Source organism: Cynocephalus volans, chromosome 2 (genome assembly GCF_027409185.1).
Source record: "Cynocephalus volans isolate mCynVol1 chromosome 2, mCynVol1.pri, whole genome shotgun sequence".
NCBI lineage: Eukaryota > Metazoa > Chordata > Mammalia > Dermoptera > Cynocephalidae > Cynocephalus > Cynocephalus volans.
The window spans coordinates 73,702,929-73,775,017 of record NC_084461.1 but is presented as its reverse complement, the minus strand read 5'-3'; positions in this window follow the sequence as shown (position 1 = coordinate 73,775,017).

Below are 72,089 nucleotides of genomic sequence, written 5' to 3'. Positions count from 1 at the left end.
GCCGGCTCCCACCGCTGATGTTGTTAAGGAAATACCGACCATGACTGGGAGGAAGGCGGCCCTTTTTTGTCTTGAGGGTGGGTGAAGAAGATAGAACAGTTCTGAATTGGAGTACAGAGTGAGTTGAGGGACAATGGTGACAAGAAGGCATGGGACAGTAAGATTAGGCAGGATGGAGGTAGAGAGGGTTCCATTGCACCAGAAGAAAGTGGGGCGTAGGTGTGGTTATGAATGGTTGTGTTCAGATCTTCTGCAGTTTGTTACTGTAGTTCTCGGTGGCTGATGGTGGATCCTGAGTGTAAGGCTTCAGCCTAGAAATATGAATCCATGGAGTAACATGATTACCTGGCAGGGCAAGTTTAGCAGCGGTCGGAGTGCAAAGGATGAGAGGACATGGGCCTTCCCACTTAGGGGTTAGGGGGGTTTTGGGTTCCAGGGAAGTTTAGAATACTAATTGGCCTGGGCTGAGTGAAAGGTTATTTTTGGAAAGTGATGGATCTGGAAGTAGCCAGTCCTGGTGCTTCCATAATTCGGTGTGAAGGCGGGAGAGCAAAGGTAAAGCCATGGTGGGTGGTATGGGTCCTTCAGTTGCTGTGATCCCCGGGGGTAGGAGGGGCCTACATGACTTCAAAAGGGGAAAGATTGGAGGGCCTCTTTGGGAGAGCTCTGGCCTTGAGTAGAGCGAGAGGTAGAAGACGGACCCAATCAAGGTGTAATTCCAGAGATAATTTAGTTAGTATGTCTTTTAAGGTTTTGTTGGTTCTTTCTACCTTTCCAGATGCCTGAGGTTGGTAAGGGCAATGTAGGTGCCAGGGGAGAGAGAGTGACTGGGAGAGTTTTTGTACTATCTGGGCGGTAAATTCAGGTCCATTGTCAGATTGAATGGAAGTAGGCATCCCAAATCGTGGGATGATTTGGGAAAGGAGAGTCTGGGCTACGGTGGAGGCCTTTTTATTGGATGTTGGGAATGCCTCCACCCATCCTGAAAAGGTATCAACAAACACCAAGAGGTATTTGAGGCGCTGGATAGAAGGCATGTGTGTAAAATCGACTTGCTAGTCGGCTGCGGGTGTGAGACCTCTGGCCTGGTGGGAGGGGTATGGCCCAGGTTTGAGAGGGGTGTTAGGATTGGTACGCTGGCAGATTGTGCATGAGGAGGAGATTTTTTGTAAGAGGGCTTTGTCAGATGGAGTGATTGAGAAGAAGGCCTGTAAAAACTGGGATAAAGCTTGGGGGCTAGAGTGAAACAGGTCATGGAGCAAGCGAAAGAGAGAGGACTTATCATCATTAGGCGGTTGGGGCTGAGAGGGTGTCTGTGAACCCTGGGGGCCGTAAGGAAGAATGGGAAGTTGGTTTTGTGTCTGTGGGTGCCATGCCGCAGTGCGTGCGGCGAGGTCAGCCTTACAATTCCCGCGAGTGATTGGGGAATCGTCCCTCTGGTGGGATCTGCAATGAATGACTCCTAATTTACAAGGTAAATGGGGTGCCTCAATTAATGTGGAGATTAAAGCTGAGTTGGTGATTGTGTTACCCTTGGTGTTAAGCAGACCGCGTTCTTTCCATATGGCAGCATGAGAGAGAAGTATATGAAAGACATATTTGGAGTCCGTGTATAAGTTAAGAGTTTTTCCTTCAGCTAGAACACAGGCTCGCGTGGCAGCGATAAGTTAAGCCTCCTGGTTGGTAGTACCCCTGGGTAAAGCTTGGGCTTCTATAACCGAATCAAGGGAGACTATGGCATAACCTGCATAATGAGTGTTTCCTTCCTTGAATGAGGATCCATCTGTGAACTATGCGAGATCAGCGTGAGACAGGGGCCCCTCAGTGATGGAAGAGCGGTAAGGTATGAAATTCTGAAGGCTTTCTACGCAGCTGTGCAAAGGCGTGTTGGGGGAATCTGGTATAGGCAGTAGGGTAGCCGGGTTTAGGGGTGGGCAGGTAGTGAAGGATAGGGTGCAGGATTTTCCAGAAACGAGGATAGGAGGGTTAGGATTCTGGAAGGTGGGAGGGATTGGAGAGCCTTATAGGTAAGGAGGTCTTTAAGGTGATGTGGTGAGAGAATGGTGAGAGGTGCCCCAAATGTTAATTTGGATGCCTCCTTATGCAGTAACTGCCCCGCTGCCAGGGCTCTTAAACAGGGTGCCCAGCCTTGTACAGTGGGGTCCAATTGTTTTGATAGGTATGCTATGGGGGCAAAGGAGGGGCCATAATTCTGTCCTAGGACGCCCAGAGCTTGTCCCGTATTTTCATGAACATAGAGGAAAAAGGGTTTAGTTAGATCAGGGAGATGAAGTGCAGGGGCTGTTAGAAGGGCCTGTAGTGACGGGAGTGGGGGTCAGTCCATGTGAAGGCAAAAATGTCTTGAGTATCGGTTTACAGCGAGTATGGGAGTATTGAAAGGGGAGCAAGTGGGACGGAGATACCCCTTTTTTTTAAATAGGTCCTGAATGATGGGGCTTAACCTGAGGAGGGCTGTTGTGGTTAATGGATACTGAGCCTGACAAATATATTTGGAGGGGTCTTTTAGTTTTATGTGTACAGGGGAATACTGGGCCAGAGCGGGGCTGGCAGTGTCCCAAACTGTGGGGTTAACAGGGTGTGTTAGGATGGGTAAGGACTTCTTTGGAGGGGTGGAATTAGTAGGATCTTGGGCTTGAACTAGTGCTAGGAGGAAGGAAACGGGGGAAGAGGAAGAGGACAGGGGCAAGGTAATGGAGACTTGAAGCCGTGATAGAATGTCCCGACCCAACAAGGGGACTGGGCTTTGTGGCATGACTAGAAAGGAATGGGAGAAAATGGATTGAGTGCCTTGAAGGCAGCAGGTTAAAAGAGGGGTTTTTTGGGGGAAAGATTTGTTTACCTCCTACCCCGACTATAGGAGAGCTGCTGGAGGTGGTGGGGCCTTTATATTCCCTTAAGACCGAAAAGGTGGCTCCAGTGTCCAGGAGGAAAGATATTGGGTGGCTGTCCACAACCATGGATACCCTGGGCTCTTGCTTTGTTATAGAGATGGTCGGGAAGGGCCCAAGGCTCCTTCAGTCCTCCTCAGTGAGGCCCACCATAGGTGGTGTCCATGGTTCGGGGGACTGTGGGGCAGTTGGTCCCTCACCCCTTTGGGCAAGGGGGCAATCAGATCCCCAATGTCCCTTCTTTTTGCATTTTGGACAAGGAGTGGTGGGTGGCCTGGGGGTGGGGCAAGCCTTGGCCCAATGCCCTTCCTTTCCACATTTAAAGCAGGCTCCAGGTGGAGGCTTAGAGGTGGAGGCTGTGGGAGGGCACCCAGGGGGTTTGATAAGCTGGGCCAACATCTGGAAGTTGGCATGGTCGGCCTTTTGTTTTCGACTTTCCTTTTCCTCATCTCGATTATGAAAGACTTTGAAGGCCACTGACAGGATTTCGGTCTGAGGGGTTGCAGGACCCTGCTCTAATTTTTTAAGTTTAGTTTTAATGTCGGGGTAGGATTGGGCCAGAAAATAAGTCATAAGGACATGCCGGCCATCTTCTGAGTTGGGGTCTAAGTTAGTGTATTGTTGAAAGGCCTGAGTTAATCTATTGAGGAACTCGGAGGGAGTTTCCTCCTTTTTTTGGACAATTTCTTGAATTTTTTGGAAATTGACGACCTTGCGAGCCGATTTTTTGAGGCCAATAATTAAGCAAGAGGCAAAACGGTCTCGAGCCTGGATTCCCTGGGCTGTGTTATAATCCCAATTAGGTTCCTGTTCTGGGACTGCTTGGGGGCCTGGAGGGTGATCTGGATTGGTACGATGGGTATCAGTGGCATGGGTTTGGGCTGTATCCCAGACCCTGCGGCGTTCCTCGGGGAGGAGAGTATTGGCTAGGAGCATGAAGATGTCATGATGTGTGAGGCTGTAGGCCTGCAGGATCCATTGAAATTCTTTAATGTAGGTGGTAGGGTTGGTAGAGAAGGAGCCTAGTCTTTTTTCTAATTCTGTAAGGTCAGCTAGGGAAAAGGGAACATGGACCCTAACTACTCCTTCAGCCCCAGCTACCTCACGTAGTGGGGCAATTGTTAAAGGGGTGGGGGGAGGTCCTCGGGAACGGGTGAAAGGGGGGCTTAGTGGGTCAGGAGTAGGTGAGGGTAAAGATGGGGGAGTGGATGGCGCTGGAGGTGCAGAAGGTGATGCGGATGACGGGGGAAGAGGAGTGGACACTGGAGGCACTTGGGGAGGAGGAGGTCGGTAGGGTGATGGTTCATCAGCAGGGTCGAAGGTACAAGGATTGAGGGGTTACTGTGAAGAGAGTTTACAGGCTAAAAGGACTTGAGAGGGAGCACAGAAGGAGCAGAGGGCAGGGTTCTGAGCCAAGAGGCAAAAAGCCTCGATGTAGGGGATCTCCTTCCATTTTTTTAGGCGCTGGCAGAGATTGGTGAGGTTTTTCAGAAGGAATTGAAGTGGAGAGTCCTCTAGGGAGGAGGAGGAAGTGCCCATTCTGGTCTCTTAATGGGAATTTTAGACAGAAATCAGACAGAGATTTAGTGATAGGACAGATCCTTCGGCGGGCTGGGAAAGGCGGGATCCTAGAGGGCGTCCCCAGTAGGTCACATCAGTCCCGGCAGGTTCAGGTACGAACCAGGAGGAGAGAAGGGAGGTGTGGGTCGTCACCCAGACCTCCACTTCTCTAGGGCAAAAGCCCGGTGCCTGAAGGAAACCTAGCGCTAGGAATTTCTGGTTGGGTCCCGGACCAGGGAAGTGGAGAGAGACAGAAATCGGACAGAGATTAGAAGAGAGTGGTGGACAAGAGGGTGAAAGAGAGAAGGAGAGAACAGAATGGGGCTTTTAACCTCCAAAAATGAAAGTAAAAGTTTACCGGGGCTTTGGAACCTGTTATAGTTTGGGAATTTATGGTGGTCGTGAAGACCGTGGTGGGGTGGGTATGGGTGTTAGGGGCTACCGGACGATCTAGACTCCCTGTGGTAGCCTGAAAAGAGCCGGTGCCCTTTAGGAAATGGGGCTTACCTAATGATGAGCCGGTGGTGAGTGGAAGAAGCCAGCGCCGAAAACAATGGACGAGGGTGGACCGTCAATGGTGAGCGGTGGAAGGGAGGCCGGTCCTGGCGGGATGGAGTTCCCGAGGGGTGACTCGGAAAGTGTTGCCGCTGCGATTTGGAAAGTGTTGCCGCTCGAGAGAAGCTCCGTCCCGGGTTTCGGCACCAAATGAAAGGATGAGCCGACACCAGTTGACAATCCACCGGAGAGAGCCCGTTTATTAGGCAGCACACACACACACATATATAGGGCTTTAAGGGGAAAGCTGATTGGCTTAAAATACAATCCCTACTTAGCATACTGCATGGGGTTTGGGGGGGAGCTGATTGGTGTGTAATTCACGCCGGTGGGAAGGAGAATACGGAAGAGAAGGGCAACCAGCGCCATGATGGGGTGTGGCCGAGAAGGGCTTATGTGATCGGGGTGTGATCCCTTAGGGCATTTGGGTCCCTACACTAGATACTTTCAAAAATGCACTTCAAGGCTTTTTGGTGCTCCTGGTGTGTTAGGAAATAAACTGGAGTAGAATTAAAGCAGCTGAGAGCACTTATCCTAGCACGATTAGTGATCTTTATATTAATGGCTGGATATCACCCATAGAGCACATTCTTGATAATTATTTCAAAATATGATCTAAAGAACATTTTTGTCAATGAGCCAAACTGAGCACAAAGGAAAATTTTATGTTAGTTTCTATATTGTTTTTAAATTACCAATTAGAAACCAATGAACAAATTAGTTAAGTAACTAATTATCATAGTCTAAGTTTTGGGGCTTTATGCTAATTTCAATCTTTTTAAAATTCACTATGGAGGAAAGAAAAAGTTTAAAGAAATCTTGCAATATTCCATTTGTAAGTAAGTTGTGGTAATTAAAGTTAGACACAATTTCTTTGTAACTCTTCCCATTGAGTGGTGGGGTCTAACATCCTTTTCCTTGACCTTAGTGACCTGCTTAACCAGTAGATTGCAACAGAGTGACACTGGGAAAATCCTGAGGATAGCTCATTGAAAGCCTGCAGCTTCCATTCAGGCAACTTGGAATGTTTTCTTGAGAGAAGCCAAATGCCATGTAAGAAGTCTAATTATCCTGAGATGTTCAGGACTAAGAGGAAGCCTAAGTTAGTCATATTGAGAAGCCACTCGATTGGTGGGGAGAGAAGAGTGGAAAGGGGAGAGGGAGAGACAAGGGAGGAGAAGAGAGGGAGAGACAAGGGAGGGGGACGTAAAAAGAAAGAGGGGGAGAGGGAGAGGACAAGCTATGCCTCACTAGCCCTCAGCTGTTCCTGCCATCCCAGCACAGGCATCAGACATATGAATAAAAAAGCTTTCAGGTGACTCTAGCCACAGTATTATTTGCCTATAACTTTATTAAGCATGTTAAACAAGAACTGCCCAGCTGAGTCCATCAGCCTCCAGAACAGTAAGAGAAAATAATAAATTGTCTTAAGCCACTGAATTTGGGGGTAGTTTGTTACATAGGAGTAGAAACCTGGAATGGGTATGGTGCACTGTTTCTCCTACAGGTAGCCTAACAATCTATATTCATGTCATAATGGCTGGCAAGAAATATAAGAATCATCCTAGAGAAATTTTAGATTCAGTATGATACTCTTTCACTATAAAGTGCATTTTAAGAAAAATGAGACATCTCACAAATTGATTGGTACAAAATAGAAAATATCTTTAGGGATATAAGTTTTACTCCAAAGTTATATTTTAAAAACAAAATTCAATTATTTTAAGTAGTGAGTAGGTTGTATATCATAGAGTGAGCAATGTACTTTCTAGACACGCATGAGTCTTTGGAGACTGAAATTACATTACCTAGAACAGTATAACCAAAAATTAAAGTACAATATTTGTCATTTTTCTCAGCAGCTACTATATTAGATTTTTTAAGAAGTAGGTTCAAGTTTATTTAAAAATAAATTGCTTAGTAAAGAAATTATATGTTTCCATCTTACATCACAAAACTCAAGTTAGCCAGTTTCTTTTGGTCTTAAATTTTTATAACTTCCTGCTACTGTAGCATTAAAATCAGGACTCAGTGTTAACGTCTATTTGAAATTTTATATTTGTAGAGGGAAATAAAAACCCTGGTTTCATGAAAAGGAGAAAATGTGATTCCACTGAGGCAATTAGGACTGAGAATTATTCTGCCTGTCTTCTGAATGATTTAGTAATGACCCAGTGGAAGAGAAAGTTCTACAAAAGATGCTCATTTAATGATCATACTATGTATTTTACTCTTCATACTGTTTCCTCTTTTTAAAATGCCTCCATTGTCTTTCTTTTTCTCCTGTTGTATTCTTCAACACTTTATACCCATGCCACTTTTTCTAAGAAGACTTCATAAAACTCTTAAAAGGAATTAATTTCTCTTTCCTTTAAGATCACCTAGAATTTAATTTATAATACTCTTATAGTATTGTAATTAGATATATATTGCCTCTATTTTCTTACTAGACCATATGCTTCTTAAGAAAAAGGATGGTGTTTTAATTGTCTTTGTATTCTATCACTTTTTAGGTCCTCAATTAATTTATGTTACAATAAATGGATAGAGAATGTGGTATTGACTACAAAATGGCCCAGTGTTTGTTCAACAAAGTGGTCCCTGGTACAAAATAGAAATTTTTACAGCAGCTCAATGTGCCCTTAATTCCATTTGCTCTCTTTAAATACATTAACAAAAGCTGACATTATCCAGTTCTTACCATAGACTTTACATATAAGATCTCATTTAATCCCAATAATAATCCTATGAAGGAGATATCACTATTATCATCCTTCTTTTATAGATGACATAGCTGAGATTCATAAGTCTAAATAACTTGCTTTGAGCCGCAATAGCTGCTAAGTAGCGGAACTGGGACTTAAATTCTGTTAAAAGCCCTTGCTCATAATCATTGCATACTATGACCTAACTGGGTTGCTTGGAAGACATGTTGCTCTTATCTTCATGGAAAGAGAGGGGAATCCAGTTTATTCATGAATCTAGTTTCTGTATGAATTCAATTGTGTGTGTGTGTGTGTGTGTGTGTGTGTGTGTGTGTGTGTGTGTGTGTGTGTGTGTTAGGCTCTTCATGACATGCAGCTCCATCTTTTGCTGCATGAGGCTGAATAGATATTTCACGTTTGCCGGTGGAGCTAGAGGTGGACTGTTTGTCAGGTCTTGGAGACAACTGCACAGTTGGGTGGTGAAAGGGCAAGCCAGACAGCTAGCTTCTGTGATCACTGATGATCACCAGGGCTATAAACTTATGGTTCTACCACATCTCCACTATCTTCTGAGAGACTTGAAGGCATTGGTTTTGTAGCCATTAAACAATCCAACTTTAGAAATGATATTTGCTCAGAGAAGTTGAATCTGCCAGGGCTTGGGACTGAGGCAGACTTCAGCGCTGGCTGCCTTGTCCTTGTCCTCATCTACTTAGCTGGCCTAGGGTCAGATCTCTTTTGCAGAAGGCTGCTAGGTTCTGTCACATTACTGGTGCCTCTCCACTGCTATGAGGGGGTGAAGAAATCCTGGATTCTCTCTTTGTTATCATTTTTATTTAAAAATATCTGAAAATAATTTTAAACTTACAAAGTCCCACAAATAAAATTAGTACAAGAAACATTGTGTACTCTTTAACCAGATTAGTACATTTGTAGCATTTTACTCCATTTTCTTTACCATTTACACGTACTGTCTCTCTCTCTTTCTCTCTCTCTCTTTCTGTTTTTTCCTGTATGGTTTAAGTGTGTTTTAGACCATTTCTGTTACTTATAACAAACTACCTGAAATTGGGTAATTTATTTAAAAAGTGAAATTTATTGCTTACAATTTTTGAGGCTGGGAATTCCAAAGTCCAGGGAACCCGTCTGGTGGTGGTGACAGTGACCCAGAGGTCTCATATGGCATTAAAAGGCGGAGTACAGAGAGAAAAACTCTTAGTGTGCTTCCCTTTTAAAGTCCCCAAACCATGCCACTGACCACCACTGTCAATCCATTCCCTGAGGCATGGTCATTCAATTTAATGACTTCTTCAAGGCCCCATCTTTCAATTGCCATAATAGGATTCCCCACCCTCAACATTTACAGTGGGATTAAGCCTCAATGAGGTTGAGTTGGCATCCAATCCACAGCAAAGCATAACTTACATCATGACCCTTGACCCCTAAGTACTTTGATCTGTATTTCCTAAGAAAAGAGATATTCTCTTATGTAACTATAGTGCAGTATCGACTTCATAAATTTATATATATATATAGTCTTCTAACTTTATATTTTTAGGAATTTATTTTTTAATTAAAACATTGTACATTTTGGGGGGATACAGAGTATATTTTAATACATGTGTGCAATGTGTAATGATCAAACCAGCATAGTTAGCAAATTTATCACCTCAAAAACTTATTATTTGTTTGCAATAAGCACATTTGAACTCCTCTCTTCTAGCCATTTGAGAACATAAACAATAAATTATTGTTAATTATAGATGCCTAGCAATGTTGTACACCACTAGAACTTATTTTTCCTAATTAGCCATAATTTTGTGTTCGTTAACTTACTATCCCCTTGCCGCTCCTGCCAGCCTCTAGTAACCACAATTCTACTTTGTACTTCTAAAAGTTCAACCTATTATTTTTCTGTCTCATTGTGGTTTTGATTTGCATTTCTCTAATGATTAGTGATGTTGAGTATTTTTGCATATACCCATTGGCCATTGTGTGTTATCTTTTGAGAAATATCTGTTCAGGTAATTTGCCCATTTTTAAATTGAATTATTTGCTTTTTTGATGTTGAGTTGTTTAAATTTCTTGTAAAATCTGGATATTAATCCCTTATTAAATGAATAGATTGCAAATATTTTCTCCCATTCTGCTAATTGCTTCTTTGCTCTGTTGATTTTGTTTATTTATTTATTCATTTATTTATTTTGCTGTGCAGAAGCGTACATGTATATAGATACAATATTTTTATCTATTTACCATGCATATTCCAAATTTGTTAGTGGATCTATTAATGTCCTTAATATCTTTTTTTTTTTTTTTTTGCTCTCCAGTCTAGAGTCAGATATTTCATTTAGTCATTATATCTCTTTATCTCTTTATGTCCTTTAAGCTGAAGCATTTTCATAGCCTCTATTATTCTTTTATGATACTAACATGTCTAAGTATTACAGTCATCTCTACTTTTTAAAGAAAAAATAAAACATTCCTCATTTTGTGTTTGTTTGTTATTCCTTATGAATAAATTGAAATTATACATTCTTGGCAAAATGCTGTATAGATAATCTCACGTCATTTTAGGGCATCACATGGGTAGGCACAGTACAGTCATCCCTCAGTACCCATGGGAAATGGTGCCAGGACCCCTGAGTATACCAAAATCTGTGGATACTCAAGTCCTGCAGTTAGTTGGCCCTCCATATATGCACATCCCCCAGATACTGTATTTTTGATCCAGTTGGTTCAAAAAAACTTGCATATAAGTGGACCCATGCAGTTCAAACCCGTGTTGTTCAAGAGTCAGTTGTATGCCCATCCATCCCTCATTGGTGATATTAATACTGATTACCAAGTCAAGGTGTTGTCTGATTTTCCCACTGTACAATTACTAATTTCTTTTCCATCACAACTAATTAGCCCTTCATGGGAAGACATGCTAGGACATACAAATATTAGATATGGCATCTGTTGATGATTCTTACCTGATCATTACCATAATGGTTGTGAAATGATGATTTTCTATTCATCACTCCCTCCATATTTACAGCTGCCATTTGACATTTGACTCTATGCAAAAGATCTTCCTACTCCCCAATTTAATTACTTATCTACTTATTATTGGTACAGACTAATGAGTTCCTATTTTTTCAATGTTCTTTTTTATTGAAGCATAATTGATTATACATTTTTACTGGGGTACAGAGTTGAATATCAATACCCATGTACAATTTGTGATGATCAAATCAGGATAATTAGCATATTCATCATTACAAAGCATAATCATTCTTTGTGTACATTAACTATTTTCTCTCTAAACACCCCTTCCCACCTCTAGTAACCACAGTTCTGATCTCTCCTCTGAAAGTTCAATGTATTATTGTGATTGATTTTTTTTCTTTCTTTCTTTCTTTCTTTCTTTCTTTCTTTCTTTCTTTCTTTCTTTCTTTCTTTCTTTCTTTCTTTCTTTCTTTCTTTCTTTCTTTCTTTCTTTCTCTCTCTCTCTCTCTCTCTCTCTCTCTCCCCCCTCCCTCCCTCCCTCCTTCTCTCTCTCTCTCTCTCACACACACACACTCTCTCTCTCTCTCCTTTTCTTATTTATTTTTTAGCTCCTACTTATGAGTGAGAACATATGGTATTTCTCTTTCTGTGTCTGGCTTACTTCACTTAACATGTTCTTCTCCAAGCTCATCCATGCTGCTGAAAATGGCAGAATTTTATTCTTTGTTATGGTTGAGTTGTATTTTCATTGTATGTATAATGCATTTTCCTTATCCAGTTATCTGTCAGTGGACAATTAGGTTGGTTCCATATATTGGCTATTTTTCAATGGCTTTTAATCTATTACTATACTTAAATATTTTAATACATTGTTCCAGATTTGGCCAATAAGCTGCTGCCTGTGTTCTTGTTATGCACCCTCATCATTTTCAATTTTTTAGTATTTTCCTATTTTAAAACAAGAAGTTCCTGGCTCATTTGTACCTACTTTGTTCCAATACCGGAAACCAGCATTTCTTTAAAGAAGGCTTGTTTCTTCTAGTGCGAAATGATAATACAGACCAAGGTCTGGGTGCTAGGTGTGCTTATTGCTGCTAGGATGCTTTGCTTCCCAGTGGATATGCATGTGCACATGTATGTGTACATAAACATGAAAATGCAATGCATATCCACATTTTAGAAATCATATCTTTCACCAGTACCTTCATTATAATTCTCTCAATCTCTATTTTACTCTACTATGTGTCTTTTACCTTGAGCCTTAAGGTATATCTCCCTAAGAAAGAATAATAAGTTCAGCTGATTGCTTCTTATGCTAGTCATACAATCCTCTGGCCATTCTATGGGTGATTTTCTTTGACTGGCTTACTCCTCCTGTATCAGTAAGTTGCAGCTAAGATGATAGAGGCAAATGGTAAAAAGTAGGGTAATTTATGAGTCAAGAGCCCACTCCTGACATTTTCTCTAGAAAGGAACAATGTAAGTAAAATGCAGTTTTAGGTTTCCTGGCCTGATCAGTATTGAGAACATCTTAAGTTTCAGGTGTCTTCTAAATGTATTATTCATCAAAAGTTAGAGATTGATATCGAGGTTCTTTCTAAATTATTCATTCAGTTTATATTGTTTGCATATAAAGCATGATAAATAATATTGAAAATGCTTGTCTTGTTCATTATGTTATTCCTGAAAGAAGTTGATTTACTGGGAAATTAAGGACATTTTAGTTTTGTGGTCCCTTATTTGCATGAGCCTGTTTCAAGGCTCTGAGAAGGTCCTGGGCAATAAGTTCACATTATCATATTTTTCTGTAAGACTTGCAAAAGTAAGATATTCTAACTGTGATGAGTTAAGACCTATGTATTTTTTTTATTGGGGCTTTTCTCCTGTCATGTTTTCCTTGGTTTAAAGGGCATTGGAGAAGCTGAGAGCATTTTCCTTAGCCAGAGTTAATAGAAGTTAACATGGAATGTTGATAACAATGCAGTTATTATTAAACTCATATCACAACAATGGGAACTTTGATGACTAACTGATTAATCAAATCATCAGTCAAAGAGTATATAAAATTAGTTATTGCACAATAAGATTTAAAATGCCTGAAATGTGATAGTTCATTTGTGAAAGAAACTTGATAGAGGTTTTCCCACATTTAAAAAAATTCAAAAAATGTACATGATATTACCAATAATTAATCATGAGGATGAAACACTTTAGATTTTCTCATAGTGCATTACTTTTCTCTCATAAAAAAATGACAAAATTATTATAATATGAAGAAATGACCAAATATTATGCAGCCAAAATCTGCAGGAAATTGTACTATAGAAATGTATCAGGCAATTAATGATTAAAATATTATTTTACATTTCTATTTTTTGTGGTATTTCTGATATTTGCTGCCTTTTTAAAATTTGTAAATTTTGTAATTTCTATAACCATCCTAAATAAATATTCACTTCTATATCTAATATTTTATTTTTAATTCTTTGTGGGTATTTTTTTTTTCCATAAATGGGCCTCTTCTTTATGATCCACCTTTGCCTGTCATCTAGCATAATTGAATAATTAATGTTTATAGAGACAGAAATTGTCAAAGCATGAAGTACCTTCAATTATAAGAATAAATTTAAAATATGTGAATATTTTTCCCAAGTAAATTTAAAATCAAATATACTGGGCTCCGAAATGACTTCTGGGTGTTTTTAAATATCTCCTCAACACCAAAAAGATTTGACAAGACTTAATATATGAGAAATGTATGAAGTGGTGAAGAATATAAGAAGTTAAAATAAGCAACAGACAAAAACTAAGGAAAAAAAAGTCATTACTTTTGAATACATTTTTTCCTTAAAAGCAATTCGTGTTTATTATTTCAACTTACTTGCCTTATCTCAAGATAGATTTAAGGATGGTTCACTTTTCTTAGATCACTTCATAATGTAATTATTTGTCATTGAGAATTGCCATTTTTCCAAGATATATTTTTACAAGGCGATACATTTTTACAAGATAAACATAGAAACTAACATTTTTCAATTTGAAAATCACTGATTGTAGCTATACTTATGTTCCATCTCCATCTCAACATAACTGGCAATGGCACATATTATTGCTTTGCTCAGATCCTTTTAAATTCGATATGGTGTCTCCTGCTTCTTTCTATAGCTGGGTACTAAATAACTTTATTTATTTTAGGGAAACAATTTAAATGAGGAAGGTGATTTCAAAAATAAATATGATGCATCATTTTAAAAAGAACGCCTTTTTCTAGAGTAGAAGCAAGAAAAACAGGAGATATCTGAGAGTAGCACTAACTTTCTTACATTCTATGTGATGAATGTAAACAATTGTACAAGTAACTATCCGGAAATCTTGATTCATAACCAGGCCCAGTATTATTGATCAATTTATATAAGTTGCTGCTATATTTCTGTCATTCATGTGCGACTGAAAGAAGCCAGTCGGAGGCACCCTGATCCTCTGGACAATGGGTTGGTAACTACATGTTTAATATACTTCATCAGAATGTGTTTCTGCTATAATAGTTTTTTGTTTGGCTTTTCAGTTTGAACTTATAATTAAGAAAAATGAGATTTACTTGACAATAACATGTGTGCCCTTTGAGTAAATTATTACTGCATTCACCAAAGAGATGTTTTAAATATGTCAACTAATTATAAAATTATTATACAGAGTGGGTTAGGTTTAATTACCAGTTCTCTTCACATCCTTCATTGATCAGCATTCTAAAACTGTATCATTGTTCCTGAATTGTGCTCAGCCATTTTCTTCTCACTTCATACTAAGGAATTTTATAAATAACAGACTTATGAAACTCATTGCTGGGTTTACTGTGAAGATTTTTTTTTTTCCCCTGAGGATGAAGTTCAATACATTTCACAGTGTCATTTTTATGAGGACCCACAGGAGAAATTTCTCTCTGGTCTTAGAACTAGAATAAACGTACTTCTCGGTAGCTGATTTGCTTTTGCCTTATGGGTACTGTTAATAACAAATTCATTGTGATTTCCTCTTTATACTGGTTCCTAGAAAGCTTAGAGCCAAATATGTGACTTGCGTCCAGTGGAGATGATGGATATATTGTGTGTACTTGACTCCTCCTTCATTTATTTTTTCTAAATTTATTTACTTTTGCTTCCCCTTCCTTCCCAATTTTAAATTTACTTTATCTTGTTATATAATATGTGTCTTTGTTCTGTACCTCAAATGTATTCTTGAACAGTATTAGCGTGTAAATAAACTAATAAATCACAAATTTTTCTCACATAAAAAATTGCTGCAGTGTTACTTTATCAATTTTTCTCTTCTTTGCTATATAGAGTCTGGGCTATGCAAGATAGTTAAAGCTGGCTAATGTAGCAAATGATCCCAAAATTTAGTGGCTTAACATAATAAAGACATATTTCTCACTCATGACACAATCAGAATCAGATATTCGAATGCAATCTTCCACATGGTAATTCAAGTGCCATCATCTTCTTGGGCCTCTTTTTAAGTCCTCCATTTAATCCTCTGGATTAACCCTGACAACATGGTAAGAAAGAAAGTAGAGGCTGACACAGCGTGTGGATCAGGGACGAGATCCATAGGTAGCATACATTACTCATGCCCATATTCCACTAGCCAAAACCTGTCATATGTTACCACCTAGATTCAGGGGGGTCTGAGGAACATGGGATTTCTGTGTGAGAAAGAGAAAATTGGAAATGGCTTAGTTAAACACATATCATCTCTTCCACAGAGACCTTCTAGTTTCTTCCCGGACTTTTATGAAGCACCTCTGCAAGAATTCAATATACAGTGGTTAAATATAATCTTGGGACTTTGCTCCAGTGGCTGCAAATCCTCATCATTCTTCTGTGGTGTTCTTGCTACTACACGTTTCCCCAGAGTTGCACATGCATGGAATCAGACTAAACTGGGTTCACATCCAAGATCTACCCTAAGTTTTTAGCTTTGGGCATGTTGCATGGCCTTTTCCTATCTTTGAAATGTGAACAATATTGTTACCTATTTTATAGGGTTGTTAGATGTGTTAATAGAAATTTTTGCTGTTTTAGAGTATCCTCTTAGGAGATGCGCCTGTGACAATCCCCTTTTGAGTTCTAACCCCACTCCACACATGCCACTTTTTAATTAACCTTCTCTCCTTGGTCAATAGATTGGCCATTGAAGTATGTAGGTCTTAAATATAAAAAAAGGCGGATCCACTACAACAATGTAAGTTCTCTGAGGGCAGAGAGTTTCTTTTTACTGATCACTTATATATCTATTCTAAGTATCCTGCACAAAGGCACTCAGTGAGTACTTGCTGAAAACAATAAATGAATAATTTGGCAGTTTGAATTTAAATAAAATGCTAAATTTAATTAATTAATTAATTAATTAATTGGTTATGCATAGTCATGGGGTAAAAAGCTAACCAACACAACTTGTGCCCAAGACGTGATGGTCAGATCAATACTATCAACTTGCCCATTACCACAAATTGTGATTATTCCCTGTGTCCCCTACACAACTAATCCTCGACCTACCTCCCTCTCTCCCCTCCCCCACCCCACTACACAACCCTAAGTATGCTGTATCTCTCTGCATGTCTGACACACCACTGTGGTCTTTCTTTCCTTCCTTCCTTCTCTCTTTACTCTCACTAATGAGTGAGGACATGCAATATTTTTCCCTCTGTGCCTGGCTTATTTCACTCAACATAATTTTCTCCAAGCTCATTCATGTTGCTGAAATGGCAGAATATCATCCTTTTTTTTACACCAGAGTAGTATTCCATGGTATATATATCCCACATTTTCCTTATCCAGTCATCTTTTGATGGACATTTAAGTTGGTTCCATATCTTGTCTATTGTACATAGAGCTGCAACAAACATGGGAGTGCAGATATCCCTTTGATGTGTGACTTCCATTTCTTTGAGTATATACCTAGAAGTGGGATTGCTGAATCATATGGATGATCATTCTGTAGTTTAAGAAATCTCCATACTGTTTTCCATAGTGGTTGTACTAAATTACAGTCCCACCAACAGTGTCAAATATTCCTTTCTCTCCACATCTGCATGAGCATTTGTTATTCTCCATCTTTTTGATTATACCCAGTCTAACTGGGGTGAGGTGATATCTCAATGTGGTTTTAATTAGCATTTCCCTGATGATTAGTGATGTTGAGCACTTTTTAAAGTGCCTGTTGGCCATTCGTACGTCTTCCTTAGAAAAATGTCTATTGAGCTCTTTTGCCCATTTTTTAAATTGGGTTATTTGTTTTTTACTGTTTAATTGCTTGAGTTCCTTGTATATTACAGCTATTAATCTCTTGTCAGATACATAGTTTGAAAATATTTTCTCCCACTCTGTAGGTTGTCATTTCACTCTATTGATTTTTTCATTTACTGTGCAGAAGCTTTTTAGTTTGATATATTCCCATTTGTTTAGGCTTTTTCTTTGTTTCTTTTGGTTTGGAGCTCTTGTTCATAAAGTATGTGCCCAGACCTAGTTCCTGAAGTGTTTCCCCTATATTTTCCCTTGGTAGTTTTACAATTTCAAGTCTTATACTTAAGTCTTTAATCTAACTTGAGTTGATTTTGGTATATGGCGAGAGGTGCAGGTCTAGTTTTATTCTTCTGCATTTGGATGTCCAATTTTTCCAGCCCCACTTATTGAAGAGGCAGTCTTTTCCCCAATGTATGTTTTTGCCAAATATCAACTAGCTGTAAGTCTGTGGGTTGATTTTCGGGTTCTCTATTCTGTTCCACTGGTCTGAGTGTCTATTTTTAAGCCAGTATCATGCTGTTTTGGTTACTATAGCTTTGCAGTATAATTTGAAGTCAGGTAGTGTTATTCCTCCAGCTTTATTTTTTTTGCTCAAGATTGATTTGGCTATTTGGGGTCTTTTTTTGCTCCATATTAATGTTAGGATTGTTTTTTTTTTTTTTATTTCTGTAAAGAATGCCATTGGTATTTTGGTGGGGATTGCATTGAATCTATAGATTGCTATCGGTGGTATGGACATTTTCACAATGTTAATTCTCCCAATCGAGAAGTATGGAAAGTCTTTCCTTCTTCCTGTGTCTTCTTTAATTTCTTTCACTAGTGGTTTATAGTTCTCATTGTAGAGAACTTTCACCTTCTTGGTTAAATTAATTCCTAGGTATTTTATTTTTTTGGTGACTATTGTAAATGGGCTTTCTTTTTTGATTTCTCTTTCTGTTACCTTATTATTGGAGAATATAAATGCAACTGATTTTTGGTCATTGATTTTGTATCCTTCAACATTACTGAAATCATTAACCAGCTCTAAGTGTTTTTTGATAGAGTCTTTAGGTTTTTCTATATATATAGGATCATGTTACCTGAAATAGGGACAGTTTGACTTCATCTTTTCCAATCTGGATGCCTTTCATTTCTTTCTCTTGCCTGATTGCTCTGGTTAGTACCTCTAGTACTCTTAATAAATAGGATTGGTGAGAGTTGGCATCTTTGTTTTGCCGCTGTTCTTAAGAGAAGAGCCTTTAGTTTTACCCCATTGAGGATGTTATTGGTGGTGGGCTTGTAGATGGCTTTTACTATGTGGAGATACTTTCCTTCTATACCTAATTTTTTTGACAGTCTTTATCATGAAGGAATGTTGAATTATGTCAAATGCTTTTTCTACATCTATTGAGAGAATCATATCGTTTTTGTCCCTGATTTTGTTGTGTGATGTATCACATTTATTGACTTGCATATGTTGAACCATCTTTGCATTTCTGGGATTAATCCCACTTTATCATGATCTATATATTTTTTTGATGTATTGCTTTATTTTGATTGTAAGTGTTCTATTGAAGATTTTCATGTCTATGTTCATCAGAGATATCGGTCTGCAGTTTTATTTTTTTGTTGTATCTTTGTCTGGTTTTGGTATCAAAGTGATGCTGGCCTCATAGAATGAGTTTGGGGGAGTGGCCTCTGTTTCAGTTTCTTTGAAATAGTTTTAAGAGAATTGGTATTAATTCCTCTTTGTTGGTTTGATTGAATTCAGTAGTAGAGTCATCCAGTCCTGGGCTTTTCTTTCTTGGGAGATTGTTGATTACTGCTTCAGTCTCATTGTTTGTTATTGGTCTGTTCAGGTTTTCTGTGTCTTCTTGGTTTAGTCTTGATAGTTTGTATGTGTCCAGAAATTTATCCATTTTCTCTAGGTTTTCAAATTTGTTGTCTTATAATTGTTTGTAGTAGTCTGTAATGATTTTTGTGTTTCTGTGGAATCATTTGTAATGTCTTCTTTTTCCTTTCTGATTTTTATTATTTGAGTCTTCTCTCTCTCTTTCTCTCTCTCTCTTTCCTACTCTCTCTCTCTCTCTCTCTCTCTCTCTCTCAACCTAGCTAATGGTTTGTCTATTTTATTTATCTTCAAAAAATCCAACTTTTTGTTTCATTGATCTTTTGTATTATTTTTGGAGTCTCTATATTATTTAGTTCTACTCTAATCTTAATTATTTCTCTCTCTACTAACTTTGGGATTGGATTGTTCTTGTTTTTCTAGTTCTTTGAGGTGCAGAGTTAGGTTGCTTACTTGAAATCTGGCAGATATCTACAGAACATTTCATCCAACAACTACAGAATATACATTATTCTATCAGCACATGGAATTTTCTCCAAGATAGACCACATGTTAGGTCACAAATCAAGTCTCAATAACTTCAAAAAATTGAAATAATCTCAGCTCTCTTTTCACACCACAATGGATTAAAACTAGAAATTAATAACAAGTGAAACTCAGGACTCTATACAAATACAGAGAAATTAAGAATCAGGCTCCTGAATTACCTATGGGTTGAAGAAGAAATAAGCAGGAAATCAAAATTTCTAGAAAACAATGAAAATAAAGACACATCATATCAAAACCTGCGGGATACTGCAAAAGCATTATGGGAAAGGAAGTTTATAGCAATAAATACTTACATTAAAAAATGCTGTGTTTTAAATATAGATTATGACTTGTTTTTTACTTTTTTATTTATTTTTATTTTTTTACTGAATCAAAATTGAGTATACATATTTTGGGGGTTCAACAGTGAGATATGTTGATCAAATCAATATTACTAGCATATATATGGCTACAAATCATAATTATTCTTTATGCCCCTTGTCCAATCTCTCCCCATCCCCATCTCCTTCCCCCTCCCCTTCCCCCTCTAATTACCCTAGATTTCTTCTCTCCTGCTGAAAGAATGGTTACTCTGTTGATTTGTTGCCTAGATAATCTGTCCAATGCTCAGAGGTGTGATCAGGTCCCCCAATATTATCATAGAGCAGATGCTGCTTCTGTCACTCTGAAATGGGCTTTATGGAGAGAGACATCCTCTTCTTTATCTCTGCTGGTGACTCTCCTTGTGTCATTGTACTCCAGTGGTTGGCAGACCATCTGCATGGTGGTTGTGGCATCTAGCTGCTTTCATGGCAGCCATGGTTATTGTAGTGGCTGTGGTGGGCTACCCACATGGAGGTGATGTTTTTGGCATGAGGGCCCCAAGGCACTGGTGCTGTGTGCCTGGTTGTGTGGGGGGGGGTCGGTCCCCTTCTCCATGCCTCGGGTCCCCAGGTGGGCCTTGAGGCACTGGCACAGTGTGCTTGTTGTGGGAGGGGGGTCCAGTCCCTGTCTCCATACCTCAGGTCCCTGGGTGAGCCCCGAGGCACTGGCCTGTGTGTGCCTGGTTGTGGGTCTAGTTTTCTTCTCCATACCTCAGGTACCCAGGTGGGCCCCAAGGTGCTGCCACAGTCTGCCTGCATGTGGGAGTGGGGTCTGGTCCCCAGCTCTAAGCCTCTGATTCCCAGGTAGGCACCAAGGCACTTGTGGTATGCCTGGGCCAGAACTAACTTGTTGTCCTTTGCTTACTTCTAAAATGTGGGAATTTCCTGTGGGAACCAGTACTTGAGCTGTGTGGTTGAGCCTAATTGTTGCTTTGCTGCTATTTTCCTAGGGAAGGCTTTTTGTACAGCTCAGGGTTTAATGGTTAACATTATGGGTACTTTGGGCTCTCCAGAGACCCAGTGGATCTGGGTTGTGTAGAAACTCCGATCTGGGCCTGAGTTTTTTCATCAAACTTCACCCCATGCAATTCTGCATTCCCGACTAGTCTCCTCTGAGTGGTCCTGCACTGATTGGTAGGTGGATTGGCTGTCCTTGCTATATCCCAGTGTTTTTCCAGTGGGCCCATCTCCCCCATCGCCCATGATGCAAATACTTTCCATGCTGCAAACACTTCGCTGTTCACTTGCATTGACCAACTGGCCTCTGAATGGCTCCTTTTTTCAGTTGTTCTGGCTCCTCACTCCTGTGTGGGTCCACGGGAACCCTATTAGTGGTCTTGCTGTCCTGGGGGCCTCCAAGGCCCTCTTCTCCCCTGCTGCTTCCAAGCAACTCCATCTGAAGGGCACAGCTGCAGCTTCTGCTGGCTCCTGCTTCATGCGCTCATCAGTTCTAGCCTTAAAGTGACCGCAGTCTGAAACCCTCAGAGCAGTTTTTTCTTTCTCACATCGTGGTTTCTCCTGCCTTCATGAACTCTGTGGGTCTCTCCTTCTCTTCCCATGAACTCCAGCAGCCCCAGCTTGGCTGATGTTATATTTTTATAGTTGTAAATTGGTTGAATTGTGGGAGAGAGTGATGCTGGGAACCATCTATTCTGCCATCTTGACTGGAACTCCTGACTTGTTTTTAAAATCAACTTTATTAAGGTAAATTTACATGCAATAAAACATATCTCTTTTCATTATACCATTCAATGCATTTGATAATTGTACATACTTGTTAACCAACACCACAATTAAGATAAAGAACATTGTAATTGTGTAAGATTTATTTTTCATAATATATCTTTAAAAGATTGATGTGTTAATTGCTTCTGAGCACCTTAGCCCTTGATGCCTGGCTATTTTCAATTAAGTCTAGAACTTCATTCAACCCTGTAAAAGTGAGGCCCTGATGCAAGGTTTCTCAGCAGCTGAACTACTGACATTATAGGCCAGACACTTCTTTGTTGAGGGGATGTCCTGTGCATTGTAGGCTATTTAGCTTCATCCCCAGAGTCTACTTATTAGATGCCAGTAACATCACCTTCTTTACCCCCCAACAACCAAACATATCTAGAGAAACATCCCAGAGGAAAAAAAATCCTTTGGGTTAAAAACCATTGCCCTGTGGCCATCTCTTCAGGGCAATATGAGTCAACAGAATGCACATCTGGTCTGAGCCAATGCTGCTGCAATTGCTGAGATCCATTGGTAAAACTGCTGTGCCTCACCTGACTCAATAATGTAAAGCCCAACTGCCTTGGGATCCTGCAGTCTGCTGACAGTGCTCACTCCATTCTCTGACATCAGTATGTACCATCCACTGCTGGCATTTGAGCATTTATAGCTTCTATTGATCCTCCCCTGTGTTCCACACTGGGTCCAGGGCAGATGGGAAGTGGTATTAAAGCTTGCTTTTGTTTTATTCCTACTTTGTGAATATGTGCTCTCAGTAGACCCACTCATTTAGAAGGTAATGAACCTATCCTCAGTTCTACTTTCAGAAATAGACAATTAGTTTTTAATTAAATGAACACATGCTTATCATTGTTTTTGGCAAGTAGTAATGCTGAATCTATAGCAGCTATAGCTTCCTTCATAACATTGTTTTTCTGTGCTATTGCTATTTTTTCATATTTATCATGTGTTGGGATGACTTTGTACCCATATGGTCTTACCTTCCTCATATTTACTTCAGTATCTCTATTTGTGTCACCTGCTTTTGTGTTAAGGCCATATGACCCAAGAATATTTGTCAAGCTACTCAGGTCACTAAAGTACCCCTACCTTGCCTGCCTGGCCTCTTGGGTCACCAATCACACATTTCCCAGTTTTCGATGTAAGGTTTTCCTTTTCTTTTCTTTTTTTTAATCAGCTTGTTATGAAACCCACCATCATTTGATTGATTGGGAAGAAATTGCTTCCCTAAGTGCCACTAGGAAGACAGTCCTCTAGAGTGGAAAAAAAAAAAGACATTCTGTCTCTGGTCGTTTTCTAGTAGTTTTCTTTCTCAGTGTTCTAGCTTAGAAGAGCTATAGAACTCTGCACTTGTACCTTATGTGCTTTTTTTTTTTGTCTTTTGTGGTGACCAGTAAGGGGATCGCAACCCTTGGCTTGGTGTCCTCCGCACCGCGCTCAGCCAGTGAGCGCACCGGCCATTCCTATATAGGATCCGAACCCACGGCGGGAGCGCCGCTGCGCTCCCAGTGCCGCACACTCCCGAGTGCGCCACGGGGCGGCCCCTTATGTGCTTTTTGACTAACAAAAGTAAACAGAGTATTTGATTAAAAACATCTAACAGTTCATTAAAGGTAAAAGAATTTTGAAAAATGTAGGGTAGATGCTGGACATGGCCCTATTGCCCCTCCCTTGCATACCAGAGGTCCCCTCCCACTTCCCTGGGGAGAGGGCTGCCCCTAGCCAAGGCGGTTACCAAGGAAAGGCATGTCCTCTTTAGATAAATAGTATGCTGGAAAAAGCAGGACACTACATACATGAAAATGATTTAACATCCTCTGGTTGAGAGTCTGCACATGAAAGTGAGCTGGTTGAGGGCCTGCATGTGAGAGTGATTTACATTCTTACTTTGATCTGTTAACTATATAACTGCTGTGTGTGCTCCATGGCAGTGTGGACTTCTTACTGACCAGCTACCTGCGGTGCCTCTACTAAGTCTAATAAATGAATGTCTCTACTTGCTGGACCTTCAGGTGATTTCTTTGGAATAGGTAAGTACTATGCGAGTGCCCTCTCAGATTTGGGGTTTCCATGTTACAAAAAAGAATAGGATTTAAGATGTGACAGGAAGCCTTTCTTACTCCCAAGATGAGGAAACCAGAATAGGGTCCATTTATTGTGAGAAGGGGAACCCAAATGATGAAGGAAAACTTGACAGTGTACTATTAAAGAAGTATAGATTATTATTATTCTGTATTTTTCCATTTATCATTACGTTCTGTATTTATTCTTTTTTTTTTTTTTTTTTTGTCGTTTTTTCGTGACCGGCACTCAGCCAGTGAGTGCACTGGTCAGTCCTATATAGGATCCGAACCCGCGGCGGGAGCGTCGCCGCGCTGCCAGCGCAGCACTCTACCAAGTGCGCCACGGGCTCGGCCCAACGTTCTGTATTTATTCTATATTAATTATTTAATAATCTGTACAGATTATTATGAACTCGGAAAAGTTTATTGAAGTGGCTTTTTAATAAACCTTAATTTCATACTTGTGTGACATAGCTATTGGCATAAACTTGTCTTTTGAAACATAATATCCAGAATTGTTAGATGTAAACTCCATACTGCTCAACCTATTATGTCAACTGGTATTTTGTAAAGTCTTTTCAGAAACTCAGAAGCTGAAACTGTTTCTTCCTTTCTCCTTGCACACCTGCTGTGGAAATGCTATCCTGAGAGGAGGGAATGTGGGAAAGGGTAGAGAAAGGCAATTTATGGTTAATAAAGAACAGGTGATAAATTATTTCCCCAGGACACAGGTTTTACTATCTGAAGTAAAATAACTGATTTGAGTTATTATATTCATCTCTGAAAGCAGTCCTGGGTATATATTGGGGCAGGAGACGAACCTACTTCAGGGGAATAAAAAATCCAAACTCTTCTTTGCTGTCATTTCAAGAGAAAAGTAAAGCCTTTGATTCTAAAATTAGAGACAAAGTCTCAGACACACATTAAGAAGAGAAGTAAGAATTTGGCTTAAATTTACAATCCAAGACCTTTCTAGGAGGCAAGATTACCTAGGGGAAGAGAGGATTAACAGAAGCCACAGGGATTGGGGAGGGAGTGGTGAGGGCAACATGCAAGATGATATCCACTGACTTGTGTAATTTGGTTTAGAACGACATTTTTCTTTTTTACTTTTTTTTCCATATGACCAGTGTAAATTTGGAAAATATAAAGATAAAAAGTGAAAACCACTTTCAAAGTTTAAAAAGCTTGGAATTCCAGAAAAAGACACAAACAGGTGTTTGAGGATCCTAAATGTAAATACATCAGGAACATAATATAATAGATTCCGAGGTCTGAAAGCATAAAGACCAGAGAATGCAGACGAGATGATTTGATAATTACAGTAACGGGAACATTTCTCATTCCTTTCCCTCTTCGGTGCCAAATTGCGTCTTTCCGGAGGAGATGCCTCTACCTTCTGTATCTAAGCTGATGTCTCTCAATGATACAGTCATTAGGGAATTTTAAGGATATGCTCTGCCGTGGATGTTACTATGGCACCACAAACTCAACCTGTGTAGAAGTGAATATGTTACCTTTGTGAAACTCCAACCCCCTCCACAAATCTATCCTTTCCCCCAATTTTCCTTTTCACTGGTGTCATTCCCATTTCTCGATCACCCCAGACAGGAATCTGAGAGCCGACTTTGACTCCTTTTTCTCCCTTGTCATGGCACTCAGAACTTCATGGGGTTAATGTGGAGAAGATAATCCAGGCTGACAGAAAAACAGCATAGAATGTTTTAAGTAATTAGAAATGTGAAGGTCTATTCACAAGGTTGAATACTCTTTTCCTTAGTCCATGCACACAGAGTTGTCTATTGCTGCCGTGGTGACCATTTTAAGAAGATATCTCAGGGCAGACAGTAGCTGATTATTCCTTAGTCCAAGGGAAAGATAAAAAGAAAGCATTCCTCCTGCACTGCTATAAGAAAGTCAGAAAACTTTGATTCCTTTGATTCCACTTGATTTTCTAGCTTCTGACTTCAAGGTCACACCTGGCCGTCTATGACAACACTACCTACATTAAATAAAACTCTTACGTAGCAAAACGTTGCCACTGGGTCTTTCAGCCTCTGAGGTCTATACTGATTCCTACCCCTCCGTTCCTCTTCTCCTCTGCACACTTCTCTCCAGGATTCCAAGAAGCACATTCTCTTTTTCTCTGGAGGGGGAAAAAAAAAAAAAAAAGACAAAAAACCACACACTTTCATGTGATCTAAAATCAGTACAAATTAATAGATTTTAAATATAAACAATTGAAATTATGTTGGAGTGTTAATATTCTCTGAAGACTTTCCAACTTACCAGTAATTAAGACCTAAGCAAAAGAAATGAAGCTTCTACAGGTAATTTCAGACAACATGAAGATGCGGGTTTTTTGTATCTGTTTTTGCTTTCTTGGGAGGAGACAGTTCAGGACATAATTTAATAATTCAGGTGGTTTTTGTACCGTCTAACTGTTATAAAGTTATGAGAGATTTTAGTTAATGGGCTTCTTTCCTTGGCATGGGAGAAACTACACAATTTGTATATCATATTCTAGATTTATAATAGTTGTTTTAGGTATTTGAAATTAGCATCTTCAACAGTAATGTTGAAAAACTGGACAGTTTCAATTCCTCCATGTTGGATACAATGGCATGTTAAATTTGAAAATACAAGAAAACATATATTTTAAGTTTTAACTCAATTTCATTGTTTCTGGCAATATTAAATCATTTTTGTCCCTTTCAAATATATTACTATACAAGTATTATTTTCAAGATAAATTTAAAGCATTCATATAGTGTATTAAGCTTTGGTTATTAAGACTTTAAGTACATAATATAATAATTTTCAAAGATCAAAAAGTGACCAAAGTGAAACATAGAATTTAGGTCAAATCTTTTCCTTGTGAAATATACAAAAAAATTTAAAAAAAAAAAAGGTTATGACACATTACTAAATGCTCTGTAGAAATAAGTATATCATAAATTTTAAAAATAATTATTTCAAAAATAAACAAATTTAAACATTTTTACAGAGAAAGTGATTAATCAAAACAGTTAATTTTTCCTGAATAGGATATAACATTTTAAGTATTTATTAGGAACTGGCTAATTTAAAAATAGATTACTATAGAGAATCCAGAAGTCAACCCACACACCTACAGCCATCTGATCTTTAACAAAGGCACCAAGCCTATACACTGGGGAAGAGACTGCCTCTTCAGCAAATGGTGGTGGGAAAACTGGTTATTCATATGCAGGAGAATGAACTAGACCCATACCTCTCACCATATACTAAAATGAACTCAAAATAGATTAAAGAATTAAATATACACACTGAAACAATAAAACTTCTTAAATAAAACATAGGGGAAACACTTCAGGATGTAGGACTGGTCACAAACTTCATGAATATGACACCAAAAGCACAGGCAACCAAAGGAAAAATAAACAAATTGGATTATATCAAACTAAAAAGCTTCTGCACAACAAAAGAAACAATTAACAGAGGAAAAAGACAGCCAACAGAGTGGGAGAAAATATTTGCAAAATATACATCTGACAAAGGATTAATATCCAGGATATACAAGGAACACAAACAACTTTACAACAAAAAAACAAGTAATCCAATTAAAAAATGGGCAAAGGAGCTGAATAGGCATTTCTCAAAGGAAGCTATATGAATGGCCAACAAACACATGAAAAAATGCTCAATATCACTCAGCATTCGGGAAATGCAAATCAAAACCACACTGAGATACCATCTCACCCCAGTTAGGATGGCTAAAATCCAAAGACTCAGAACGATAAATGCTGGAGAGGTTACAGAGAAAAAGGAACTCTCATACATTGTTGGTGGGACTGCAAAATGGTGCAGCCTCTATGGAAAATGGTATGGACGTTCCTCAAACAACTGCAGATAGATCTACCATATGACCCAGCTATCCCATTGCTGGGGATATACCCAGAGAAATGGAAATCATCAAGTTGAAGATATACCCGTTCTCCAATGTTCATTGCAGCACTCTTTACTATAGCTAAGAGTTGGAACCAGCCCAAATGTCCATCATTAGATGAGTGGATATGGAAAATGTGGTATATCTACACAATGGAATAGTACTCTGCTATAAAAAAGAATGAAATACTGCCATTTGCAGCAACGTGGATGGTCCTAGAGAGAATTATATTAAGTGAAACAAGTCAGGCACAGAAAGAGAAATATCACGTTTTCACTTATTTGTGGGCGCTAGAAATAAATAAATAAATACACAAATAAACGGGGGTGGGGGGGAGGGAAGACTACACAACAATTACAATTCCTTGAAGTTGATACGACAAGGAAACAGAAAGGACATTGTTGGGAGGGAGGGGGGGGGGAGGGAGGAGGGAAGGAGGTTTCGGTAATTGGCCACAATAATCAACCACATTGTATATTGACAAAATAAAATTAAAAAATAAAATAAAATAAAAAATGGAATTACTGTATGTAGGTTTCCAGCACTGTCTAAAAATTATTTGAATAATAATTAGCCTAAAGACGAAATTTAGTTTCTAAATTCATTGATTTTCAGTTAAGAAAAAAAAAGGATGATGTCGTTTAAACTTGTCTCTTCCTTTACAGATTTTATTGGTAAAATCTGTAATGTGTTTTGTGTACTTGCAAATAAGATGGGTTGAAAGTGTTTCTGCACCGAATCAAAAAAATGGAGTATGAAATTTTATTTTATCCAGGCTAATTTTTTGTTGGTTTTAAACAAATATTTATTTTCTTAATTTTGAGAACCTAAAGGACAGAATGAATTAAGTAATTAAAATATGAAGAGCCTGAAGAAAAATCTCCAAAATTGTACAACTTTAAAAAAATCAATCCCGTTTTATTACTAAATGTATGCTGGTTTTAGGCAGCACAGTGAGAACAGAGAGCTAATTGCAGTGCTTCTTTTGAGCTTATTCTTTCACAGCTAGAGGGTAAAAAAGAATGTTTTGGAAGATGTTCAACATTTAATTACCATAATTCTGATTTTTCTTAATGAATGTCAATACTTCTGACCAATTGAATTCAAATGCTCAGTTTATATTGTGTAATACAGAACATATCAGAACTAATAAAAAATGAAAATAAAATAGGGAAAATGGTTAATATTTCTTTAGCGTTCTCTTTCTCTTTTACTAGCACATTAAAAATGCCCAGTTTGCTATGCCTGAATATTCTTGCCTGTGTATGCATAATGGTACCAGAAATCATAAAAAATGATGGATTTTTTTTATTGGATTTTAATTACAACGTTGTGTAACTTTAAACTATAAAACAATTTAGAGAGATTAAGCAGAAAATTACACATAGTAAGGAAGCAATTTTTGTAGCGAGTAGCATGTTCTACCTGCTAGCAATTCATATTTCAGTTTTTCTTGCTAATCATTAAGTTCTGTTTTCTAAGGATAAGATATAGGTGCAAAGATACAAGACAGCCAAAGAGAGCTTTAAAATCTGTGAGGCCACTAATCCACCCAGCGCAGTAGTCTTCTCTGATAACAATACCTAGTCATATGTGAGAATATATAATTACAGTTCTTAAAGATCAGGAGCTTCATGAATTTACCTAATTAAAACTTATTTTGGAATATATCTAACTTCCCTTATAATAATAAAATGTTTGTTTATGCCACTAAATTTGGGGTGGTCTTTTATGCATCAATAGATAACTGGAACAGACTTTGGTACCTGGAAGTGGGGTGCTGCTATTGTTTTGGGGACCAAGCTGTGGGCAAGAACTGTAGGTCCTGAGGAGGCTGTTGGGAAAGGATATGAAGGAAGGTGAAGAAAATTTTAATAAAAACTGCAGGAAAGGATGCACTTATGTAGTGACAGAAAGTTTGTTAATACTGTTGCTTATGGTAATGTGAAAACTATAAATACACGTAATGAATTTGATTAGCTAAGAAGATTTTTGGGCAGATTACTGAAGATGATTTCTATCTTTTTTTCAAGCTGCTAAAAATAAGCAGTTAAGCAAAGACTTTCAAAAGAAGTCTAGCCTCAGCCTGATCACATGGGGAACTTGGAGTATAAATGGCACCACGGAGTTATACAACCCAATGCACCCGTCAGGTTAAGAGAATTCTTTTGAGAAGGGTATAGCTGTGAGCTGTTTACAGACAATGGGTGATGTATGTTTTCATTTTAGGGCTGCCATAACAAAGTACCATAAGCTGGGTGGCTTAAAACTAACAGAACTTTCTTGTCTCACAGTTCTGGACCTAGAAGTCCAAAATCAAGGTTCTAACAGGGCTATTAGAGGAGAACTTTTCCTTGCCAGTTCTGGCTTCTGGTGTTTGCTAGTAATTATTGGTGCTCCTTGACCCTACTCAGCTACAACCCTTCCATTTCTGCCTGTGTTGTCACACAGCTGTCTTCCTGTGTGTATCCCCATTATCACATGACATTCTCCCTGTTTATCTGTGGCCAAATTTCCTTCTCAAAAAGACACCAGCCATACTGGATTAGGGCCTGCCTAAAGGGCCTCATCTTAATTTGATTATTCTGCAAAGACTTTTATTTCCATATAAAGTAATATTCATAGGTACCAGGGGTTAGGACTTCAACTTATCTTTTTCGGAGGTACAATTCACCCCATAACAATGAGGCAGTGGAAAAATAAAGGGTATCAGGCCAGGGTGCCAACAATATTGACTCAAAGCATCTTTCCAAGTTGCCAGTTTCCTCATGAGTTTCGACTTCAGACATACTGAACTACTGATACACTGAACAATTTTCAAGTCCCAACTTTAATGTCTTTGCATACTCTTCTTGCCTGAACTATGTCTCTTGCTCTTCTGCTTGGTGAAAGTCTCCTCACCTTCAAGATGCACTATCATCTCTTAAGGGTTTTCTTCCCTGGCCCTACCCATTTCTCCAACCAACCCATTCCAGACGAGTTTATTAATTCATTCAACAATTTTTAGTGCATATTGTACAGCACAATGCTAGATATTAGATATGGTACTAGGTTATTAGGAAGACCTTGGCCCTAAAGTAGGTTACAGTCTAGTAGGGGTCTATGTTTATTATAATTACAAATAATAAAATTCAATAAATGATAAAATAGTCAGAGTATTCTGTGGTCACAAAGAGGAAGAGCACCAAGCTCAAGCAATTGCAGAAATATAAGGGATGACACTAGTCAGGAAGATTGATACATAATGATTAAAATTTAAAATACAAAAAATAGCTTCAAATTAATCCTTTAATAAAGCATCTAACTTTTGGTTCTACAATTTGTTCTCTACTAGTTATTTAACTGTTTTGTTAATTCATTCATTAAATCATTCATTCATTAAATTTGACAGTTATTTTTGCAGTAAGGGTCCGAGTTAAGTTCTGCCAGTCATGTCTGAGCTGTTTTAAATACAGGCAGTAGAGTAAAACATACTTACCGGCTTTGAAGTTAATGTAGCAACTTCTTATTTTGAACTGTTGATCAAGCTGTATTCATTTTTAATTGATTAGTTTCCTAGAAAAAATTTTGTCAATCTGTAATTTGTGTATTGCAAAGCAGTCCTTAAATATCCTAAAGGTAATTTTCCTAAATAGACTATTTAGAATGCCTGCAATTAGAGTTGCGAGTGATGATTGTCTGTAATAGTAATTTTCTTGTCTTAATGGCAATAAGCTGCTCATTATTTTTAAAAAAGTGTGCCACCCATTATTTCTGTTTAGAATGCTTCCTTTTCTCCAGAAGCTGATAAAATACTCTACTTCTTACTGACAGTGCAGTGAAGTGTGAAGGAAGATGCCAATCTTAAAAGACTGATAAAACAAAAATCCACACTGAGGTTTGACGATTTGGTTTTAATACCATTACCCTTAAAATAGCAATTTTGGAGGGCAAATGTTTTATATTTGTCACTCAAAGGTTTATACTCATTTATATTACTAGTATTAATATAAATGGGTACATGCTATTTCACCAATTTATCCTTTTCTTGTATCCATACATAATAACGTAATAAAGAAGTAACTTTATTTGACTTCTTGCAATAATGATGAAATAGAAATACCAGGTTAATTGATTAACAAAAGGAAGGTTAGCTTTTTCTTTCTGATTCAGTCTAGAGTAGGGTTTGGCAAATTTTTCTGTAAAGGGCCAGATAGTAATAAATATTTTTGCTTTGTGAGTCATATGATCTCTGCCACAACTATTCAGCTCTGCCATTGTAGAAAAAAAACCAAAAAACAAAAACATCCATAGACAATTCCTCGTGAAAAGATGTGGCTGTGTTCCAATAAAATTTTATTTACAAAAATAGGTAGTAGGCCATATTTGGCTCATGAGTTGTAGTTTGCCAAATAAAAGTACATTCTTCATAGGAATGTTGTGAAAGTTAAGAAGTATAATGTATGTAAATATTTTATACAGGGCCTTGAAACCCAGTAAATACTTTATACATTCAAACCACTCATATTATTATTATTATGTATAGAAGAAGAGATTAAGACAAAACTAATGAAGTAAAGTGTATGCTCCATATGGAAGGGGACCGAGTATGTCTTAGTCCTTCCTAGTACAGTGACCAGCACTGTGTCTAATGAAAAGAAGGGAATCAATGAATAATTATTGAGTAAACCAATATGTGAATAAAGTACAGTAAATGTTACTAATTTATTGTATGTTTTTATAAAATTTAGAGAGAAGGCTGTGATTTGAAAGGTATATAGTTACCCTATGTTCATTCAGTTTTAGGGTGCAGAGCAAAACGAACATTTCCGGATGGCCATGACGTATAATGTAGTAAATGCTGTGGCCTTGGAACCAAATGAGGCTTAACTTACAGGTCTTTGAAGAATTTAATATGGGCTTTCCCTCAGGAGTCATAGAGTGTTCAGCTATATAAAACCTTTTATTGTACCTTTTACCCACTCTTGTTTTACATTTGAGAAAAATGATGTTCTGAGTGTTTAAGTGATTATTTTCGCTAAAGTCATACAGGAAGAGGAAGAGTTGAGACCAGAACCTTGGTCTCCTGACTCCCAGTCCAGTGCATTTTCTATAACACATCACCATAGTTAACATGTAATCTTTTTTAATTAATTGCAGAAGAAACTTCCTCTTCTACCACCTTTCTCCTTCCTATACAAATCACACATACTGACATATGAACATATGAATGTATCCTATGAAAAAAACTTACGAAGTAATTAGGCTTAACTGATTTCTAAATCAATGACTATGCAAAACATCTCAGATTATTTCTATGTGGTGAAACAAAAACAGTTTTGTAACTAAATATTGAAGAGAAACACACATTGTGAAAAGTTATTTTATGAATTCATTTTTATTTGAAATAGAAAAACATGTGAAAGAAATTTTCTTAGTTATTAACATTGCAGACATAACTTTTTATTTAGAAACTTTAATGTTTACAACTCCCAAACATCTGTTTGCATGCAATCTAGCTGCTCTTTATATGCATACAACTTCTGTCTATCTCAATAGAAACTTACAAATATGAATGACTCTTCTGTGATCAACCACCAATTTCAAGGTGACATTTCTTCTTTTCTTCTTGCTTTGAAGAGTCTAGCATGGCAAACTGTCATTAACCTTTGTACCACATCAACAGAATATTAAAATAGAATGATTTTTCAACAGTCTATCCCCTTTCTGGTATCCATAAGTAATTACATACAAAATGAATAACTTTAGTTGACTTCTTTTTATTAGTCATATCTTTTTATTTAGACATGATTTATGGTTATTCTTATTTTGTAAGAAATCTTTCTGTAAGTTTTAAAATGTTTATATAATGGTTAGACAGTTACATAACATTGATATAGTCAAAATAACTTCACTGAAGAAACATATATAGCTCATTAAATGTTCTGCAACTAATTAATTAAGTAGAGTGACAGATGAAATATGAAATACTTTACGTGGAAATCTGCAATCACTGCAGGTGTCTTTTTGGTTCTAGAAATTCTTCATTTGATACATATAGCTTTCTGAAAAACACAAAATCCATCTTTTGTTGCTTTTTGTGCCCTTGCAAGTAATATAAACTAAATGTCAGGAAATAGCTTTATTTGGAGAAAAAACTAGTTTTTTAAAAGAATTATTTATTCCAATAAATCACAGTTTTTTAAACCAGTAACCTCCTATAATTTAGACATCTTATATAGAATATGAGTATTTGCTAGTTTGGTATTTAAGTATTCAAAAGATAAAACGATGATGTTAAGATGCTATAATCTGTATTACACAACAGTTCAGGCTGATGGTAGCGCAGGTGAAAGAAGTTATATTTTGCATACATATAAATTCAAATAAGTTGTTTTGACTGAATACCCTGTGAGCTGTTTTACCAAAATAAATCTCTCTCTTCTTTCCTGATACTTAACAGGCAAAAGAAGAAGCTTTTCGTTTGTCTTCTAATCAAAACATTAGAGAAAAAAGTGTGGTTATACAGGCTATTTCACGCTTTATACATGTAGAATCTCCACATTTGATTGCTTCCTCAAGTGAAACTATTATAAAAGAAACTTTTTAAAACATTTGTGAGTGTGTGTGCATGCATGTGTGCACCTGTGCACATACTTGTTTGTGTACAGCAAGTTGTAGAGTGCCTTTGTGAAATGGCCTTTGAAAGGACTGAGCTCCTTGAAAGTAGACTTGTCTTACTTTTCTGCAGATCCACAGATCCTTACACTGCCTGACATATGACGTTTGCTCAAAAAATTAGTGCAGGAATGAATGAACAGATGAATGAATGAGTTATGACCTGTATTAGTCCATTTCTGTTGCTTATAACAAAATACCTGAAGGTGGATGATTTGTAGAGAAACAGTATTTGTTGCTTACAGTTTCAGAGGCTGGGAAGTACAAAGTTCAGGGAATACATCTGGTTAGAGCCTTCTTTGGTTTTCCAGAAATGCAGGATGTCACATGGAGAGAATAGCAGAGAAGAGAGAGAGTTAACTCCTCATTCCTTAATTTAAAGTCCTCAGAACCACACCCATGACCACAATTAAACTGTCAATTTATTAATCCATTTACTAGACCATGGTACTCATGATCTAATCATCTCTTTAAGGCCCCACCTTTCAACTACCACAATAGGATTTCCCACCTATTTCTTAACACTGTCACAGTGGAGACCAAACCTCAGTGACTTTGGGGGGGGGATATTCTATCCACAGCACTACTTTACAATCTGAATCAGACTGAAAGAACTGTCACATCCATGCTAATCCTTTCAACAGAGAGATACTGATGTCCATATAGGTTACATTCTAAATGCCTGTCCTCAAGTCCCCTTTACCCCCATGTTTCTTTGGTTTATTTTTTCTCATTTTTATTTGTTTAGTTTTTATTGAAGTAAAGTTTATATAGAGAGAGATGCATGAACCTTAAGTGTATAATTCAGTGAATTTTGATAAACGCATACACCTGTGTAACAATAATGCCAATCAAGTTATAGAACACTTCTATCACCCCATAAGATCCCCTGTGTCCCTTCTCAGTTAGTGTACTCCCCCCCAGCTAGGGGCAACTTTCTGATTGTTTTTTAAGTGTATGTTAATTTTACCTGCTATAGACTTTTGTATCAGTCTTCTTTTATTCATCTTAATGTCTGTGAGATTCAACCATGCTTCTATTTGTTCCAATATTTTATTCCTGAGTTTTGTTACAGTAGTTTATTATTGAGTCATAGACATTTGACTCATTTCCTGGTTTTGGTTGTTATAAATCTACCCTGAAAATTCCTGTACAAGTCTTTTTGAGGATATATGCTTTAATTTCTCTTGTATAAGTACTTATGGGTAAAATTTCTGGTTCATAACTCTCTCTATATAAAAAAGGCCAAACATTTCGAAAAGTGGTTATACCATTTTATACTCTCAACAGCAATATGTAAGAGTTCTAGTTGCTTCACTACCTTTCTAACCTTTGTTGTATCTTTTTCTATTTTATTCTAGAGACTTTAAAGATTTGGCTTTTATATTTAAGTATGATTCACTTCAAATTACCTTTTGTTTTTTTCTGCATGTTGTGGGGTCATGGGTCAAGATTCAGTTTCCTTTCCATGTATTTTTCCAGTTGATCTAATCTGTTGAGAAGATCTTCCTTTCTTGAAAATTGCCATTTTTGTGAGGGTCATTTTCTATCTAGGATTTCCATTATATTTCTCAGATTTATAGTCTTTTACACTAATACCAAAAAATAAAGACAATAGGGTTTTCACCGAGACTACATTCTATAGATCAATTTCGGACAGATTGATATTTTAAAAATATTGTGTTTATTTTCATGAATATGCTATATATATTTAGATTTCTTAAATTTCTTTCAAAGACTTGTCCTTTTTTGGTGTAGAGCTTTGCACATGTTTTGTTAAATTTATTTCTAATAGTTTTACATAAAATTTTATATTTAATTTTATTTTAAATTGAAAGATAACTTTAAATTTTAGTTTTCAATTATTTGCAGCTCATATACAGAAAATAATTGGTTTTAATATATTAACTTTAAATCCTGTGACCTTGCAATTACATATTGGTTATATTACTTGTTTTATAGATTGCTTTAGATTTTGTGCATAAGCAATCATGCTATTTTTAAATAAAGAGTTTCAATTCTTTCTTTCAAATATTTGTACTTTTTCTTACCTATTCACTAAGACCTTAAATACAATGTTGATAAAGACAATGAGAATGGGAATCTATTTGTTTATAAATTTAGATTTAACTACACAAGCCTTTCTGCATATACACTTTCTATTGGTGGCTGGGAAACTTGACTCACTATTACTGTTTTATTCTTATTAGTTGAGATAATAATAACAACAATAATAGTGACCACTGATAGAGTACTTATTCATACTGTACATTTTGACAAGTACTTTTATGCTGTATTTCTTTTAAATCTTACAAAGTCCTGTAATTTTGTTTCTATCCAAGGAAAACTAACCTTTCCAGAACACTGATGGCTTAAAATCACCCTGCTAGTAAATGGTGGGGTCTATATGGGTTTTAAACGCAGTTTAACTCTAGAACCTGGACTTTTAAATAAAGCTCCATAGAAATTTCAATTTTACAGGTAGACAAACTTTAGTTCTGCCATCTTTATTTCATCCTTCAACCACTCTTTGTTACTGGCTCCAGGGTTCCACTGCTTTTACTTTCACATTCCAGTATTATTTTATGTCAGAAAACTTGTGGCTATGAAGAGTACAGCTCTCTCACCAAGAAATCTGCGAAAATTTGGTCATTGGACACTCCATTAGGCTGACATTAATTATCTCTTTAACTTGTTTAATTTGCTATTAAGGGGCAGGTGGCAGTAGTCGACAATCTGGCAGAGTTCTACAATGACCATTCTCTAGTGCCTTGCCGTTAGAGTGCTTAGTGTAGATCCATTTCAAACAGCTTTACATTTGTCAGCTCTGGTGTTGGGGAAAGAGAGGGGGCAGGAAACCATTACTCCAGTTACTGAATTGCCCCTTGTTAACTACAATCTTGTCTACAGGGCTAAAAAGAATTTCCACTCAAAAAAATTGAAATTTGATTTTTGTGTCCTTCCTGGTTCTGTCCTATTGGGACATGATGGACCCATTAGCATACAAATATTTTCTTTTACCTCATGTCCTAAGAAATTCCCTCCTTGACTCAATATGTCAATGCTGCTATTGCTCCATTTCTCTACTTCTGTCTTCAAACTGTTTAAAATGATTGTCTTCATACAGTATTTTCATTTCTTCACCTCTCTTTTGTTCCATCTCACTCCAGTCTGGCTTCCATCCCTACCGCTCCACTGAATCTGATCTTTTAAACATCACCATTGACAAGACCAAAGTTCTAGATTTTGTCAATGTCTCTGTTCATTTTTCCCTGGTGCTTTATTATTTTATTTGAAAGTAATACAGGACTGGCTGGTTAGTGCAGGTGGTTACAGCATGGTGCTGATGACACCAAGGTCAAGGGTTCAGATCCCTGTACCAGCCAGCCAGCCAAATAAAAGAAAAGAAAGAATAAAATAAAATCAAAGGTTCAGATCATGGTGCCAGCCAGTTGCCAAAAAAAAAAAAAGAAGAAGAAAATAGTACAAAATACATTTGCACACTCCATTTTCCCCAAGGTCATTTGTGTTTTTTGTTTTTGTTTTTTTTTCTTTTTTGGTCATTAAAAATGAAGTGTCTGGCTGTTGAATGAAAAATGGCTAGGATAGGGTTAAGAATAAATTCTGGGAAAACAATGGGCCAGTGGGAAGGCCATTGGTCATAGTAGAGTTGATGACAGATGATAGTAGATTGTACTAGGATGTTTGCAACAGAAATAGAGATAAATAAATAGAGAAAATGATGTTTAGGAGGCAAAATTGGAAGTTTTTTGGAACTGAAACTTTGGTTCAGTTTTGGATATATTGAAATTGAAAGGCTCCTGGTACATCCAAATAGGATATTGAGTAGACATTTTTCATAGTGGATATGGATCTCAAAAAATTCTGAGAGCTAATTTAGAGCATCATCAATGTATGAAATGATTTGAAGCCATTTATCCACAGAAGGGTAAATTGTAGGGGTAAATTGCAGGACAGGTCTCAGTAAGAAATCTGCTATAGTCTGTAATGTATTTTAGTTCTTCATTCACTTAAAAGAGTGGCTATAGAATAAGTCTGGATATAAAGGAAATGACAAGATAATAACCCTTGAAGTTTTTTTTTTTATATTCTTTGTCTTATGTGAAACATTTTTTCTTTCAGTTTGTGGTGAGACTTAATGTAGTTGAAGGCACACAAATAGTAGATTCTGCTACCCCTGTCAATTGACTTTTAATAATACATTTCAGCAATTGCAAAGTCTTGAATGATGTATTAAGTCAATATCAGTTAATACTGTATAATAATGTCATATTTGATTATGATGATGCTGTTTGATGTAAATATCTTTTAGTATTTTAAAAGAAAAGTTTTGCTACAGCTATGAAATTAATTTAGTGCTTAGCTGTTGTCTGGGAATATGATATTCATTTTTTTCCTAGCTTCTTTTGAAATGCTTTAGCTTTAATGGCTGAGATTGCAGAAAATACTAGGTCTTTAAAAAAAAAACTATTAGGGTAAACATATAAACACAAGGTAGAAAACCAAATAACAAAATAAAAATATAGCAGACTTGCATTGGAGATAAGGAAAATGTGTATGTAGAAAGTGTGCTAGCATTAATACAATTATAATAAGAGAATCAGATTATGTATTTTATCATAAAAGATGTTATATACATTGGTATCTTCCTCATAGTCTTATCATACTAATTCATGTGGATTATCAAACTGGATAACCTCTTTTAGAATATTTTTTCCTATGTGGAGAAAAGAGGGGTGTAAAAAAGCAAACATCTTAGTAACTCTGAAAGTAGGAAACTGATTCATTGCCCTAAAATTTTTTTTGAGTATCATCTTTTAATAGCATATATTAATAAAATGTATGAAAAAAAAAGAAAGTAGAAGGTTGGATTCACTCAAGTACTTAATATTCAGGTAGGGAGAAGGAAAGAGTTGCCATTGGTCCTTTTAAGTTAATTTATATTTTCAAACCATCAATAACCAGATTTTCCAACTTAGCTTTTTTAGAAAATGATAAATTACAAAGTAATTGATGATGAAGGACCTTTATGTTGGCATTCATTGCAGCTAAATTCCAAATGCTATGCTATATATCTGCTTAATTTATGGTAGGTATAGTCTGGAATGGAGAATTTCCCTGGAATCTAAAAATATATTGCAAAATCTATTTTTAAAAAATGATGCCAAAGATTCTTAATGCAAATAAATTCATATTAAGTTGAAATTAGTTTATTAAACTTATAACTAAAACCATCAGAAACAGCCTAGATTTCCTGTTATAATTAATAACACAAACTTATACAAACCAACTTTAAATTTTATGAAAACGTGAAAGGTAAACACTAGTTTCCGAAGTTATGCCAAGTGATGCTACCTTTTTCTTGAGTTTTTCTCTTTTAATGACTTAATCTTCTAAGATTATTTCTTGAATGTGTAATATTCAAACCTCAAATACTACACTGAAAAATCTGCCACTGTAAGGAAAGAAATGTTAACTCTCCTACTACCATCTCGAATCGGACACCCTCGGAAAGCTGCCTTAGGGCTCAAACAGTCCACAGGGATGATTCTGCTGACCTAGGTTCCTGAGGATAGTTTTCCCACTGAAAACCCCAAATCTTTATTTTGTGGGTATGCTTCCTTCCTGAGAATGTATACTGCTCCAGAAAATGTGTATTCACCTCAGGTGTGTTGTAAAGCTAGAATAAAAACCAAATTGATTAACTTTGTCGAATGGGATGTTTCTTTCCTTTTGGTTTGTGCTGAGATTTATTTTCTCATTAATCTTGAGCTCTGAGAGATACCTGGTTATAATAGAAAGTAGCTTCGACAACTTAGTAGAAGGTTTATATCCTTCAAGTCAGAACTAGACACACATGGTGATTTAGTTGAATTGAGGCAGAAATTGTGGTATTGTTGCTCAGAATGACTTCCTGAAATTGATTTTAAAAAATCCCTTGTCAGTCTGAGTTACTAAACTTTGCATATATTGGCTAGACTGCAATTTTGTTTAGCACCACAGACTACCTTTCCAAGCCCCCTCTCCCACTCCCACGCTCCTGTTTTTCTTAACACCTACTCCACTGTCTATGTACACAATTTATCGAATAAATAAGGCGGTCTTATTTCATTTTTTGGTATTTTAAACAGTTAGACAGCAGAAGATCCAGACTTCTATCCTAGCAGTTTAGAAATGGTGTTATGGTATATACTGAGGTTTAGTATTTCAAAGAATTTGAAGTAATTTTTATTCTTAAAACTGAATATTTTATTAAAAAAGAATGCAATGAACTCACACAGAAAGTATATGGGCAAACCTATGTGTACAATTTTCCATTTATACTTTGTGGGAAATTTGTGTTTTTATTAAGGAAATCTTCCAAATGTACAAGGAAACACAGCATAGCATAATGAATAGTGAATTAATGAATGTTTACTAGCATCTTTTCCTCCTCCAGGAATTTTTTTTTTTTTATTCTTTGCACATTTTCTAATTGGTCATTTCCTTTACCTTATTGATTTTTTTAGAATCTTCATAAATTTGATAGAATATTTGTCACTCATACTAATAGCAAATGTTTTCTCATCTGTGGCATTTTTTTTCCCCTGTGTGTCTTGAAATAATTGTAGATTCACAGAAAGTTGCAAAAATAACGTAGAAAAGTCCTATGTGCCCTTCACCTGGTTTCCCCAGGCCATAACTATGGCACAATATTAAAACCAGGAATTCGGCATTGGTAGAATGTGTGTGTGCGGTTTTATGCCATTTATTACTTGTTCAAATCCATGTAACTACTGCCACCATCAAGAGACAGAACTATTCCCTTAACATAAACATCTCCTTCATGCTATCCCCTTATAATCATACCCACCTCTCTCCTTTTCCACCAGCCCTAACCTCTGGCAACTACTAATCTGTTATTCATCCCTATAATTGTTATTTTGTAAAAGTAATATAAATAGAGTCCTACAGGATTTGACCTTTTAAGATTAGTTATTGTCACTCAGCATAATTTTCTATGTAGACCATCATATCTTCTGCAATTAGAGGCAGTTTTATTTCTTCCTTTCCCATTTATATACATTACACTACCTTTTCTTTATGACACCAGCTAAAACTTCCAGTACTATGTTTAATAGCAGACATGAGGGTGAACATCAATGCTTTCTTCTGATCTTAAGGGAAAAGCGTTTTGTCTTTCACCATTATGTATGCTGCAGGATTTTTTTTTAGATGTTCTTATCAAGTTGAAGTTACAGGTGTTTGTAGATGTTTTTTATCAAGGTGAGGAAGTTTCCCTCTAATTCAAATTTGCTATGAGTTTTTATCATAAATGGGTGTTTAATTTTGTCAAATGTGGTTTTCTGCATTAATATGATCATGCAATGTTATTCTTCAGCCTGTTAATATGGCGAATTACTATGTTTGATTTTCAAATATTGAACCAGTCTTGCATCCCTGAAATAAACACCATTTGGTCATGGTATGTAATTCTTTTTATGTATTGCTGCATTCTGTTCGCTAATATTTTATTAAGAATTTTTACAACTGCATATTCTTGAGGGATAATGGGCTGTAGGGCTTTTTTTTTTTTTTTGCATTTGTCTGGATTTGGTATCAAGATGATATAGTCATAACAGGTAAGGTTGGAGTGTAGAGTAGATTATTGTTTAGAAATTTCCATTTTTTCTAATATAAACATTTTGTGCTAGAAAATTCTCTCTCAGTACTGCTTTAGTTGTGTGCCACAAATTTTGGTATGTTGTATTTTTATTTTCATTCAGTTAGATGCATCTTTTTATTCCCTTTGAGATTTCTCCTTTGATCCATGGATTATTACATCCTATTAGTTAATGATGTTTTTGAGATCTTCTGTCCTTTTTTACTTTTTGTCTACTTGTTCTATTAATTGTTGACAGAGGAGTGTTGAAGTTTCTAACCATAATTGTGAATGTGCCTATTTCTCCTTTCAGTTCTGTTTTTGCTTTACATAATTTGCATCTCTGTTGCTTGTGTATACACATTTAGGATTGCTATACCTTCTTGATAAATTGAACTTTTAATCATTATTTAACACCTCTTTCTTTCCTTGGTAATTTGCTTTGCTCTGAAGTCTGCTTATCTGATACTAATATAGCCCCTCCTGCTTTATTTTGATTAATTTTTGCATGGTGCTTATTTTTTTTCACCCTTTATTTTCAACCTGCACACATCATTTTATCTGAAGAGAGTTTCTTGCAGACAACATACAGTTCAGACAAGGGTTTTATCCATCTCCCAACCTCTTTGTCCTTTGACTGTTAGACTTTGACTTTTTACATTCATGGTCTGCTGGAAACAAATTACTCTAGTTTTTCTTCTTTGGAGAATGTCTTGACATCCTCTTCTCTCCTGAAGAATGTTTTCACTGGATACTGAATTCTGCACTGACAGTTCGTTCAGCATTAAAAAAAAAAAAAAAAAAAAAAATGCCACTTCCTTCTAGTCTACATGGCTTAGGATGAGAAATCCACTGTCCTTAGATTTAGTGTTTCCCTCTGGGTAGTCTGTCATCTCTCTGGATGTTCTCACGATTTTTGCTTTGTCTTTTGTTTTCAGAAGTTTGTTTATGATATGTCTTTGCATGAATTTCTTGAGTTTATCCTGTTTAGGGTTTGCACAGCTTTTTTAATCTATAAGTTTATGTCTTTTACCAAATCTGGGAACATTTCAGCTATATTTCTTTGAGTACTTTCTCAGCCTCCATGTTTTTTCTCCTCCTTTTTTTGGCACTTCAGTCGTACAGCTGTTAGATCTTTTTTCACAGTCTCTCAAGTTCCTGAGACCTTACTTGTATTTATTCACTATTTTCTTTCTGTTGTGCAGGTTGGGTAATTTCTGTTGCTCTCTCTTCAAGTTCATTGATTCCACTGTCTTTTCTATTCTGCTCTTGACATCTATTGGCATTTTATAAATTTCACTTCCAAAATTTCCATTTAGTTCACCTTTATATGTTCTATTTCTTTGTTGAGGCTTTTTAAAAATTATTTGTTTCAATAATGTTTGTGATTGCTCGTCAAAGTACTTTTATGATGGCTGCTTTAAAATCCTTGCGAAATATTGTAACATCTGCATCATCTCAGTGTCACCATATGTTAATAGTCTTTTCTCATTCAGGTTGACAAGTTCTTGGTATGATGAGATTTTTGATTGAAGTCCGAACATTTCGCACATCATGTTGTTGTAGTGGATGAATTATGTCCCCCCAAAACTCACTGAAGCTTGAATTATGTCCCCCAAGTTTTGTGTAATAGAAACTTGGTCCCTACTGTGACTGTTAGAGGGTGGGAAATCCTATTATGGTAACAGAAAGGTGGAGCTTTGAAGGGGTAATTAAATTGTAGGACCATGCCATAGTGAAGTGAATGGATTAATAATGGAGGTCAGGGGTGTGGTTTAGAGGGGTTTAAAAGGAGAGTGAATGAGGTTAGTCTCTCTCTGCTCCTTTTTTTATTTTTTTTAAATTTTATTTTGTCGATATACATTGTGGCTGGTTATTGCTCCCCATCACCAAAACCTCCCTCCCTTCTCCCTCCCCCCTCCCCCCCAACAATGTCCTTTCTGTTTGCTTGTCGTATCAACTTCAAATAATTGTGGTTGTTATATCTTCTTCCCTGCCCCCCCCCGGTTTTGTGTGTGTGTGTGTGTGTGTGTGTGTGTGTTTGTGTGTGTGTGTGTGAATTTATATATTAATTTTTAGCTCCCACCAATAAGTGAGAACGTGTGGTATTTCTCTTTCTGTGCCTGACATGTTTCACTTAATATAATTCTCTCAAGGTCCATCCATGTTGTTGCAAATGGCAGTATTTCATTCGTTTTTATAGCTGAGTAGTATTCCATTGTGTAGATGTACCACATTTTCCGTATCCACTCATCTGATGATGGGCATTTGGGCTGGTTCCAACTCTTGGCTATTGTAAAGAGTGCTGCGATGAACATTGGGGAACAGGTATACCTTCGACTTGATGATTTCCATTCCTCTGGGTATATTCCCAACAGTGGGATAGCTGGGTCGTATGGTAGATCTATCTGCAATTGTTTGATGAACCTCCATACCATTTTCCATAGAGGCTGCACGATTTTGCAGTCCCACCAACAATGTATGAGAGTTCCTTTTTCTCCGCAACCTCGCCAGCATTTATTGTTCATAGTCTTTTGGATTTTAGCCATCCTAACTGGGGTTAGATGGTATCTCAATGTGGTTTTGATTTGCATTTCCCAGATGCTGAGTGATGTTGAGCATTTTTTCATATGTCTGTTGGCCATTTGGATATCTTCCTTAGAGAAATGCCTATTTAGCTCTTTTGCCCATTTTTTAATTGGGTTGCTTGTTTTCTTCTTGTAAAGTTGTTTGAGTTCCTTATATATTCTGGATATTAATCCTTTGTCAGATATATATTTTGCAAATATTTTCTCCCACTCTGTTGGTTGTCTTTTAACTCTTTTAATTGTTTCTTTTGCTGTGCAGAAGCTTTTTAGTTTGATATAATCCCATTTGTTTATTTTTCCTTTGGTTGCCCGTGCTTTTGGGGTCATATTCATGAAGTCTGTGCCCAGTCCTATTTCCTAAAGTGTTTCTCCTATGTTTTCTTTAAGAAGTTTTATTGTTTCAGGGTGTATATTTAAATCCTTAATCCATTTTGAGTTGATTTTAGTAAATTGACAAACCATTAGCATGGCTAACAAAAAAAAAGAAGAGAGAAGACTCAAATAACAAAAATTAGAAATGAAAAGGCGATATTAAAACTGATTCATCTGAAATACAAGGAATCATTCAAGACTACTATAAACAACTATACGCCAACAAATTTGAAAATCTGGAGGAAATGGATAAATTTCAGGACACACACAAGCTCCCAAAACTGAACCGTGAAGATGTAGAAAATTTGAACAGACCAATAACAATAAAGGAGATTGAAGCTGTTATCAGAAAGCTCCCAACAAAGAAAAGCCCAGGACCAGATGGATTCACAGCAGAATTTTACCAAACATTCAAAGAGGAATTGACACCCATTCTTTACAAACTATTCCAAAAGATTGAAACAGACGCAAATCTCCCAAACTCATTCTATGCAGCAAACATCATCCTGATACCAAAACCAGGTAAAGATATAACCAAAAAAGAAAACTACAGGCCAATATCCTTGATGAATATAGATGCAAAATTCCTCACTAAAATACTAGCAAACAGAATACAGCAACACATACATAAAATTATTCATCACGATCAAGTGGGATTCATCCCAGGGATGCAAGGTTGGTTCAACATACGCAAATCAATAAATGTGATACACCATATTAATAAACTCAAACACAAGGACCATATGATCATCTCTATAGATGCTGAAAAAGCATTTAATAAAGTTCAGCACTCATTCATGACAAAGACCCTCTATAAGTTAGGTATAGAGGGAAAGTATCGCAACTTAATTAAAGCCATATATGCCAAACCCACTGCCAATATCATCCTGAATGGGGAAAAGCTGAAAGCTTTTCCTTTAAGAACAGGAACTAGACAAGGATGCCCACTCTCACCACTCCTATTCAACATAGTGTTGGAAGTACTAGCCAGAGCAATCAGAGAAGAGAAGGAAATAAAGGGCATCCAGATTGGAAAAGATGAAGTCAAACTGTCCCTGTTTGCAGATGACATGATCCTATATATCGAAAAGCCTAAAACCTCTACAAAAAACTCTTGGAATTGATAAATGATTTCAGCACAGTAGCAGGATACAAAATCAACACACAAAAATCAGTAGCATTTCTTTTCTCCAATAGTGAACATGCAGAAGGAGAAATCAAGAAAGCCTGCCCATTTACAATAGCCACCAAAAAAATAAAATACTTAGGAATTGAGTTAACCAAGGAGGTGAAAACTCTCTATAATGAGAACTAAAAACCACTGCTGAGAGAAATTAGAGAGGATACAAGAAGATGGAAAGATATCCCATGCTCTTGGATTGGAAGAATCAACATAGTGAAAATGTCCATACTACCCAAAGTGATATACAAATTCAATGCAATCCCCATCAAAATTCCAAAGACATTTTTCTCAGAAATGGAAAAAACTATTCAGACATTTATATGGAACAATAAAAGACCACGCATAGCCAAAGCAATGCTGAGCAAAAAAAATAAAGCTGGAGGCATAACACTACCTGACTTTAAGCTATACTACAAAGCTATAATAACCAAAACAATATGGTACTGGCATAAAAACAGACATACTGACCAATGCAATAGAATAGAGAATCCAGAAATCAACCCACACACTTACTGCCAGCTGATCTTTGACAAAGGCACCAAGCCTATTCACTGGGGAAGGGACTGCCTCTTCAGCAAATGGTGCTGGGATAACTGGATATCCATATGCAGGAGAATGAAACTAGATCCATACCTCTCTCTCTGCTCCTTTATTCTGCAAAGTGATACCCTGCAGTTGCTGAAGTCACCACCAGAGAAAACTTCACCAGATGTGTTCCCTGGACTTTGGACTTCCTAGCCTCTGAACTGCAAGTAATAAGTTTAGTTTTCTCTCTAAATTAACCAGTTCCAGGTATTTTGTTATAAGCAACAGAAACAGACTAATATAGTTGTGACACTCTGGATCTTATCTAAGTCTTGTGTTATAGGAGGCCCCTTCTGGCACTACTGTGTAGCAGGGGAAGAGGCAGGTCACCTTGTTCCTGCTAGATGTGGAGTTCCCCATCTAGCCTCCATAAACACTCAATGGGGAGGGAGAGGCTCTTTATTATTGCTAGTTAGAGGTAGGAATTTAAGCCTCTGCTGATATTACACTGTCTGGGAAGGGCAATGGTGTCTCCTTTTTGTTCCCCAAATGGCCTCCCCTGACTCTCTGTGGGAGGGGTGGCCTTTTTAACCCTGAGTAGTAGTGAAATCCTCAATCTCACCTATACCTTCTGGTATGCTCTCCCAGTAAGGAGGAATAGTAGTGCCTTGTTACTGCCATGTGAGGGGGCTCCTCTCATGGTCTGTACCGATACTAAGTCTCAGCTTTTTCTGCAACTGCACAAGCTAGGGGTTATGGTATCTCATTACAACTGAGGCAAGGGTGGAATTTTTGGTTCCCCACTTAACACTGTGGGATGGGCTTGGGTGGGCTAGGCTGGGTAGTTTATTTATGTGGTATTTGGAATTACTTTGTAATAGAGCAATTATTTTCTAAATTTTTTTGTCTCGCTAGGCTATTCCTTTCCTCATTTTTGGTTAGAGAGAGCAGGCTTTTCCTGGAACAACTTAGTCTGTGCCCATTGGCATGTCCAGATTGTTAATTTCTCTAGCATCTGGCCTGAGACATATGAGGCAGAAAGAAAACCAGAGAATTTACCTATGCCATTCCTTGGTCCTAAGATCCCGAAACAGTTTTTCTTCTCTCCATTGTTCTGATTCTTCTTATGTTTGTTTTACATATATATATATATATATATATATATATATATATATATATATATGTATGTATATATCATGTCCTGGAATTTTAGCAGTTTTAGCAAAGTTCTTAGTGCGAGGGATGGGAAACTATACTTCTACTTTATCCTCCCAGTAGCAGAATTCCGTGTGCTGTTTTTTAAATATTATTTGAAATGTATTTTTTGAATCGAAGCTTAAACTTTTAATGTAGACAAATTTATCAGTTGCTCCATTTATGTTTTGTGCTTTTCATGGCTTAAGGAATTCTTCCTTAACCCTAGGCCTTAAATATGGTCTTCTAAGAGTTTTTTTTTTATATATTTATGATTAATTTTTATTAGCAGATTTATTATTACAAATCGTGATTTTTCTTTATGCCCTTTACCTTAAACTTTAAATTTTTACAGTTAGGTCTTTAATTCATCTGACATTAATTTTTTTCAGGGTGGGAAATGTATTTTTTTTTTTTAATTATAAGACTAATCAAATATCTCAGCTTCATTTACTGAATAATTAATCCTTCCTCACTGATAATGCTATCACTCCTTTATCAAATTTCTATTGTTTTATGGACTGTTTTGTTGTGCCTTATTATATCTCATTGGCCAATTTATGTGTCTTTTTGCCAGTGCACACTGGCAAAGTACTGTAATTCTTCCATCTTTGTTCTTTGTCCCAGTTTTCTCAAGTAATCTTGATTCTTTGCTTTATGATCAATTTTCCAAGTATTGTGGAAAACTGACATCTTTATGATATTCAATATGCAATTCATTAGCGTATTACCATTGCTCAGTTTTGCTTCTTTTTTCCCTTATATAAATGCAATCACGTAGTATGTAGTCTTTTGTAAATGTCTTTCACTTAACATTATGTTTGTGAGAAATGTGTAAGTTTTTGTGTGAATTAACAGTTCATTCATTCCAATCACTTTTTCTAATTTCTGTTACAATTGGACATATTTTTTTATATTTCTTTCATTTACAATTTTCATAGATTTTTCTCTTCGTTCTTTTCCTATTTTTCTGCTTCTTGGTATCCCCCCCCCCCCATGCTAGTTTAGGCACTACAGATATCATTTATATTCTCTAGTACTTACTTTTTATCTTAATTTAAATATTTAGTTAAAAATTGAAAACCAAATCTGTATTTTATTAAACATTTAATTCTACCCCTGAAAAAAGTGATAAATCATCTCTTATTATTTTAGCCTATTGAATACTTTTCTACTCACCTTGTTATATTTTGTCAAAAGTTATAGTTTTATTAATTTTTAACATATAAAACTTGTAAAGATAATAGTTAATTAAAGTTATCAAGGTGTTTTAATTGATTTCTGTGTTTTTCTTAGTTTATTGTATTACATGCCTCTATCTGAACTTTTTTTTCTTCTTGGAGAAGGACATGCTAAAATGTTAATGCCACTGTTTATCTGAATGCTTCCCATCATATAGAAAATACGCAAATAGTAATTTGAGAATGTAAGCAAAGTGAAACTGTAGCATAAATAACCCATAAATATCTATTCAAGTTTTTACAAGTAGAAGTTTGATAGTGAATTTTTTACTTGAAGGATTAGATAGCAGCCTTTCACATTTTTATGTACATGTGAGTACTTTTTAAATGTTTTATGTCTTCATAATGTATAATTTGAATAACATGTAATTTTGTATAATTATAATTTTGCCATACTATTGCTTCAGATAAAAAAGTTAGGGAGTGAAAATAATTAGAATCATTGTCTCTGGATAATTGTTCAGCATTGATATTCAAATTGTAAGTAAAAGTTCATTAGATTTATTTAGTTTTTTCTACTTAACCATATTGTCAAGCCTGCACATAGAATATCTCAGCTTAAAAATCAGAAAAAAATCAGGACTGGGTAAAAAGAAAAAACAAATAGATCATATTAACAAGGAATAATGTTTTCAGAGTTAATTTGACTCCTTCCTGAGTCAGATAAGCAATTTTCTCTTACATTTACAAATAGCAGGGCTTATATTGCTGTTGTCTCTCTCCAAAATAATGGATACTAGATTTTCATCTTTTCAATTTTTTTTTTTTATTGTGCTGTGGTTATGCCAGAACAAGACAGGAAGTGAACAATTCATTTAGTGTAAATATATTTATATATTTTTTAAAAATCTCAATTTGTGTGTTTATATGCCGTGTCAGTTTTTTTCAATTAAATTTAGCAAATATTTGCCTACTTTTTGTGTATAAAAAATTCTGAAAGACACCGTCTGTGGTTTAAAGATATTCTACTACCCTCAAGCCATTTTTGGTCATCTCTAATAATTTCAGATGCTCAAAAAAGCAAGAAGTAAACCTTTGATTCTGAAATTGGGAAATCAAGATTCTGTGGTTTTTTCCAGGTGGAATTTAGCCTACTGTGTAACAAGGTGACATTTTTCTGTTACTTAGCTCCTGGATAAGAATGATAACAACAATGGCTTCTTGTGATTGTTCACAAGATAATGATTCTTATGTCCTTTTGATAGACAGTAACTGTAAACAGATAGTGCTCTGTGCAGATGGATTGTTTCTTCCAAATGTCAATTGAGACTTTAGGGTCCATGTTTTCCTACGCATAAAGCCAACTCTTATATAACATAAAGGAGATGCCTTTCATGCTTAAGAATGCTGACTGATCAGTAAATTCATACATTTTAGAATGTCTTACAATGGTTATATATAACCCTGGCTCAAGCAGTGTAAGCTCGTTTATATAGATTTGCCAATGAATCTATAACAACAACAATAAACCATCAGTCTTCAAAGTGGTTCTTTCTTTTTGTTTATGGATCCTACCTCTGTTGGGGTAAAACAAAGCTGCAAAACAATGTCATGGCCATGATACATTTCCCATGTCAGTAAGGAAAATCAGAGGCAGTCTCAAAAATTGGAATCGACATTCAAATCTTTGATATTTTGTGCAATGCATCATAATACTGAGTATGGAATAGAATATGAGTCTTAGCTTTTCATTTGAAACCAGAATATCTTTTCTTTAAAAGAAACTCATCTGCAGACCATTTAATGATGAGAATTGCAAACCTGAGTTCATAGGTGAGAGTTTCTATTTTTGTTTGACATAATACCTTTATCTTTACCAGGAAGATCTTATTCTATTATCATGACAACTCTTAAAATGCACATAGTTGTATGTGTACAAACACATTCATACAAATACAATGACCCTGACAGTTTAGTCAAGTTAATGGGTATATATGTATATAGGATATCCAGAGGTAAATATTTGAGAAAAGAAATTCTAAACGAAAAAAATGAGATGAATATATCATCAGGTTATTAGAATCATGTTAATAGTTTAGTTCAGTTAAAACAAACTGTAATCTTTTTCATGAGGTCTGTGAAAGGGAAGAGAAAGTTATAGTAGAATGGTTTATTGTAGTGATGTCTTAGAAAATCTTTCTAAAATATTTAGATTTTATTTTTTGTAGAAATGTTGGGGATTGGATAGAATAGGCTAACCTATTTCATCAGATTAGGCTAACATGTTCTTGGCCATTTATCCCTAAACTCTCAGTGGCTTTAAGAAGAAACATTTTTCTTTTGCTCATTTTATAATCCAGTGTGTGTCAGTGGGAAGTCTACTCCATACATTCATTCAAGGACCCAGGCTCTTTCCACCAACTCCTAGGGCCTCAGTGTCTTCCACTAGATTCTCTGCCTCTAACAATGTATGGGAAATTTTCAGGGGGCCAGAGCTGAAAGAGCATTTTTCTTTTGCCCACATGACTTAAGAATCGATACACATGGTCCCCCTTAACCTCAGAGAATGTAGACCAGGTATTCTGGAAGAAATTGGGAATGGGGGAGAGAGAGTTGTTTGAGGTGGACAGGACAATTAATATAGTAATTCAGTGGTCCAAAATTGAATATTTAGGACAAGGTTATAGACAGAGAACAGAAATTCTCAACTCATATTTCTACCCATTGCATTTTAAAATGATTGCATTTCTAATTCAGAGATATGGTGAAAGTATTGTTTGAAACATGGTTTGTGAAAATTATGATGTAGCACTCTGTATTAATTAGAACATATGTAATTATAACCTAATTTTATCTCTATAAACCTTAGAAGATAATGGCAGAGAAGAGAAAAAGCCAAAAATGTTAAGCAGTTGATTGGATCCGGAGTGAAGTTTTTAGTAATAGTAAGAATGATATGTCAAGGCAGGTGGCGTTGTGTGCAGAAAGTAATAGAGATATGCCGTGTATGAGGGCACTTCAAAAAGTTCATGGAAAACAGTTAGAAGATAATACAAATCTTTACATGAACTTTTTTTGAAGTACCATTGTATAGGTGTGGAGAAGAGAAGTTCAATCTGAACAGAGTAGTCCAATAGCTGGGAGGTCTTGTCTCTTTTAATGTATTTCAATTACATGCATTTGAAATAATGAGACACTGAGCAAAGAGCAAGTTTACAGACGGCTTTTACCTCAAAAGGGGTGGGGAGTGCCACAGTGAGAACTTATTTGCCTACAAGATTAGAAAGTTGTTTGGATCAGTCCTATCACTCATACCAGGTTCCATTCCTAGAAAATTCTGAGAAATCCATGAACCAGAGATAGGGTTTTTTAGTATCTGCACAATTAATTTTGTTATTGGCTAATGTTGTAAACACAATGACAGTTATGTGAGGTCATTCACTCTTGCTTATTATCTGTACTTAAAAGAAGTGGAGGTGGATACAGACGATAGTATTAACTGTGATTATTCAGTTAATTATTCACTTACTCTGTGATTTCGGTACAAAAATTTACTATGTGAAATAGAGGAGCTGAGGGAATAATTGTCAAGATTTCCACCAAAGATCTCAGCCTAAAATATCAAAGTGGGTGGTTCTTAATAATTTGCCTGGCAGCTTCTTTAATACTCTTGAGTCTCTAGGAAATTCTCATTAATTCTCCCAGTTGGCAATAATGAAATGAGTGGCTTGTAGAAACTAACTTGCCAGGAAGCTGCTGTGAATCTCAAATCTCTCCATGCAACTGACTTAAAGAATCTGGACTCTTGTCTTCTGCTCTCTGAATCTATTCCAGTGTCTTTCACTGGAAAATTCGAACCCAGAATAAAATAGGGAAGGGGATTTTGTGAAATGTGAACACTGGCTTCTTCTCTGAGCCACAAAAGAGATAAGGGGGTGGTGGTAACACCAGGTTAGCTACAGGCTTTCCAGCACACTGACTCTGAGATCTACTAGTTTCTAGCTGGGCTTCAGATATATGCTCTGAAATTTACCCTTTGCTTTGTTGATCTAATCAGATGCTCTCTCTGGTTTAATGAGGAAATGATACAACATTTCCCCAACTCGTAGTAAGGAAGGTTATCTATTTGGAGATAAAGAGAAGGGGGTGTTGAGTTTTGGGAACCTCTAAACTTGGAATGAGGATCTTCAGGAATTAAAACATAGGATTAATTGTCTAAACCCTGGTTTTATGCTTGAAGCAGAATAAGAACCCAAGTTGGTGTACTTTCCATGGTATTTCTTAAACAATTTGCTGAGTGCCTGCCATGCAAATGTCACTCTGCAAGAGTCTATAGAAGATAACCTGCAAATATAGTTCCTATGTTCAAAATCTTATAGTCTTGTGGGGAAGATAGACACTGAGAATTAGGAAGAGAAAGACCAATTATTCTTTATATTGTACTTTGTTTTATTTCTTATTTATTAGACTTTAAGATACTTTAAGGCAAGAACAATGACTTCCCATGTATAGTGGCCCTAGAAAGAACATTTTTATATTCACCTTGATATCCTGGGCAACTAATTCTTAATAGGTTCTTAATGACATGTTGAATAGAGCTATTCTGCTGTGTCTTCCCCTAACACACACCCAATCCTTATTATTACTATTATTTTAGTTTCAGAACAAGCTTTCAACCCACAGTTATCTTAGGAATTTATTTTTTAACCGCTTCTTAATAAAATATTTCCCATCTGGCTTTATTAATTTCATTTACAGTGCATAGTGCTTTGCATTTTTATAAGTCTAATGGGACCTGTTGGATAATTTATTAGAATGATGCTTTATTTCCATTCACACAACTTTAAAGCTGTTATTTATTATTTCCTTCTTTTCCCCTCAACATCAAGGCCATTTGTATTTTATGTGGTTATATTCATGGTTCACATTGCTAGCTGTGAAGTCTGTTAATGTAACATCAATAATATGTATTTTAATTGACTGTCTTTCCCTGGAAGCCATGCCAGAGTGACTCTAAGGAGACAAAAAGCAGAAGAATAAAAATAAGGATGAGAGAGCGAAAAATGTTTAGAATTTTTCTCTTGGAAATTTTATATAAGCTAAAATATTTTATATGTAATTACACACATCAAAATATACATTTGTAATCGGTAAAGATGCTTAAGTAATAATTTTGCCTACATATTGTTTTTGTTCACTTGAATTGTTTTAACTAAGGGGAAATACATATTCAACCCCTTTTTGTTCATTATCGTTTATGACCCTAGTAGTTTGTCAATTTCATTGAATATCACAAATACCAGCATGAAACAGTATCAGCATATATATTTATATGCATATATGATACTTATATACATATATATATTACTTAATAATTGATACATGAGGGTACTTCAAAAAGTTCATGGCAAGATTCATATTATTTTTAAATTCTGACTTTCCATGAACTTTTTGAAGTACCCTGGCGTAAAATGGACAAAGATGGCCATTATGTTTTGGCCCCTAGGTTGTTTATTTCTTTATTTCAGGCTGAGACATGTTGGCTTAGAAGACCGCTGGTGCCAAACTCAAAATTCTACACATCTAATTTTTATTTTATTTTTATTTTTTTGGATGCAGATTTTATTTCACATGCACATAGCTAAGCTATTGACTAGAAATGGAGTGGTTTCCCCAACTAAAGAGAAGGGGATAGTAATGCTGTGCTAAGGTGTACTTTAAGATTCATTCCTATCCCTTTCTCACATCTAATTATTTTTAAAATAGCCCAGACAAGCAGATATTTAGCTATTTAGCGCATACCTATTTTACACACCTGGAGAAATCTGACCCTCACTTCTACTGGCCATTGATGAGGTAGAATCTTGTGGTTATAGGATCTGAAGCTGCTATTGCCTTTTGTAGTACTCTGACCCAGAGAATAGCAGTCGTGCTGCTGAGTGACATCACCTAGATAGGTTAGGCCCCCCTGGGATCCCCCTCTTCCCCATGAGTTCCCTTGCCCTTCTTCCCTTTCAGTAACCCCCTTGACACAGACTCTGAATAGTCTCATGCTGTGTGGAATTTCCCCTCTTCTGCAACTCTGTTCAATAGAACTTTTTTTTTTAAACATCTTTATTTTATTTAATATTTTGTATTTGATATTTTTCCATATAGTTTTGATTAGATTTTACTGGGGTTTTCTCAATTTTGAGTTTATTTTACTTAAAAGTTTGGAGAAAAGAAAGCCACAACCAGTTAAAGGATATCATTCATTGAAATATTATTTTTGTTACTTTTTTTGACAGTATTTTTATTGAAACATAGTGGATTATACATATTTGTGGGGTGAAGATTTGAATATCATTACCTATGTACAGTATGTGGTGATCAAATCAGGATAATTAGTATACTTATGTTTACAAAATATCATTAATATTTGTGACCCTTAACCAATTTTTCACTAAGCCCCCTCCCCATCTCTCATCTCACTTCTAATAACCACAGTTATGTTCTCTTTTTTATTGAAAGTTCAATGTATTATTGTGATTGTTGCTTCTTTCTTTCTATCTTGCCTGTCTTCCTCTTTGTCTTTCTCTCTGTCTTTGTTTATTTATTTATTTTTTTAGCTCCCACTTATGAGTAAGGACGTGTGGTATTTCTCTTTCTGTGAATGACTTATTTCACTTAACATAATTTTATCTAAGTTCGTCCATGTTGCTGAGAGTGGCAGAATTTTATTCCTTTTTATGGCTGAGTAGTATTCCATTGTGTTATATACCATATTTTCCTTATCCAGTCATCTGTTGATGATCATTTAGGTTGGTTTCAACTCTTGGCTATTGTAAATAAACAATAGCTGCAGTAAACATGGGAGTGCAGGTATCCCTTCAACATGATGATTTCCATTCCTTTGGGCATATACCCAGCAGTGGGATTGAGGAACCACATGATAGCTCTATCTGTAGTTGTCTGAGGAATGTCCATACTGTTTTCTATGATGGCTGGACTACTTTACAGTCCCACCAACAGTGTAAGAGCATTCCCCTTTATCTGCATCCTTGTCAATATTTGTTATTTTGTCTTTTTGATAAATAGCCATTCTAACTGGGGTGACATATCTCAGTGTGGTTTTGATTTGTATTTCCCTGATGTTTAGTGATGTTGAGCAGTTTTTCATGTATCTGTTGGCCATTTATATATCTTCTTTTGAGAAATGACTATTCAGCTCCTCTGCCTGTTTTCTAATTGGGTTACTTGTTTCTTACAGTTAAGTTGTTTGAATTATTTATATATTCTGGATATTAAACCCTTGTTGGATGCAAAAATCGGTAGTGTTTTTATACTCCAATAATGAAGTAGCAGAAAAATAAATCAAGAAAGCAAGCCCATTTAAATAGGCACCAGAAAAATAAAAAACCTAGGAATCAATTTAATCAAGGAGATGAAATATCTCTACAAGAACTATAAATCACTGCAGAAAGAAATTGGAGTATGCAAAAAGGTGGAAAGACATTCCATGCTCTTGAATTGGAAGAATTGACATTGTAAAAATGTCCATACTACCAAAGTGACCTATAGATTCAATGTAATCCCCATGAAAATACCAATGATATTCTTCACAGAAATGGAAAAACAAAATCCTGACATTCATATGGGACAACAAAAGTCCACAAATAGCCTAAACAATCTTTAGCAAAAACCAAAAACAAACAAACAAACAAAAATCCAGAGTCCATAACACTCCCTGACTTCAAACTATGCTACAAAACTGTAGTAATCAAAACAGCATGTTACTGGTATAAAAAAAGACACTCAGATCAATGGAGCAGAACAGAGAACTCAGAAATCAATCTACATGTTTACAGAAAACTGATCTTTGACAAAGATAAGAAGAACATACGTTGGGGAAAAGATTGCCTCTTCAATAGATGGTGCTGGGACAACTGGACACAAATATGTAAAAGTATGAAACTAGATCTGTACTTCTCGCAACATATAAAAGTCAACGCAAAATTGATACAGACTTAAATTAAGACCTGAAACTATAAAACTCCTAAAAGAAAACATAGGGGAAACACTTCATTAGGTAGGACTGGGCAAAGACTTTATGAATAAGACCCCCGAAGCATAGGCAACAAAAGAAAAAGTAAACAAATGATTTTATATCAAATGACAAATCTGCACAGCAAAAGAAACAATTAACAGAGCAAAAAGACGACATGCAGAGTGGGAGAAAGTACTTCCAATAGAGTTTTTGTGTGCCACTACTCCTAGACATCATATCTTTTCCATAGATCAGCCTCCGCAAGTCCCTCAAACTTCTACATTAATCATAACCAAAATACTTATATATGAATATTAAAAATCATGCAACTTACTCAGTCATCCTGATAACTTTAATAGAAATTAGGATATAAACTGTGTTATTTAAACAAATATGTAAACAAATTTTTCAAATAAAATGATTTACATCAATATTATATTGCTATTTAAATAAATATAGGAGAATCCTTTCTATATGACATGGTTATAAACCATAATTGCTTGAATAACTAAAAACGTTGCTCTTCAGTTAAAGTGATACACATGTGCTTAAACATTTTATTTTAATTTAAAACATAAATGTACTTTATTCTCATATTTAGATGTAAGGTCAATACTTTTCAAGGACATTTCTGCTAATTGCAGTTGCACTTTGTCTTGCTCATATATGCAACATTCTTTAAATCATCAATAATTTTACCTTCTCTTTCATTCATGTAGAGTGAGCACTTAAGACACTTTTGAAGTAATTTGAGGGTAGAGTATTTTTGGATATTTATAAGATTTACCCTCATTCTTTTACAGTTGCTTCAGCCACAACTATTTAACAATTTGTTACATAATTTCCTCTTACTTAGTCTTTTCAAGTAATATAATTGATCTTAGATACAAAGATTCTTTAGACTTTTCAAACCTCTATTTCATTGGTCTCCACAATATTTAGATAAATTATTTAATTAGTAATTATAGCTGGTATAAAACATTTTGGAAATTATCATCGCTGACTCTCAGTTGGTCATTTTACAACATAAATGATTGAAGCAAAATTAGAGGTAATCCCAGGAGTAACCCTTAACAATAAGCATTCAGAGTTAGGTTTCATAGAGGGAATTGAGAGTAGCCTGTTAGTTATGAACACCATTATGGCCTGAATTGTGTCCCCTGCCCCCAGCTCCCCAAATTCATGTGCTGAACACTTAACTCCCAATGTGCCTGTATTTGGACATAGGGACTTTTAAGGAGATAATTAACAGTAAACAAGGTCTTAAGAGTGGGGCCCTAATTCAATAGGACTTATGTTCTTATAAGAAGAGGAAGAGACACTAGGAGTACATGCTCAAAGAAAATGAGGCCACATAAGGACACAGGGGGAAGGCAGCCATCTGCAAAACAGGCAGAGAGCCCTTACCAGAAACCAACCCTACCAGAACCTTGATCTTGGAATTCTAGCCTCCAGAACTGTGAGAAAATAGATTTCTGTTTAAGCCACCCAGTCTGTGATATTTTATTATGGCAGCTCTAGCAGATTAATGCAAACACTGAGAATCAGTATGATATGCACGGGGAATGGAAGCCCTTGTATTAATTAAGTTCAATTAAGACAGTTTCTATTGCATTTGTTATGTATCACAATATGATTAACTGGTTGTCAGTGCTCACTGCCAATCCTTTCTAGGCATAAAATTCTCATTCCTAGATTTTAATTCTTGTTCTTCAGATTGTCTTTGGTTCGTATGGTCAGGAAATATACCTGGAAAATGTTTTCTTCATCTTGCATATTCAAGATTTGAATATTTTGAATTCATGCTGCCTTTGCAAATGAATTAAAAGTTTTTCTGGAAACAGATTTGTGGATAACTTCTTCAAACTTTGATAAATATTGCCTCACAATTTCCTGGTGTTTAGTGTTGCAGAGCAATCTGGGCCAATCATATCTTATTTCTTCAAAATTATTTTTTAAATTAAATGATAATTGATTATACCTACTTGTGGATTACAGAGTTATCATCAATACTTATGTACAATATGTGATGATCAAATCAGGATAATTAGCATATTTACATTATGAGATATAATCATTTGTTGTGTCCATTAACCAGTATCTCACTAATGCCCCTCCACTCACCTTTTCCCACCCCTAGTAACCACGGTTCTGTTCTCTCCTTCTAAAAGTTCAATGTATTATTGTGATTTCTTTCCTTCCTTCCTTCTTTTTTTCTTTCCGTTTCCTTTTTTATTTTCTATCTCTCTTTTCTCTCTTCTCTCTCTCTCTCTCTATCTCTTTCCGTGTCTGGCTTATTTCACTTAAAATAATTTTCTTCAAGCTCATCCATGTTGCTGTGCATGGCAAAATTTCATTTATTTTTTTTTTTATGGCTGAGTAGTATTCCATTGCATATATATACCACATTTCCTTATCCAGTCACCTGTCAATGGACACTTAGGTTGGTCCCATATCTTGGCTATTGTAAATAGAACTGATAAATGTGGGAAATTGGGAATCCCTTTGACATGATGATTTCCATTCCTTTGGGTATATACTCAGAAGTGAGTATATTGCTGGACTATATGGTAGTTCTACCTGTAGTCGTTTGTGGAACCTCCCTACTGTTTTCCATAATGGTTGTACTAATTTACACCAAGAGTGGAAGAGTTCCCTTTTCTCCGCATCCTTTCTAGGACTTGTCATTCTCTCTTTCTGATAATAGCCACTTTAAGTGGGGTGAGATGGTTTTGATTTGCATTTCTCTGAATATTAGTGATGTTGAGCATTTTTTCATATACCTATTGGCCGATTGTCTTTTGAGAAATGTCTATTCAGCTCCTTTGCCTATTTATAAATTGGATTATTTGTTTTTTTATTGTTGAGTTCCTTGTATATTCTGGATATTAATTCCTTGACAGATGTATAGTTTGCAAATATTTTTTCCTACTCTGTAGGTTGTCTTTACACTGTGTTGATTGTTTCCTTTGCTGTTCAGAAGCTTTTTAGTTTTATATATTCCCAATTGTTTATTTTTGTTGTTGTTGCCTGTGCTTTTTGGGTCTTACTCATAAAGTCTTTGCCCAGTCCTACATCCTGAAATGTTTCTCCTATGTTTTTTTCTATGAATTTTATAGTTTCAGGTCTCATATTTAAGTCTTTAATCGATTTTGAGTTGATTTTGGTATATTATGAGAGATACATGTCTAGTTTCATTCTTATATATATGAATATCCAATTATCCCAGCACCATTTATTGAAGAGGCTGTCCTTTCCCCAGTGTAAATTCTTGATGTTTTGTCAAAGTTCAGTTGGCTGTAAGTTATACGGATTGATTTCTGGGTTCTCTATTCTGTTCCATTTGTCTGAGTGTCTGTTTTTATGCCAGTATCATGCTGTTTTGGTCATTATAGCTTTTTAGCATAATTTGAAATCAGGGAGTGTTATTCCTCCAGTTATTTATTTATTTATTCATTAGAATTGCTTTGACTATTCATGGTCTTTTGTTATTCCACATGAATGTTAAGATTGTTTTTTTCTATTTCTGCAAAGAATGTCATTGGTATTTTGATGGGGATTACATTGAATCTGTAGATCACTTTGGTAGTATGGGTGTTTTCACAATGTTTATTCTTCTGATCCATGAATGTGGAATGTCTTTCCATGTCATCTTTTTTTGTCATCATTAATTTCTTTCAGCAGTGATTCATAATTTGCATTTCAGAAATATTTTACCTCCTTGGTTAAATTTATCCCTAGATATTTTATATTATTTTATTTGTTAGCTAATATAAATGGGTTTGCTTGCTTGATTTTTTTTCCTTTTTTTTACTGCTAGTTTGTTAGTGGAGTATATAAACACTACTGATTTTTGTATTTTGATTTTGTATCATGCAACTTTACTGAATTTGTCAGCTCTAAGCATTTTTTCGGTAAAGTCTTTTGGTTTTTCTATATATAGGATCATGTCATTTTAAACAGGGACAAATTGACTAGTTATAATAGTATTTACTTTATACATCTGGGTGCTCCAATGTTAGGTGTGTATATATTTATGATTGTTATATCCTCTTGCTGGATAGATCCCTTTAACATTATATGATGACCTTCTTTGTCTCTTTTTGTAAGTTTTGGTTTAAAGTCTCTTTTATCTGATATTAGAATAGCTATTCCTGCCTGTTTTTGGTTTCCATTTGGGTGGTATACATTTCTCTGTCCCTTCACTATTAGTCTTTCTGCATCTTTACAGATGAGGTGAATTTCTTGCAGGCAACACATAGTTGGGTCTAATTTTTTAATCCATTCAGCCAATCTATGTCTTTTGAGTGAGGAATTCATCCATTTACATTTAGGGTTGTTTTTGACAGGTATTGTCATACTCCTGGCATTTTATTGATTTTTGTATGGTTGTTTTAAATATCTTTTGTTCCTTTCTTTCCCCTTTTTTGTTTGTCTTCAGCGTTTGTTGTTGTTTTTTTTTTTTGAAGTGGTAAGATATAGCTTCTTATTCTTTCTCATTTTCATATTTGGTCTACCAGTGGATTTTGTTCTTTCTCATTTTCTAATGGTGATGATTATTATTTTCTGTATTCCAGTTGTAGGACTCCTTGAAGATTTCTCATAGGGCTGATCACGTGGAGGTGAACTCCTGCAGGTTTTATTTGTTTGGGAAATATACTATTTTTCCTTCTTTTCTGACTGATAGCCTTTGGTATAGTATACTTGCCTGGCAGTTTTTGCTATTGGTACTTTGATTATATCATCCCATCCTTTCCTGCCTGTAAGGCTTGCGCTGAACAATCTGTGTCTCATGGGGACTTCCTTATAGGTGACTTGATGCTTTACTCCTGCTGGTTTTATAATACTGTCTTTGTATTTCACGTTTGACAGTTTGACTATGATGTGTCTTGGAAAGGACTTTTTTGTATTGAATCTGGTTGGCAATCTTTGGTCTCTTGGATCTGGAAATCCTTATCTTTCCCAATTCCTGGGAAGTTCCCCACTATTATTTTGTTGAATATATTTCCAACGCCTTTTTTTTTTCTCCTCTTCTGGAGCACCCATTATTTGGACATTTGTATGCTTAAGGTTTTCTGACACTTCTTGTAGATTTTCTTCATATATTTATTTATTTATTTGTTTGTTTATTCATTCATTCATTCATTCATTCATTCATTCATTCATTCATTCATTTATTTGTCTACCTGGGTTATTTCAAAAAGCCTGTCTTTAAGGTCAGAAATTCTTTGTTCTGCTTGCTCTACAGCTCTCACCTGTATTTTTTATTTTGTGAAATGAATCCTTCAGATCCACAAGTTCTGCTACAATTGTTTTAAAGTTATTTATCTCTTTATAAAGTTATTTTTTTAAATCCTGGCTTTCTTTCTTTCTTTTTTTTTTTTCTTCCATATTGTTGTGTTATATGTTTTTTTTTTTTTTGTATGTTATTGAGTTTCCTTAAGACGATTGCTTGAGATTCCTTTTCAGTCAGTTCATAGGTTTCATGCTGTTTGGTGTCTGGTACTGAAGAATTACTGTATTATTTTGGGAATGTCATATTTCTTTCTTTCTTCTGTCTCTCTTTCTCTCTCTCTCTTTTTTTTTTTTCTTTTTGGTATTTCTAGTACTCCTATGTTGAAGTGTGGACATCTGGTTGAGCAGTTGCTTCTTCTAATTCTCAAGAGTGGCTTTTGAGGAGAGAGACTCCCTCCTGTAGTTGTGTTTTATATTGACTGTTGGGGGGGGTTAAGTTTTGGTCCTGGGTGGATGCAGTAGTGCTGTCTCCATGTGATTACTTTGACTTTATTCAACATCAGAGTTGTCCATGAGTGCCTCCATGGCCTAGGCACTGGGGCACTCAGTAGTTCCTTGCTGAAGTGAGGGACATCAAGTTGGGTTGTTGAGGTCATGGGTGAGATCTCAGGTTCTTGGGAGAAGTTTCTGCATGCCCTCTCACTCCTTGGTTGAGGTGAGTGACTCTGAATGGCCTTGTCGGGTCCCTGTTTCGTATCCTGTGACACTGATAGGTGCTCTGGGGTAATATGAAGGTCTTCAGCTTAAATAGATAACCCTGGGTGGGGTTGCTGTGGGTTGGGATTAGTATCTTAGGCTCTGAGAGGGACAATGGAGTGCTCAGCCACCTCTCATTTATGGTGGGTGACTCAATGGTGTCACTGAGGCTTTGGGCACCCCAGAGGAGGCATTGAGGTACTCTGTATCTTTGCCATTGAAGTGGGCAAAGCTGAGTGGGGTCACTGGATTTGTGTGTGGGGCACTGTACTCTCAGGAGTGACACTGGAATGGTCTTGAGTACTGCTGTTGGAGTGGGGTTCTCTGAGTGAAGTGTTGCCAGTGTCTGGTGGGAACCTGCATCCCCAACAGGAATGCTGGGGCTCTCTATAGGTGTTCAACTGGAGTGGCCATTCTGTCCGAGGCTGCTGTGATTGTGGTCAGGCCCCTAAGGGCATTACTGGAGCACTCTGGATCTCCTCACTGGGGTGGGCTATCCCACACAAAGTTACTGGGGTTGTGGGTGGGCTGGTGTGCCCCCAAGACAGATGTTGAAAGCTCATTGCTGGGGCAAGCAGTCCTGGGCAAGCTTACCAGTGCTGCAGGCATGTGTCTGTGCTTGAGAGAGGTGTACGAGTCCTCACTACCCCTTCATGGCTGCATGAATTACAAGGACACCTTACCAAAGTAGGTGGAGTTGCTAGCAGTAGCTAGATGCCCCTATTAGGCAGTTTTCTGACTTTGTAAAGTACGCATGTCTACCTCCTCTTTCCCAAGGATGGCACTCTCGCTACTCTGAACTGCCTGTTCCCAGGGCACAGGACACCATGTAGACATAGGTGTGTGCAACCCAGCACAATGATGTGGACACAGGGAATTGAAACTGCTGTGGGGGCCAGAGGAAAATGGTTTCAGGTATTGGGGCTAATATCAAATCGGTGACCACTACAGAAGCCTGTGGACCAGGGGATGGGGGTGGTTTAGTGTGAGTCCCTTCCTGGGTCAGTTCAGTCACATGAGCTGCCAGGAGTTCCCAGCACCAAGCATGTGGCCACAGAGGCTACACCTGAGAGAGGCTTGTGGGTTCTCCTGTCCCTCCTCACAGATATAAATATGGTATTGTCATCCTGCCAACACAGGTGGGGGTCACCAGCTGCAGGCACCAGGCCTGAATAAGCTGCTTTCTAGGTCTGGAGGGTACATGCACTGACCCCTCCATCCTGAGGGTGGCACCCTTATTGCAGTGGACTGTCCATTCCAGAGTGCAGTGCCAAAGCCAAGGGTCATCTAGATCCCAAGCTTGCTGCTTGCAGTAGCCGTCTGGGACCTGGGAGTGGGGGCAGCTCCACGTGTGTCCCTTCCCAGGCCAACATGTGGGACATAGTTGCATGTGCCCACACATGCCCACAGCAGTTCCTGACACATCAGCACAGACTCCCCTGTCAGTTGGGCCACAGGTCCTCTCGCCTTCCCTTGGGCAAAAACTCCTCCTGAATCCTCACCACTCTGGGTTGGGGAACAGGGAGGTGGTGACTGAGAATTTTTCCATTCTTGTTGCCACTATCTTGAATTTCTGCACTCACCCTTGTCTCTGTTGCTCCTTCAATGTGCCCCGGCTCCCTCCTTTCATTTTTCTCCTTGAAGTATAGCTGAGCATTTGATGCATTCCCTGTCTTCCTGGGAGACACAGCAATGTCTCCTTTTAGTCAGCTGTCTTGCTCCATGTCTTTCATATCATTTCTTCTCTAGATGGTTGTAGAATTTTTTATTTGCCTTTTAACTGTAATGGTTCCATTAGATATGGTTTGATATTGTTTTCTTTGTATTGATTTCCTGAAATATAACACTTACTCTCAGATGCCGGGGTGAGGTTTTATTAGATGAAGAAAGCTCCCCAATATTTGATTATTGTTTCTGCTTCATCTATTCTTACATACTTTGATTCAACTTTGGAAATCTGAAATAAAAGAAATATGATTTATTTCTTTTATTCTTCTTTTAATTCTTTTACTTCTTTTCTTTATGTTTTAGAAATAATTTTCACATTTTCCTCCACATTAATTTGATTTTCTGCAGCATCTAATGTGCTTTCACTTCATTATATATAAAATTCAGAAACCATTGTTTAGAAATAAATTGAATATCCTCAATCATTTTTTTATTTTAACTTTCCATTTTTCTGGTAATTTGTTTTAGATTCATATGTGTAGTGCCTTTGTGAGAACATAAAATATATATTTTAGAAGTTTTTTCTGTTCTGTTTATTTCAAAGGAAAGCAACTAAAATTCTCTACGGAAGTGAAGATTGCGTTCTCTGAAATTCAGAATTTCTCTTTGGCCCATGGTGCTTCTGATTTTACTCATTCTTAAGGGAGAAATCTATCCCAGCCCTGCCACTCACTATTGAGGTGATTTTTGGCAAATTATCTCAACTTTCTATACCTAAATTCCCTTATCTATTAAATGGAATTGATAATAATAGTGTAGATCTCCCAGAGTTGCATGAAAGGTTAAGTTAATCAATCTATTTTTCTTCTTAGCTAAAAAGAGTGGCTGGCATAAAGTGAAAATGTAATAATTATTATATTGAAATTAAAGAACAAGAAACATTGGTTTTCAGGAGAAAAACCTTTATTCTTTCTACTCATTGCTCATTCTAACTTGCTCTGTAGGAGAAGTGCTTTTCCACCAGTCATTTTTCTGATCATTCTATAATAGTTAAAACAATTCTGTGGCAATTTTAGTCACAGAAACTCATTTTAACAACTGAAATGTTTTATGAATGCATATAGTTAAAGCTGCTCTCTTCCCCCAGCGTGGGTCCACTTCAGTCTCAAAGTCTCCAGTGGAAAGGTCTTATTGTCAGCCTCTTTCATATTTCCTGAGCCTTGTGGTCTCCGTTCTCCCTCTTTGCTTTCTAGCCTAGTTTGTGTCTGTCCAGGGCTGGAGTCTGGAACTATGGCAGGTGAGTCAGAAGAACTAACATGGAGGAAAGGTCACAACTAGGTGATCCTGCTGTAACCTGGTATCAGAGCTTTCCAGGCATACAGATGTTCAAAAATGACTTGTTTTCTTGGCAAGCATTTATGAGTTTTTGAGAGGCTTCCCATGGGGACTGTTGTGCTGCAGGTTGCACCAACTTAGATGTGGAACTCCATTCCAGTCATCTTTTGACTTCCCATCCCTACTGAGGACTGGAAGCTTGTTAGTGTTCCCTCTTTATGTCAGGATAGAACAATTTGGGGGCAGTCCTCTTTTAAGACACCTCCAGCTGGATGACCTTCTAGTTCATCCTGGAAACTCTTCACCTTTGCCTTGCCAAATAGCGTCATGGGAGGAGGCTTCAGAGTTGACAGTGAGGGCATTATAATAGTCTGCCTCCACCCTCCAGCCCCCAACCTGAGCTCCTGGAAGAGAGAGGTTTATAATTAATAACTGACAGATCCACTGACAGGCAGCAGATGTTTGGGACTCCCACAACAGTCCATAACACCAGGAAGGAAGAGCGGCATCCTTTTACCCTCTGTGAGCCATTGGACCACTTTGCTACCTTGTGCTCTTCAGTGCTTTGGTGGCAGTGCCTTGTAGGACAGCATGTTGTCCAGAAGAAGATGAAGATTCTGGTGCTAGATGCTGAAAGCAGCAGCCTTTAACAGACAGGGGATAAGCAGTAGCCTTGCCTGGCAAAATGGAGTGCTCAGGGTCAAAGCAGCAGTACCCAGTTGTGATTGTGGAAGCAGCAATGGCATGTGAAAAAGGCAGGGATGCTGGGTGATAGTGATGGCACCACAGGGGAGGGGCTGCAATTCCCAGCAGAAGCAAAGCATTAAGTGGACACTGCACTTGTTTTGAGAATAGTTTAGGTACCCTCAGGAATTCTATGTTTATTTTGGGAGGCTTTGAAGTAACTATATATTCAGATTTGTATAGCTGAGAAAAAGAACCCCCCCCAAGTGAGTCATTGATATTACTATTATTTATTGTATTCCATAGCTGATAAGGCTTTTAAGAAACATGGATTATATGTGGAGTTCAATAACCCATGCACAGTACACAGAGTAGATAATGATATGTTAAAAAGTCAAACACAGCCACAATGCAGGTTGAGTCAAAGACTCTATCTCATTTCAAATTCGATGTTTTAGGAAGTAGTATAAATTTTCATAATATCAAGCTACTCTTTTGTAGCTTTAGTTCCTGAAGGAAGTAAACCGTTAGTGTAACTTGTAGATTTTCCTGATTTTCAAAAGATTATACTACATATAATAACATAAGTGATAGCAATAGTAATTACTATGCTTTTAAATTCTACAGAGAAAACACATAAATTTCCCTGTATTTCTTAACAAGAAGTATAACATTACTTTTTTAGAAACTGCAATTAGAAGGTATTCTTCTAAACTTTGTTTTTGGATCATAAGAATTATATATTATATCGTTACAATAAGAGATTTTACTAAAAATTAATGAGGTCACGGTTCTTAAGTCATCTATTGGCGCTTGAATCTATGTTATTCTTTCTACATGGGTGGTTCTGTTCTCACATGAAACTTACTGAAAGAATACCAGTCCGTTAAAGCCAGGCTCATATTCTCTTCCTTGATCATATTAACCAGAAATAAATTCTCTTTTTTAACTCCATTAATAATTGTATGATACATTTTATTTTGTAGTATTTATTGTATACTGCTTTGAGGTGTAAGTATTTCTAAGTCTGTCTTAGCTCCATTACCAAATTTGAGCATGTTTTATCTCCCACAGTGGCTCTCTGGAACTGTGCATTTTATGCATCCGATGCTCAGCAATACTATTGGATTCATAATTTTTGATCCTCTTACAGATAACTTGACTAAAAATTAAAAATCTGCAAATGGGCTTTCAGATTTATTATTTATTAGAAGGAACACAACCCAGTAGGAAAAATAGACAAAGGATGAAAGTAAGAATTTTATAAAGGCGCAAATGCAAATGGCCATTAAGTATATATGAAAGAATACCAAACTCATTCAGAGTTTGGGGTAATAAAAATGATAGTCATAAAGTGAGATTACTTTCCACTCATCAGACTGGCCAAACTTAAAAAGAGTGACAGCATTACCTTCGATGGTGATGTGGGCAAAAAGTATGCCCTGACCTTGCTGTGAGAGAGGTGAACTTGAACGCTTTCTTGGAAAGCTATATGACAATGTATTAAGAATTAAAACAAAAAAAACATATACCTTTTGACCTAGAAATTCCACTCCTGGGGATATAACCTACAGAAATAAGAGCAAAAATACTGCAAGATTGATTATTATAGTATCTTCATAGTGGGAAAAACTGGAAATATAGTAAGTGCTCCTATAGGCTAAATAAAGGAATGGCTAAATAAATTTTTATATATCATTTGAAAGTATCCTGCCATTAGCAAGTTCTACTACATTTGGCTTGCAAAATAATATTATAAAGACACATGAAGAAAGCCTGTGTAGGATCAGAGATGTGGCTATAAAATGAAGATTATGCCTTGCCCATTCCATGTCACTGAGATCTCAGCTCCTCTGACCTCTTCTAGTATTTGACTGTGTCCTCTAATGTCTGATGACACGTCTTACATCTGTAGCTAGATATTTTCACGTATGTAACTTGTCTTCTTAGCCCCTTGATGTTTTATGTTTTTTCTTCACAATGTTAAGCCTTTCTTTTTGTGCATAGTAGGCAGACAGGACATGTTTTCGATTGATCGATTGTTTTCTTCAGTGAACCTTGTTAATAGATGACAGGCCTCTAGGCATTGGCATTTGTCAGCAAAATTATTTCCTATTCTTGCCCTTTTTGCATTCAGGGATATAGCTACTCTATTCAATTATTCGATCATTTTGCTGAAAACTTGGAGAGTCTGTTTGTTACACAACACAGTAAAAATGTAAGCCATTGCCATTAATAAATAACAAAACATATGTGTTTGTTTTCTAGCAGCAAGCAGAATTTAAGTGAGTATTCATGTTGTTCAAGACTAGGTAAATCACCACAGACAAGGAAAATTACGCCATGGCTTATGTGATCAGATCAAAATAACAGTCATTTTCTCCACCAGTGATTCCTATTAAATGAATTGTATGCTAACAGTTCCCAATAATGAGTTGGGTTTAATAAATTATGTACTCTTCATAACTTTTTAATGTACATTCTTCCAAGACTTTCCTGTACCCAGAAGGGAATTCATCAAACAGCCTCTGCACATCAGAAATAAAAGCAAAATGAATGAAATTAGAGTGACTGAAGCATAACTAGTGGTAATGGGTTTGGTCTTGCTTCACTTTCTCTGTCACCTACCAGACATGAGAAATCTCCCACAGGCCGTTCAGTGTTATCTTTTTTGTTTTTTCCTATAAGTATTAGATATTGGCTAGTGACAACAACTGTATAGTGTTTGTGATTGATCTGTAGACTGCTCTGTTGCACCAGAAAGAAGTTTATTTCCGAATATAACATGTAAAATGAGATCACTGAGAATACGCACACACACACACACACACACACACACACACACACACACACACACACACACACACACACACACACACACACACACACACACCCCTAAAGATATATATATAGCCATGCTAATGGTTTGTCAATTTTATTTATCTTTTCAAAAAACCAACATTTTGATTCATTGATCTTTTGTATTGTTCTTTGGTTTTCAATTTCATTCAGTTTTGCTCTGATCTTAATGATTTCTTTCCGTCTGCGAACTTTAGGTTTGGATTGTTCTTGTTTTTCTAGATCTTTAAGGTGAAGTGTTAGGTTGTTCACTTGCCATCTTTCCATTCTTCTGAGGTGAGCATTTAATGCAATAAATTTCCCCCTTAATACTGCTTTTGCAGTATCCCACAGGTTTTGGTATGATGTATCATTATTTTCATTAGTTTCAATAAATTTTTTGATTTCCTGCTTGATTTCTTCTTGGACCCATAAGTCATTAAGTAGAATGCTGTTTAATTTCCATTGGTTTGTATAGTTTCCAGAATTTTGTTTGTTATTGATTTCTAGTTTTAATCCATTATGGTATGAGAAAATACATGGGATAATTCCAATTTTTTTATATTTGTTGAGACTTGATTTGTGACCTAATATGTGATCTATCCTGGAAAATGATCCATGTGTTGATGAGAAGAATGAATATTCTGAGGTTGTTGGATGGAATGTTCTGTAGATATCTGCCAATTCCAAATGGTCTAGAGTATTGTTTAGATCTTGTGTTTCTCTGCTGATTCTTTGCCTAGATGATCTGTCCAATATTAATAGAGGGGTGTTCAGGTCCCCTGCTATTATGGTATTAGTGTCTATTTCCTTCTTTAGGTCTAATAGAGTTTGTTTTATAAATCTGGCTGCTCCAACATTGGGTGCGTACATATTTATGACTGTTATGTCTTCTTGATTCAAATAACAAAAATTAGAAATGAAAAAGGTGATATTACAACTGATTCATCTGAAATACAAGGAATCATTCAAGACTACTATAAACAACTATACGCCAACATGTTTGAAAATAGGGTGGAAATGGATAAATTTCTGGACACACACAAGCTCCCAAAACTGAGCCATGAAGATGTAGAAAATCTGAATAGACCAATAACAATAAAGGAGATTGAGGCTGTTATCAGAAAGCTCCCAACAAAGAAAAGCCCAGGACCAGATGGATTCACAGCAGAATTTTACCAAACATTCAAAGAGGAATTGACACCCATTCTTTACAAACTATTCCAAAAGATTGAAACAGACGCAAATCTCCCAAACTCATTCTATGAAGCAAACATCATCCTGATACCAAAACCAGGTAAAAATATAACCAAAAAAGAAAACTACAGGCCGATATCCTTGATGAATATAGATGCAAAAATCCTCACTAAAATACTAGCAAACAGAATACAGCAACACATACGTAAAATTATTCACCACGATCAAGTGGGATTCATCCCAGGGATGCAAGGTTGGATCAACATATGCAAATCAATAAATGTGATACACCATATTAATAAAGTCAAACACAAGGACCATATGATCATCTCTATAGATGCTGAAAAAGCACTTGATAAAGTTCAGCACTCATTCATGACAAAGACCCTCTATAAGTTAGGTATAGACGGAAAGTATCTCAACTTAATTAAAGCCATATATGATAAACCCACTGCCAATATCATCCTGAATGGGGAAAAGCTAAAAGCTTTTCCTTTAAGAACAGGAACCAGACAAGGATGCCCACTCTCACCACTCCTATTCAACATAGTGTTGGAAGTACTAGCCAGAGCAATCAGAGAAGAGAAGGAAATAAAGGGCATCCAGATTGGAAAAGATGAAGTCAAACTGTCCCTGTTTGCAGATGACATGATCCTATATATCAAACAGCCTAAAACCTCTACAAAAAACTCTTGGAATTGATAAATGATTTCAGTACAGTAGCAGGATACAAAATCAACACACAAAAATCAGTAGCATTTCTTTTCTCCAGTAGTGAACATGCAGAACGAGAAATCAAGAAAACCTGCCCATTTACAATAGCCACCAAAAAAATAAAATACTTAGGAATTGAGTTAACCAAGGATGTGAAAACTCTCTATAATGAGAACTACAAACCACTGCTGAGAGAAATTAGAGAGGATACCTCAGTGTAGAAATCTTTTACCTTCTTGGTAAAATTTATTCTTAAGTATTTTATTCTTTCTGTAGCTACTGTGAATGGGATTGTTTTCTTTATATCTTTTTCATGTTGCTCATTGTTAGTAAAAAAAAAAAATTCTACTGATTTGTGTGTTGATTTTGAATCATGAAACTTTACTGAATTTGTTTATTTGTTCTAACAGTTTTTTGGTGGAGTCTTTTGGGTATTTTATACATAAGATTATGTCATCTGTAAACAGGGACAATTTAACTTCTTACCTTCCAATTTGGTTTTCTTCTATTTCTTTCTCTTGCCTTATTCCTCTGGCTGGAACCTCCCAGTACTCTATTGAATAGAAGTGGTGACAGCGGGCATCCTTGTCTTGTTCTAGATATTAGAGCAAAGGCTTTCAAATTTTCCTCATTGAGTGTAATGTTTCCTGTGAACAAGGTATATTTTGATTATAGGAATTAAATGATCCCAGACATCAAGAAGATAATTTAGAGCTGTTGACTCTAACTACATATATCACAGACAAGGAAACTAAGTTCTGTAATGATGAAGTGAATTTTA